This window comes from Alligator mississippiensis, chromosome 6 (genome assembly GCF_030867095.1).
Source record: "Alligator mississippiensis isolate rAllMis1 chromosome 6, rAllMis1, whole genome shotgun sequence".
Taxonomy (NCBI): Eukaryota; Metazoa; Chordata; order Crocodylia; family Alligatoridae; genus Alligator; species Alligator mississippiensis.
The window spans coordinates 68,224,369-68,294,252 of record NC_081829.1 but is presented as its reverse complement, the minus strand read 5'-3'; the positions used below and the strand labels follow the sequence as shown (position 1 = coordinate 68,294,252).

General features: G+C 43.9%; 1 protein-coding gene across 2 annotated transcripts; it reads left to right on the top strand.

The window, feature by feature from the left end:
• Window positions 1–11,779: 11,779 nt before the first annotated feature.
• Window positions 11,780–68,622, top strand: HTR7 (5-hydroxytryptamine receptor 7). 2 transcript variants are annotated; one of them, XM_019484263.2, is made up of 3 exons: window positions 11,780–12,374; window positions 52,165–52,911; window positions 66,562–68,622. In XM_019484263.2, exons 1-3 carry the CDS (start codon window positions 11,875–11,877, stop codon window positions 66,602–66,604), a joined length of 1,290 nt encoding a protein of 429 aa, XP_019339808.1. In that variant the 5' UTR covers window positions 11,780–11,874; the 3' UTR covers window positions 66,605–68,622. The 2 variants fall into 2 exon arrangements, with proteins under 2 accessions (XP_019339808.1, XP_006268728.2); XM_006268666.4 differs by having other exon boundaries at window positions 52,165–52,916.
• The last annotated feature ends 1,262 nt before the right edge of the window (window positions 68,623–69,884 follow it).

Below are 69,884 nucleotides of genomic sequence, written 5' to 3'. Positions count from 1 at the left end.
GATCAGAACTGTGTTGGCAATGGCAGGGAATGGCTGTAAAACGTCTCATGAAGGTAACACGTAGGGAGACCACCTTTTCAAAAGGAGAAGGCAGGACACATGCCTACCTTCCTCCTCCTCTGCCCCCCACTGCTGCAGGACCAGAGCCAAGCAGAGCAGAACAGAGTGGGGGGTGGATGTGGGCTGCCCACTGTGGGCTCGGGACTCCCCACCCTGCTGCCTTTCCCTCGGGAGCCCCGTGCCAGCCACATGCCCATTGCCTGCCTGGCAACAGCAAGGGGCACAACTCCACACTGCCGCCATCCCTGCTGCTGCCAGGCAGACAGAAGGCACTTGTCATGGTGGTGCAGCCAGCGGGAGCCCCCAGAGGCAGGACAGCAGGGCAGGGAGCCACAAGCACATAGCAGGCAGTCCACATTCATCCTTGCCCCACGCACAAATCTGGGGAGCACATGCCCTACCACCTTGCCCCTGGAAGAGCTGCCCACAGCTCCATCCTGTTCCCCACCCTGGCACTATGCATTGCCATGACTGGGCAGTGCCCCGAGCCCCTGCCCCACTCCCTCCCTCACCATGGGGACCTCAGTCTGCCTACCCCCCCCCCCGCATCCCTTCCCACACATAAACTTACCTGCTGGGAGCTGCTCTCCAGGCTGCCTGGCTGTGTTCCTGGCCACATGCAGGTGTGCACATGCACATGACATGGCACCCCTGCATCCCACTCCTGGCAGCCTCTTACAGGTGGAATGCTGCCAGCCTGCAAGGGGAAACCTGCCATTTCCTGTGGATCCCTGCATGAGACTTAACAACCAGGAAAAATGATGTCCTGGAGTCATGCAGCCTGGGACCCAGACTTGAGGTTCCCATTGTGGGACTGTCCACCCAATTAAGGATGGATGGATGATCACCCTAGCAACACAGCACCTAGGAGCTGCCCTGTAGGAATCAGGCTCCATGTGTCTTGAAGCCAACTACATTGAAGTTATGATTACTTTGTACTGTATTAAATCATACTCTGTACGTAGGAGGCAAGTGCAGTAATGCAAAGGAGCCACATATGGAGATGAGGATTCCTTTCTCTATATTTGTGAGTTTGAGATTCTGCCTTCTAAATGATACAAAGAGAGAAGAAAATTTCAAGGGCAATCTGAGAGGTGAATCCCAAGACTTTCTGGAATCCCCTTTATGATGAGATGATTCTTAGCTCTCTTAAATTTGTACATAAATGCCTTAGGTGCTAATAGGAGGGTGGAATTCTTTCACAGGCAAAACTGATATAGAATCAGTGGCTGAGGTATTTGGTTGCTGGAGAGAACAACATTATATCCACTAGATGGAGTAGCAATATCATATTATTATCTTATATTACTCCATTGAAATATTACTAGATTGTTTGAGACAGCAACTCAGCATCGACAGTGACAAGAAGAGAGAGGATATTAGATTTAAGGCTCATTTGCTGACATGTTTTAGCCAAAATAACATCTCATAGTTTTTCCATACTCAGTCAAGGCAAAAAGGATATTTTTTAAAACTGAAAGGGATTTTTTCCCCCAACACATCTGGGGGTTATAGTGAAACCCAGACCGACTATGAGTCAACAATATGATGCTGTTGCAAAAACTACAAATCTCATTCTGGGATGTAGAGACAAGAGAGTTGTACATAAGACACAGGAGACAATTATTCCACTCAACTTTTCTTTTTCTCAGGGTCTGCTATGATGACAATGACTTACAGAAGAAGTGGAAAATGGCAAGGATTCCCTTTGTCTTCCTTTAGGAGAGCATGCCAAGACCTAGGGCTAGGGGATAGAGAGATCTTTCTTCCCTGCTACCTCAAGTTTATAGCCAGGTTTAAGATAGAAGGAAGCCCTTGTGGTATCTAGGTGCAAAGTTCAGTAATGAGTTCAGCAGGAGTCAAAGGCTGAACAGTTTCTTAACCTAATGTAGACAGGTTTCTTGAGGTGCTCACCAGCTCTTTGAAGAATGCCTTCTTCCAATAAGGCCTCTTAATTGAGTATTTTCCAAACTTTTCCCCTTCATGACTCCACATACATTCAGATAATTTCATTCAACACAATTACCACTGTTAGTGGACCCCTCTTCAGCTGGTCCATGATAACTATCCCTTGTGCCCACTATTATATTACCATGACAGCTAAGTCAGACAGGTTACTCCTGAATGAAATGGAAATACATTGACTCAGCTTCTCTCTCATTTACTGTGAGAGGAGTGGACATACAAATAGCTTTCCTGAACAATTGCGGTATTTCCATCTCCTGTTAATTCCTGCCTTCTCTTAATTGTGGTCACATAGGGTAGTTGTGGGTTTGTGGGGAACTAGGAGCCCTGTGCAGATTGTAACTCCACTTAGGGTCATTATTCCTAGACTGGGAAATGGTTTTAAGTTTTTCCTTGGTTCAGGTTAAGCCAGCTGTCCTTCTTTCAGACTCCAATCTCCTTTTTACTAAAATAAAAATCTGTTTACACTGGATGAAAAATAAACAATTGTGAACTGCTGAAACATTTCTGGGTTTTGCAGAGTGTGTCAGTTTACAGCATTCTGCATATTAGATGAGAGCAACAATGACAGGTCTTCGGGAGGGGAAGAACCTGCTCAATACACTTGTCTCAGAGCACAACGAATAGCCAGCTTATGGCTATAACATGTGCTGAATCAACAGTGGTTTGTCCACAATTGTATCAAAACTACTGACAGATCAGGAAGTATCAACAGAGGAATTTAACTTCAATGTATTGCCATAAGATGCCTGCCCATCAGTTCAGCCACTCGTTCAGATCTTGAGCTTTTCAGGAATTTCCCTTGGTATAGTTGAACACAGAAGAGCTGTAGGCTATTTCAGGTTTTCTTGGGTCAAGATTTACAGCTGAATTTGGTTCAGTTTCTCTTCATGAATTTATTAAGAACTTAAAAATATTTATTCATTATGTTTGCACAGTGTAATGCAGTAATGCTCAGAGACTGCAGTCAGGAACAGGCCTCTAATGAACTAGATACTGTACAATGCAGAATAAGGGACAGTATTTGACTTGAGCCACTTATACTGCAAAGCCTTGATCAGCTAAACTGGTGCTCATGAGTACAACCCAGACCAAAATAGAATCCCCATTGGTGTTAATGGGATCCTGCACTGGTATACTTGTCCACAAAAATGGAACAGCTTGCATAATTAGAGATGTAGACTATGATGGGAGAACCATGGCCTTTCATGGAGCCTCATTTCCTGGGCTATTTATTTACTCCCCCTCCCCTCAACATTCACTTTTGACTGGGGAGAGCCCAGTGACCTACTTGAAACCTGTGTGTGTGTGTTTCAGTACTGTTAGACACAGACCTCTAACGTGTCTTGCTTCTACCCTTGCAGTCCCTAAGCCCCTCCTGTGGAACCCACATATCCCCTCAGCTAGTTACTCTTCTGGTCCCGAATACTGAACAGTTAGGTCCCAGGCTCCGTTTTCTCCATGAAGAGCCATTGGGTGCTCACATCCAACCACTGTCTGCCAACAACTCTACTTTCAAAGGCCAGCTCTTGGAAGCTACTGAGAGATTTGTCTATCACAGCGCCACATTTATCCCTTTCATGGAACATATCTGATCAGGCACTACTATCTTAGTAATTCTATAACAGAAATTTCCTAATTACTTTCACCAACATTGTTCTTTTTTTCTTTTTATGCTGCAGGATGAATTTTGAGTGGTGGCAAAATCAGTTTGAGTGACAGCAGGTTTACCACCTTCACTGTTTGTCTTACTTTCAGATGAGAGTTGTAGGTTACCTGCTTTTGTCAGTATTTGTTGGCATAGAAAAAGGGAAAACGTAATTTCACATTTATTTAAGTTGCATAGATACTGGCAATTATTCTGACAATGAAACAAAATGCTAAAGAAATGAATGTTTACTGTTCTGTTTACTGCCATAAAGTGGTGATGATTTATTTTCACAAAGCCAAGAAAAGACAGTAAAGAAAATTGCAGCTGCAACATCTATGCTGCAAGTCAAACAAGAGTGTTATTTACTAAACATTACACACTGGGAATAGAAATCAAGGTTTGAATAATATTTAGCCTCAGAAACTTACTTGGGATGTGATAAAATATGTTAAATATTTTGACAATATGTTCTTCACAGGCAGGAGAGACATTTACCTACATCTTATTTATTATTCCCAGTATGTTACCGCCCAGAGTAGCAGTAACTTACTAGACTTTTATCAGCATCCAAGGAAAGGAAATGCTGATTGTCAAAAGAAGAAAAAGTAGAAAAAACAGAGTGAAAAAAGTAAACAGAGTGGATCAGATATGGAAGGAAACTAAAAAATGGAAGCAAGGAAAAAACAAGCCAACTTTTCCATTAGTATATTTTTTTTCTCTTTATTTTGTGGTACATCCCTGGCCCCCATCCAACATTTAATATAGGAACCAGGGGTGTGATAGCTCCTCTAAGCATTTACATTAATATCATTGCTCTTGTATTCAAGTTGTCAGCCAATAATTGGGCCCTTGCTGGGTCGTTTCCATTAGGAAGAGAAACTGATGCTGCAAATCAAGTAAGCACTCCTATTTATTTAGAAAGAAAGTATACATAGTCCTGTTTCCTAAACAGAATAGGAACAAACAACAGCAGGCTATTTTCTTCCTTGCAGTTTCCAAGCCTACCTTTTCTAATAGTCTTGTGTCCAAGACAGCTCCATCTCTGGTCCCTCTTAGGTTATTCTGCTGCAGAAGCAGGAGTCAAGCCCTGCTTTGAAATGGAGCTTCCCAGGCTCATGGCTCCATCATGGAGAGCTTGGAAGGTCAGACACAGCGGGCTACTGCTTGATGTGGACCTGGGAGTCCCATCAAGCATCTACAAAAGACCTGCCAAGCAAGCAGTCTGCTGCAGAGCTGGGAACCCAGTATTTTCAGGGTCCTCTCCGAGGATTGTCACCTTCTTGTGGTGGAAACTGTTACACCTCAACTCCATGTGATGCTCAATGACTAGGGAGACAACGGATCGATGCCATCATGCATCACCTGCACACATGATCTAAGAAAAATGTCAGGAGCAAAATCAAGAACGTTCCTTGCCTTCATTGACCTGACCAATGCGTTCATTTCCTTAAACTGTGAAGCTGTATGAACCATCCTCCAAAGGCTTGGCTGCTCACTGAAGTTTGTCACCATGCTGAGACTCCTGCATGACGATATGACCGCCACCGTCCTGAGTGGAAGATCTGAAACTGACGCCTTCCACATCCGGACCAGGGTCAAACAAGGTTGCGTGATTCTACCTGACCATCATCATCTACCTCATCCGAGATGATCTATCATCTGGCAACAGCATCCAGTATCAACTGGGCAGGAAGTTTTCCAATCTTGAGTGCTTCTGTGCAAAAACAAAACTCACCGCTAAGGACATCCATGACCTTCAGTTTGCGGATGATTGCTGCATGATGGCTCACTCTGCACAGGATGTGCAAGCAACCCTAGATCTCTTCAAAGCTTCATACTAGAGACTTGGCCTGTCCTTGAATGTTTCCAAGACAAAGGTTCTCCACCAACCCCCACTACCCTGAGCAGAAGGCCAGAAGAACATCCTTTGCACTATTTACATAGACGGGGAGGCTCTGGAGTACGTGGAGCACTTTCTGTATCTCTCCAGCCACCACTCTCAACAGGCTACTATCGATGAAGAAGTCCAGCACCGGGTCAACTGTGCCAGTGCCGCCTTCTTCAAGCTGCAACAATGTGTTGTTGAAAATAGAGATCTTCAGAAGTTGATGAAGGTCCTGGTTTATAAGACTGTCATGCTGACCACCCTCCTCTACTTCAGTGAAGCCTGTACCATCTACCAATGCCACATTAAGATCCTTGAGAGCTTTCACGAGCAGTGCTTGCGTTGAATCCTGGGGATCAAATGGGAGGACTGCTGGACCAGCGCAAGTGGCCTCCATGGAGCTGTGTCCACCAGCATCAAAGCCTTGCTCTTGAGAAATCAACGCTGATGGACAGGCCACTGCACCTGGAAGAGTACAGCCTGAAATAAGATACATCTCAGCTTTACTCATCTAAAATTTAGTGGCACCCGAGAGCTATCCACTATATCAGGGGTGGGCAAAATGTCGGATCCAGCCAGCAGCCGGACTCCATTTCCCAGTAGCCCCTGCCCCCGTTGCTGAGGCTGGTTTCCATGGAGACCCCAGCAGCAGTGGTGCCCTGACAGCAGGGGGGCCGGGCAGGGTGTCAATGGAGACCAGGTCCAACAGCACTGGCAGAGCATGCGACCGAGCAGGGAGCTGCTCCAGGGCTGGGGTTCGGATCTTGCAGTGGTGACAGCATGATCCAGAGCTGCTCTGGTGTTCAGGCAGCAGATTGCAGCTGTGCCTCGGCTCTGGACCATGCTGTCAGTGCTGCAAAACCCCAGCCCTGGAACAGTTCCCTGCCCAGCTGCGTGTCTTGCCAGTGCAGCTGGGGCCAGTTTCCATAGAAACCCTGGCCCCTGTCATGGCATCACCACTCTGGGGTCCCCATGGAAACTGGCCTCAGTGACATAGGCAGGGGCTGCTGGGAAATGGAGTCTATAGCAGGTCAAATCTGGCCCGTGGGCTGGACTTTGCCTACCCCTGCACTATATAGAGAAGTGTCCATTGACGTATTTTTTTTAAACATTGCCTCCTGTGCCCTAACTCCAGAACAAGTAACAGGTTTCATTTTCTACAGTAGAGAAGGTTCCCAGTAGGTTGAATGTTTCCTTACCTTAGAGTGAAGTTGAAGGAAAGGCCTGTCAGCATTTTAAGGCCTGTCTGTTCATACTGATTTAATCACAGTAAAGATGTTTTTGGGGAAGAACTGAAATACTTTCCACAATTTATTAATGCCTAGTTTAATGGCAGCTCTTGGCGACTTCTTCATGGTTCCACATAGTGCCACACAGAGGAAAGACCATAGCTGAGAAATCAGTTGAAAAACGCAATGGAAGGTTAGGTATGTTTCTTCTTCAACATTAGTCAGTAAGTCTTGAACTTTATTTACATAAAGTACACTTAAATCACAGAAAATTAAGACTCATAATTGTGTGACTTCCATTTGTCACAAAAAATTATTAGTGTTTACTGTTAGTTTGGTAGGAGAAAAAAACATTCTACAGAGCTTTTTTGGGGGAAAGTTAAGGCTTTTCTTCAGTACAAAAGTCTAACTGCAAAAAGAAGATAAGGAACATATTGAATTAGCTGAAATAATTTTACTTTAGTGAGTTGGAGAGAAAGAGGAAGGGTCTTAAGAATCCAGGATCAGGCCCTTCAATACACAGAGGCACGTCTTTGTATATATGAGGAGGAGTCAATGTTATGTTTAGAGAAGATAAAGTTTAAAGTTAATCAAAGATTGAGCAGTATATTATTGTGTTTAGCCAGAAGAGCAGAGGGATGGTTGGATGGAGCTTGCTGAGGTCTACGTTTGGGTGAACAGGGAACAGTTTATTGTGGGGCTAAGAATGTCAACGTATGTTATTCTTGACTTCTAGTGAGTGACTTGTTTACTTTCTGGACATTTCCCAAAACAGTGAGTGGTCACAATTTAGATTCTGATAACACAATATTAGCCATTAATATTGTGCAGGAGGTGACCGTGATCAGTATCTTGCAGGATTAGCTCCTAAAGTCATGTGAAATTAGCTCTAAGTGCATTTACTAAGCTCAGTCCTTAAAGTCATGCATGCCCTCAAGGGGAAATGAGGCAACCAAACTCTGTAAAAGGTGCACAGCAGGTTTAGGCGTGTCAAATGGAAATTTGGGCTAGAGTGTAACAACGGTCAGGCAGAAATTGTGGACAGCCCTGTTCCCAATGCCAAAAATGGGCTGCACATGCAGTTTTTAAGGGTCTCCAGTGCAGAGGAACCTGAGATCAGGGAGTGGCTCCTTGGTCACAGGGTCTGGTGCCCTAGGACATCTAAAAAACTGCCAGTTGTTCCCAAACCCTAGGGCTGCTCATGGCTGGGCTGACAATCAACTGATTGTTGGGCCTGGTTCCAACAGCTTTGGGTATCAAACAGGACCCAGGGCTGTCTGGTGTCAGGGCTGACAATCAGCTGACTGCCAGCTCTGCGTGCAGGACTGCGGGCACCCGACTTTCAATTTGCCAGCGCAGGAGGAGTAGAAACTGGCTGCTATTGGGATCTGATCCCTGATTCTGAAATTACACCATCTGCCATGGACGTATGGCATGGTAGGAGGTGTGATTATTGGGATTGAGGATCAAATTCCGTTGTGCCATTAAATTAATGTGAGCCAGGGGCCTGATTTAAATAAATCTTTGACTTTCTCAGATGTCAAATTATAAGACTACAAAAGGACAGATTAATAACATGATAACATTAAATATGGAAAAGAAGAAACAGATCATATGCTGATGCCAGATTACTTGTACTGGGCTTTGGGGGTACATAATGAATGTAGGAATTAGGTCTAAAACTAAGATAAAACTCTCCCTATATTCACTAAATTTGTGCAAAGTCACAATTTGGAAATGTGAATTCCATTGCTTGTTAAACCATTTAATAAACAATATAGGTAGGGTTTCAATTACACTTTGACTCTTTGGGGGCGGGGGGAGAGGTTCTGCAAAATAAATTGGGCTGCCCATCACAATGCCCTAATAGAATCAGAGCCCCCACCAGGTTATGGTTTTCAAATCTTATAGGGGGCTCTCATCTCTTATGGGAGGGCTCCCCCCTCCCCCCGTGAGCTCCCCTATAATTCAAACTCTGGATATAGGTGAGTTTGCAGTAACATTGTAATCAGCTGAAAAAATGCTTTTAATGCTAATATTAAGCCACACAGTGTTATCAATGTTTAAGATATGAATCTTTTTAAACATGATTTACCCAGTTCCTATTCCTAGAACTGCAATTCATGTACTCTATATTGGAAAACATGCATTAATACTAATGGAAAGATTTTCACCCTCAGTAAGGTCTTTTTTTCTTCTTTTTTTGGTTAATGCTGTATCTTATTTTTACCTTGTTCGTGCTATACAGAAAGATAATTCTCTTCATGATATTTGGTTAGCCAAGGGGACTGACAGGAATTGCTTTATGAGACTGGAATTTTAAGCCACCTGCCGGCTAAAGTTTTGTGAACAGATTCTGAGAAGTTAAACAGGGAATGGAAATAGTGAAGTAGTTAGCATGAAGGTCAAGGAAAATGTGTGACTTTGGAGGAAAAAACACTAGCAGCTGATAATGGCCAAGTAAGTGGCTAAATGGGTCTATTGCTTATTATGCAAAATATACTTGTTTTACTCTTGCTTTGTAGAAAGCAATAAATGATGGAAAAAGTAGAAAGCAATAAACAGTAGAAAAAGGAGTGGCATTTTCCCAAACTCTAATCTTACACTATGCTCTGTTTGAGATGCCAGCCCCAGTGGATGGTGACAGTGTTTAAAACATGATCACATATCCACTTCTGGCTTCCCCTCTGTCCAATGTAACCATAACCCACGTATGGTTATGAAGAGGATCTTGAAAATAATCATCACAATGCCATGTGATGTCTGTCTGAGTCTGCAGTTAACCTGAAAAAGAGGAAGGAACAGCAGTCATTAGAGCTGGGGGAAACTACCTACCATTATAGCAGTCAAAGCCTTGCTGCTATATGGTAAGAAGCTGGCTTTAATTAATCTCTGCTGGAAGGGAAAAAGACCATTACTGCTTCTCCAGGTATCAATGCATACAGGTCCTGGAAGGCCCAGAGAGTATTAGGAGGAAAACTAGATGCTGCCTCCAATTTCCTCTAAGTAGGGAAAAAAAGAAGTTGTGGTATTCCCCATGATTATGTGGACATCCCAGGCAATGTACAACTAAAATGATTGGAGCTATTAATTTCAGGCTGTCTGAAGACAATGGAAGATATCACTGCATATTGCATCAATTGTACTTGTTTCACAATTTAAAGGTTTTCTTCATCAATATAATTTTTAATGAACGCTGAGATTCTGGAGAGTCAGATGGCAGCCTCAGAACAAAAGAAATAATAATAATAAAAATATGGCAGGAGCCCAGATCTGCCCTTCCCAGTCACTTTTTTGTTTCAATTTGTTGCTTTTTGTCAGATACTGGGATGATCTCTGGGGCAAAGGCCATCTTGGCACATAAGAACCCAGAAACCCAGATCCTATACTGGGCAGAAGGCAGCCTGAAACAGTAGGACTAAGAGGTGCACATAATGACCCATTCATCTCTGTTGTATATTACCTCAGACCAGTAGTGTTCAGCTTTCTGAGCCTGCAGGCTAGATGAGTGGCACAAGGCTAGGGCACAGGCCAGATCTCACAAGTAAGGCTGGTCTATGGACCAGATCCAGTGTGGGGACCAGATCCAGCATGGGGTCAGTTTGCAAGTGAGATCCAATGTGCCCACCCAGCCCTGTGTGCCAGATTTTTTTTTTTTTTGCAGAATATGTATCTCCACCTCCAGCTCACTCTGCCAAGTGGCCCTTGTGGTTCACTTTGCAGCTCAAAGCACACTAAAAACCCGCTACACAATCTGCATCGCACAACCGTGCACCAATCCCTATACCCGTACCCCTACCCACTGCCCTGCCCAGGGGGGCTAATCCTGAAAAAGTCTATGCCAGACCGCTCTCCACCAGATGAGGCCTGCCATTTCTTTCCCGTCATTCTCTTCTGTCGTTCTGTAGTACTAATACATTTCACTTAGTCCCATTTTAATACAGTCCATGACTGTGGGGTCAGGTCTGCACTGTGCAAAACCAGGAACCTGCTCACAAACAGACATTCGGACCCTGTATGCCTGATCCAATGATGGACCGGCCCTGCAGGCTGGACGTGGAGTACGACTGTCTCAGATACTAATGGGGCACGGCACAGCACAGCACAGCCACCTAGGGCCGTGTTACACCTACAGTGAGTCACACCAATGTTGATTAGTGATGGTGCTGGCTCCAGTCTGGACCGAGCACTGGTTCATTCAGGCCAGCAGGGACCAGGAGAACTGAAAGACAAAATCCCCCTGCAGCCCCCGCCCTCCCTTCCAGACAGTGTAACACCAGCTCCCAGAGATAATCCTGTTCTGGTGCAGGGCAACTCTGGGCACTTGAGAAGTATTTAAAACTAGTTTCAGGTGTCAAGGGACAATGTCAGCTTAAGAGCTCCAGCAGCTGCCCCCAATGACTGTGTGACAAAGCTCTTAATTCATCCTTCCTCCACCGAGGACTTAAAAGCATCCTCCTGCCCATGCCACCGTGTGAAAGAGCAGCCCGCGGCAGTGCACGGGGTGGGACAACCCGCCTGCTTGGAGGAGCGGGAAGCCGGGTCCTTCCCTTACCCCCGGCCCGGCCCGGCCCGGCCCCTGTTTCCAGGTCACCCCGGCTCGGCCCGGGGAAGCCGGCGGCCGGCAGCGCCTCAGCCGCGCGGGGTAGGGAGGCTGCCCCGCCTGACGCCGGGAACCAGGAGCGGGCACTGGGAACCGGCCGCAGCCTCCCCCGGGCCGGGCTGGAGGAAAGCCCCGCGGGCTCTCCCGAGTGCTCGCCGGGAGGGACCGGCTCAGCCCGCGCCACCCCGACGGCTCCCTCCCCGCTGCCTCCCGGGGAGCGCGCGCGGAGCCCGGGGCCGGGCCGGGCCGGGCAGCTCAGGGAAGGGAAGGGAAGGGGCGGAGCGGGGCGGCGGCTCCTGCAGCAGGTGGGCGGGAGCCGGCGCGTCCGGGCGGGCGCAGGGCAGGGGCGCGGCTGCGTCCCGCCGGCCCATGGCAGGGGGCGCGCGGCGGCGGGGGCCGGCGCGGGGCGGGTAGCGGCGCCCGGGAGCCTCTGCCGCGGCGGGGGGCAGCGGGCCGGGCCCCATGGGCGGCGCGCCCCGCCATGGTCCTCGCCGGCAACAGCAGCCCCGTGTGCGGGCAGCTGCGGGCGCTGAGCGGCGGGAGGATGATCGCGGGCTCGCTGCCCCCCCGCCTGGTGAAGCTGGCCCAGGAGGTGGGCGCCAGCCCCGCGGGCCCCGCCGGCTGGGCGGGCGGCAACGACACGGGCTGCGGGGAGCAGATCCTGAGCTACGGCCAGGCCGAGAAGGTGGTCATCGGGGCCGTGCTGTCGCTGCTCACGCTGCTGACCATCGCGGGCAACTGCCTGGTGGTGATCTCCGTCTGCTTCGTCAAGAAGCTGCGGCAGCCGTCCAACTACCTGATCGTGTCGCTGGCGCTGGCCGACCTGTCGGTGGCCGTGGCCGTGATGCCCTTCGTCAGCGTCACGGACCTCATCGGGGGCGAGTGGATCTTCGGGCGCCTCTTCTGCAACGTCTTCATTGCCATGGATGTCATGTGCTGCACAGCCTCCATCATGACCCTGTGTGTCATCAGCATTGACAGGTGAGTGCAGCCTGGGGCCCTTGTGCAGCGCGGGGGCCACCACTTCTCCAGGTCGTCACTTCTGTTGCCCCAACACTGCTGGGGGGGAGGCCCCCCCCTTATCCAACTCCTGTATACTTTCCACACACCACACCAGGGAGGGGAGACCAAACCCCCACCTTTTATAGGCCTCAATCTCCCAGCACTCGGCTTCTCTTTGGCTAACAGTGGCCGCTACACCTGAGAATTTCTTTCCGCTCCTCCTCTGTGCCGGGCTAACTCACTGGGCCTGGCTTCCTGCATGTGGAGACCTGAGGAAGAACGTCTTGTGCTGGAAAGCTTGACTTTACCCCAGTCATGGAGTTGGGTGAATACGAAGATGTCACCCTAAGAAATCCTTGCCTCGCACTGGGTCGCTTGGGAAGTTTGCACGCTGGGGTCTGGGTTGCCGGTTTGGGCTGAGTAGCGCAGTAGAGGGCACTTCCAGTAGAGGTCTCTGGTGCTTGCTTATTTTTGCTTTGGGAAGCCATGAAGACAGTCTGCATAGAAAAGCCGAGGGTAACTTAAAAAAAACCCCAAACTCCAACCAAAGCAAGTTATTTCAAGTAAAGCCTGGTCCTTCTGGGATACCATTCAGCAATGACACTATTGTCCCGTTGGGAAACTTTGCTGTTAAACTCTATCTTTTGTAAAGGAAAAAAATCATCGAGACTAACAAAAAGGACAAGGTTTACGCAAATTTTGCTCGTCTCAGTTTGCGTGACAGATTAAGCAGGTTTTTATCAATAACAACTTTACAGCTGTACCATAGCCTCTTTACTGAATGCAGTTATGAACATGGACCACTTTGGGCCTGATTCTCCTCACGTTTACATCAGTGTAACTCAGCTGAACTCAATGGGTTCACTCTTGATTCATTCAAGTGTAAATGAGCAAAGAATGAGGTGTCTAGGCTTAGTTAGCTTTTGGTTATGTTGGTGCAGCTCTAGGATTGCCACATGCAATGTGGATTAATGCATCTGTGACTGAACAGATTTTGGTCCCTTTATGCTTTACTAGTGCTTTCTGCTCTGTCAAAGAGCCAAGCTGCTCCTCTTCTGAAGAAATAATTCGTTAAAACTTTGGATGCTAGAGTGATGCCAGTCAGGGAACTGACTGCTGAAGGACTTAGCAGTAATTCATTTCTAATGTTTTAAGAGCCAAACTACCTATTCTGCCAGTACCTTAGTTCTCCACAGCAGTAGGGAGGGGAGGCTTGCTTCTTTGCTTGTTTAGTTTTTACACAAGTTAGTCCGTAAACTACTTCACGCCTCAGGGTATCAAAATAGCAGGGCCAGTGGAGTGAAGTGGCGTGCTGCTTCACAACCAACCTCCCTCTTTCCGTTGGGATATCCACTGTGCTGGGTGGCACAGTGCTGGCTCCATAAGTCTTGCATCACCAGGGATTTCCTATGTCCAAAATGGTTTCACCAAAAGGCCGTTAAAGGCTTGTGTGTCCAGGTAGTATAATGGAGTTGGAGCAAAGGAAATAATCTGGTTCTTGTTGAAGCTAGTGAGATTTTTTTTTTTTTTTTTTTTTTTTTGCTGCTTCTGTCAAAAAAAAAAACCCTTGGCCATATCACGTTTTTAGAATATTTTGGGTGTTTCTGAATTTTCTATTGCAGAGAAATTGCTATGTGTTTTCTGTATGCCTCTGAAACCCTTAGATAATCATATCAGAACTGCAAGTTGATTTTATGAAACATGTGTCCCTTTCATCGGTCCCTTTCGCAGCTGCTGGCATTGGTAGGGACATGGGGAATTACCTTACTGGAGCAGAGAAATGGTTCATTTAGTCTCGCATCCTTTTCAAGAAACTGAAACAGGCCAATTTCAGACAGAAGGTGCAAAAATCTTGCAGTATACATTTATGGTTAAGGTACCCTCCAGAAGAGTTTCCTGCAATAATCGGGGGTTTTCATATGCCCCAAAATATTGGGTTTTATATCCCTTCCAAAACACTTCTTTATCAGAATTTGCTGTCCCAGTGCTGCATACTTTTATTAACCCTATAGATTGCCAGTGCTTATTTGGATCCTGGTAGGAACCTGGTGGTAAGTTCTGTAAGCTAGCTTTGCCTGAGCCGTAAAGTATTTTTTTCATCAGTTTTAAATTTTCTGTCTTTAAATTTAAATCCTTGTAAAGAGCAACTGCCTGATCTCCCCTCTCTCTACTGTTCATTGTTCTGTACTTGTCTCCAAGGTGAACAGTCCCATTTTTTTTCAGTTTCTTCATATGGAAGCTTTCCGCATTTCTAACCATTCCTGGCTTCCCATCTCTGAACCCCTTTTCCATTATTTCTGCTCTCTTTTTGAAGAGAAAATAATCCAAACAGAACTGTCCAGGTAAGGATGTGCTACTGATGACAGTAATATGGTATTTTTCACACTGTTTCTTATAGCCTATCATTTTATTTGCTGTTTTTGGTACATTGAACAGAGGTCTTCATTGAGCTGTCCACAATGATGCTCTCCCATCCTGAGGTATTATGTTTTAACACCTGAAAATGGGTATTATGCCTGTGTATCTAAGAAACAATGTGACCCTTTAAGAATGAAGGCAGGGTAGATTTACACCTTGCAGGTTAACTAAATCAGAGATGCATATGCTTTTGTAAACAACACCTTGCTTCATCAATGCTGTGAAGGACCCTTACATGGGATTCAAAATGCCTTAAAGAGCTATGGATTTGATGGAAATGTCCACATCTTTTTTTTTTTTTTTTTTAATCTTGCTTAAGGAAGAAATGTTGCTGGAATACAGAACTTCCATTATATCAAGAAATTATACACTAAGGCAGCAAGTGGGTGAAACTGATTAGATGGGAGATAAAGCAAAAGACCCAGAGATGCCAGAGGATCAAGTAAAGATACTAGTGCAAGTCTGACAAGGTCCTGTACACCATGTTTAAGAGTACCAACAACACCTAAATAGCACCTCAAGCTTTCTGTGGCCTTTCTGGCCCTGGGGTGAGAGGAGTGAGTGAATTTTACCCTCTCCAGGAATAGCTGCAGTATAAACTGAAGCTTGGCACTGTGGAACAGTGCACAGAGCCTGTGTTGTTATCCAGTTTGTCTCCCTGCTCAGCAAGGGAGGGGGCGGGCTAAGTCACGTGAGGATCCTTTTTTTGTTTTTTTTCATTTGGAGAACTCTTAACTTTTTTTGGAACAGAGATGGAAAGAGACGGTCCAAGGGAAATATTTGAAAACTTCAGCATTTAATGTACAATAGTTTTTTGTTTTTTGTTTGTTTGTTTTTTTTATGCTTTAAAAAAAAAAAATTAGGAAGATTTCTGAGTTAATTTTAGAAGGCAGGGAGAGGGGTTCTGATGTGAGATTACTTCCCTGCATCAGCCAATCAGTAGAAGACGCTTGCATGACTTAAATCCCACTGAAAGTTAGAAGATTCTCAGACCTTGGGTTGGCTCCGTGTGCACGGGGAAATTTCACCCTCTGTTGTGATGCTCAAGAAGAGTATGCTTGCAACTGTGTCCGCTCAGCTGAGTTCATATAATATGACTGAAAATGTCTGATATGCAGGCTAGTGGGAACTTGCTGCATAGCCAGCTCCCATGTCTGGAAACCTGATTACCTGTAATGTAATGTAGCAGGGATTTTCAGGTATGTTAAACTAACTCAACTGATAAGCACTCTCTCATTTGCTCTTTAAGATGCATGCTCCAAGGTGGCCATGTCCATGTGAGCATGGATGTTTGTTTCCCTGGGGACAAGAAGCAGCAACACACCTTGTGCATGGCAGGTTACCCTGGTGATGTGGGGTAGGCTGAGGCTCTTGAGCATGTGAAATGGGTATTTGTGCCTAAATACTGACTTCAGAATTCACATACAGGATGTGAGAACTGCACCTCTTGGGAGTAACTGAACATCTAAAGTTGTTTAAAGTTCTTGAACAAAAAAGGTAATCCATATCAGTGCTCCAAATAGTAGTAATGAATGTCATGTTTAGACTGCACAGGATGGTAAAATGGCAGTACAGCGATCACCAACACTTTAGGGCTAGGGACAGACATTTCAAAAAGTTGTAGCCTGAATTGATTCAGCCTTTGCAGGTAAGTCTAACCTGCCTAGGTCAAGCCAGTTTGTAACAGCACAGGCTGCAGTTGCTCAGGCCAGGGTCAGGGAGTGCTAGAGCACACCCTCTGCTGCAGCGAAGCTGTGCTGAGGGAGCATGGCCAGTCTGGGCTGAACTGGTCAGAGAGGGGTTTAATTCTGCCCTCCCTGTCCTATCAGCAGGGACCTGAGCCCGGTCTGCCTGGCGCACCCCCCTGCCACAATGCACAGTGCTGCTTGGGGCTGGGGGAGCTTCCTTCAGCAGGGCAGCTTCAGCCCAGCTCAGGTTGAAGCTGCTGGGCTGAAGGAAGCTCCCCCAGCCCTGAGCAGCTCTCTGCAGAGTGGCAGGAGCTGCTGGAGGTGAGGGGAGAAACAGCTATGCTGGGCCAAGCCACTTTCCCCTTGCCTGCAGCAGTTGTTCCCCTTCCTGTTCCTGCTGCTTCTGAGCTGCTCCAGGAGAGGGTGGTAGGTAGGGAAGCTTCTGCTCAGCGGCTTGTGCCCCATGCATGGAGTCCAGCTGCAGCCCCCAGACAGAACCCTTCCACCCAGGCACCTTCCACCCTCCAAGTAGGGTGGCCATCACAGAGGACATTCTGGTTTTCTGCTACTCTGTCCTCTATTGATACGAAACCCGATGCCTTTGTCATAAAGGTGCCCAGTTTCTTATCAATAGAGGACAAACAGACTGTCCTCTATGATGGCCACTCTACTTCCAAGGAATCCTGGGGCTGGAGCTCCATGTGCAGGGTATAAGCTTCTTGTCCCCCCCACCCAGAGCAGCACCGTGTGACATGACCATGGTAGCAGCAGCTGGGACAGAACAGCCCCCTGCCTCAGCCAGCCCACAGCTGCTTGTGCAGCTGCAGCCCTGGGTGCTGCACAGGGCAGGGGGCACAGCAGTGGCTGCTGCCAGACTTGGGGCCCACTAGCACCTCCAAGCTAGCTGGGGAAGCCTGCTCCCCAGCCAGCCTTCACCTGGTGGGGCCAGATGCTAGCCAGCAGGGCCCCTTGGAGGGGTGGCAGCATAGGCAGTGGAAGGGGAAGCTAATGGGGCTGAGCCCTCCCCTCCCCAACACAGGGCAGTAGGAGGCATTGCCTTAGGCAGCCCAGCTGCAGGGTCCTGCAGCAGGGGGGAAGGGTCAGGCACACTGAGCTACCCTGCATATTCGCAGGCAGGTAAGTTTCTTTTAATTTGTTTTGTTTTGTTTTTTTTTTTATTTCCATGGGCTTGTGGGGAGGGCAGATAGACCCCCACAGTGGAGGAGAGAGTGGGGTAGGGGAAGGGTGAATCATTCACCCCTGTGACTGGCCTGCTCCCTCCTGCACGTTGGGGATTATCCCGTGACTTGGCTGGGCCAGGGCCCCATTTGCCGTGAGTGGGGTTCTGGCCTAGCTGGGTTGTGGGACAATCGGAGCCTGATGCCTCCACCAGAGGTGCAGTGCTAGGCAGCCAACGTGTGGGGGCGAGAGGGCATGTGGCCACCTGATCTTTGCACAGGCGAGGGTGGGCCACAGCTGCGACCTGGGCTCAGCCTCTGCTGCATGTCTCCATGCTTCAAAACCCGGCACTGTACCTCTGTTGGAGGTGTCAGGCTCCCCACCCCTTGTCTGCACACACACTGAGGGGACAGGAGGGGGCTTATTCTGTTGCTCAGTGGTGGCGGCAATCAGGGTGGGCAGACCCCCGGGGGCAGAGGGGAGAATAACCCCCCTCCTTGCCCTGCTGCCTCAGGGGCCACCCTGGCTCACTGCTGCTGCAGTGAGGGGGGAGCGCCTGGCAGACTGGGCTCGGGTCCCCGCCGATGGGACAGGGAAGGGGGAATTAAACCCCTCTCTGGCCAGACCCCCACCCTTGCCTGTTCCTGCCCAGGCTGGGGAGCAGAGCGGGGGGGCCAGCCCTGCTGGGCTGAAGTACAGTGTCCAGTCCAGAGAGCATGCCGGGATGCTGGGGGACTGGTTTAAGTGAAACCAGCAAGGGGTCTGGGACAGACATTGCATAAACCGGTTTGAGCCAAATCAGTTAAGTCTGATATACTACGTTCAACCAGGTTTATCTCAAACTGGTTTTAGCCATTTTGAAGCTGGTTTATGTGCACTGAATGTCTGTTCTGTTACAGGTTTAAACCAGTTTCTTTCTGTACACATAAACCAGTTTGTGAGTAATGTTTGTCTCTAGCATTCAACATCCATACAGAAAGCAGTTCATTTAAGATCTGTTGTCCATTTCTACAGCAGTGCCACAGTACTTTTTATTTATATGGTTCTTCAATTATATGCATACTGGATAAGTTCATAATTCATTGAATTAGATAATATAGTGCTGGTTCCAGCATTTGCTTATTTCTTATATTCATTTACGTGTATAAATGGCTTAAGTACATAGCAACTTTCATCCTTAATGTCTGCTTTGTAATGCTGTGGTACTCTAGTTAATTGCCTAGTAGCCTTGAAAGGGAACACTGCTAATAAAAGTCCAACACTGCTAATATTGTGTGGCACCCTATGGCACCCTTGAAAGGACCTCAAGGCACTCTAGGGTCCTGTGGTATCCTAGTTGAGAATCACTGCTCGACTAGCTGCAGAAACAGCAGGAAGAATATTTTTTTTTCTTCTGTCCATTTCTTTATGACAAGCTCGAGGGTTCTGTTTGGTACGGAAATGTAATGTTGCATGGCACATGAATGACAGCAGCAGGGTTTCAAAGGGCTGTGATTAGAACTCTTGGAAGTGAAGGGAGCTAGTTACTTTTAGAGCTGCTATTACCATAGCACCTGTAGTGCTGTGTGTGTATTGGGTATTCTCTACATTAACTGTGGATTAGCATCTAGCCTTTTTCAGGCCTGGGTCTATACATCATAATAGAGTGCACTGTATGCAGGATTGAACTGAGTGGAGAATCTAGGTGATCCCTTTGCAAATATCAAACATTGGAATTTCATGCTTTTTTTCAGGCCACACCATCCCTTCTACTTTTATAAGATTTAATCCTCTATGGATCCTCTTCATGGAGTACAGAAATAAGAAGTCTCACCTCTGTGGCAACTGTCCTTTATCTTATGGGTATATCTCTGTAAGAACAGAGATACTTGCCTACAGAATAGGTGACAAAGGATGGGACTGATGGAATTCAGCTTCATCGAGCTCCAGGAGGATTCCAGTTGCTGTATTTCATGGTGCATAGGTTGGGTTTTGAAGCTCAATTTTAGTCTTAAAAATCAAACTGGACTTACATGCTGTGCCGGTACTACTTACAGGGTTTGGGACTGCGCCAGTTGAGCACCAAGCCTGTCCTTGTTTCCATCCCTGTCCCCTGCAAGTAGTGCTGAGCCTGGCGCTGCTCAAAGGGGATAGGGACAGGGTTGGGCTTGGCTGCTATCTACCCAACCTTTCGTGCGGGACCTGTCCCCCCAGGAGAGTTTTGGAGGAACGCTGGTTGTAGAGACCTTGGCAGCGTGATTATCCTTCAAGAAACAGTAGTCTACTATAAATAGCTAATGCTTTTTCTGTAAATCTTCTCTTCTGACCCTTCAGCATGAGGAATTACAGCATGGGGAATTACAGCCTTGCACTCGAGGGCATATCCAGATGATGTGGTTCCTTGGGGATAGCTAGCAGCGGCACAGTTTTGGGCCATTGCTAGCTGTCCCCTGAGAATGCCCCTGCACATGTGCTCTGGAGTGGGGCAAATTGCCCCAGGTCAGGTAGGGGGAGGGTGGGGCCAGTGCCTGGGCTGGCCCCAGAAGCCTTACCTGGGGTCCTGAGAGCCTCCTGGGGCTGCAGCAGTGGTGATCTGGGCATCAAGACCCCCACAGTGCAGGAGAGAGTAGGGCAGGGGAAGGGTGAATCATTCATCCCTGTAACTGGCCTGCTCCCTCCTGCACTGTGGGGATTGTCCCACGACGTAGCCGGGCCTGGGCCCCACTTGCCATGAATGGGGTCCTGGCCTGGCTGCATTGCAGGACCTGGCCAGCAGCTGGAGAATGGCTCTGGCTAGCCAGGATCTGGTTTTGCTCAGTCTTCCAAGTTGTTCTTTTTCAAGTGCAATGTGTTCTACTTAAATTACAAGTAGAGTTCTGTGCCTTTTCAGTGTGTGTATGTGTATAAGGCAGAGACTGAATAGATGTAGGGCCTAGAAGACGGTAAATTGGAAATTTATATACTGTTTTGTCAGCATTGACATTTTAGGAATAAGGTGAAGAACCTGCTCCTATTGAAGCCAGGAGTGTTTTGTCATTGACCTGGGTGGGAGCAGAATGTAAGCCTGCATGCATCTCATGATTGCACAGTAGAAGCTGATGAGAGGGAACCTTAGGAAGACTGGAGGATGCAGTAGAAAGAAATTTATGCTTAACATTATTTTGTTAACATTATGTGCATTACTCCTAGAACAAAAACAGAATGCTCCAAATGAGGAAATGCAAGAAAATCTGCAGCTTAGAGTCTGCTAGGAGGACCAAATTCTCCATCAGTGGCTAACTGATATTAGGACATAACGTTTACGTTTATGCCTTTCATTGCAATGGTCTTATTTTATTTTTCATCTGAAACTATCTACTTATGCCTGTTCCGAAACTCTTGTTGCCTAATTTTTCAGACGTGATGAGTGATTTGGGGTGCCTCAATTTCTGGGGGTGTAAGTTAACACTTCAGAAGGGGCCTGGTGTTCAGAGAGGGAACGTCACCTTTTTCTTTATAGCAGGGCTCTTCATATAGGTTTGCAATCTATGGTCCATGGGCTGGATTTGGCCCACAGCAGCTTGGAGAATACACAGCCCACGCCAGCCATAGCAGAAGAGGTGCCTTTTCCAGTGTCCTGTTGTCTGCTGCAGCAAAGTCATCATCCCTGGAGTTCTGGGGCCTGCCTTTTTCTCTCTATTCCCTTCACAGCATCTGCTGATTGCTGGGGAGGTGTGGGGATGCAGCCCACAGCAGGAGCTGGGTTGTAGGCAGTAGCCTGCAGTGGGAAAAGGTTGCTAGCTCCGTTGTAATGCATTGGAGCTATGCCTTATCGTCAAATCTATGCATCAAGTTAGAAACCAATCTCCACCAGCATTTAACATGCTGGGTATAGAGGAAAATGGAGTATATTTGCATTGATTTGTATATTCATGCATTGTAGTTTCTAACTGAATCCATATTATATAATTAAATATTGAGGCATTTTGTAGTCCATTAGGGACTTGTGACGCAATTGTTCTAAGGTTTGTGTAGGGGAGAGAACCTACAGCACTACATTGTTGGTGACATACTGTATGTCAGTGGCTGGGGACTAACATTACGCATAAACTGGTTTAAGTGATCAGAAACTGGTTTAAATCTGTAACAGAACAGATGTTCAGTGCACATAAACCAGTTTGAAAATGGCTGAAACCAGTTTGAGATAAACCTGGTTAAATGTAGTATCAGACTTAACTGATTTGCGTCAAACCAGTTTATGCAATGTCTGTTTCAGACCTCTTGCTGGCTTAATTTTAAACCAGACTCCTCCAGCATCCTCACATGTTCTCTGCGCTGGGCTCTCTGCTGTACAGCAGAGCTGACCCCTCCCCTCTGCTCCCTGGCTGGAGCTCAGCAGAGACTGCAGCCATCTGCCTGGTTTTCCCCCTGCCCCCCATCTTGCCTCCCCACTCCCTGGTAATTGGGGATTTCTCTGTCCCCCCTGCCTTATGTAGACACCTCTCAGCATTAGCTAGCAGATCACATGCTGGCTACGGTCCGTGCTGTGGCAGACGGCACAAAGGCAGAATCAATAGGTAGGTGGTAATGTCCCTCTGTTTTCTAGCCTCTATGCTGCTGACCCAAGGGCGTGGAAAGACAGCTGAGAAGCATTTTCCCTTTCCTTGCTGTGCAAAGTCAGAATCTGGCCCATTATATTTGGAATAAGAGACGTGTGAAAGATATCCTTCAGTTGAAGGAAAAGTGACCGCTTTTGCCTGAACTTAAAAGGTCTGGAATAGGGCCTGAGTGAGTGGAACCTGCCAGGAGGTAATTGTCACAAAGAAAAGTATGCACTGCAATTAAAATTCTGAAATAACTGTTTAAAATGCAGATTCTAAACTATTGCTAAACTCTGCCATTTTAAGTGTTTTGTAAAATGCAGTTTCATTCAGTTGCAAACTTCCATGTCTAACTTTTCCTGTTAATGCAGAAAACAGTCATTTTTCTGAAGTGGCTGGTTTTAAACAGGCTTGTTTTCATGCAAACAGAAAATATTATCACCTCCCAGAAAGAAAGTTACCAGGCAGCTCAAAACCTTGGTGAAAATTCTTGCTACTAAGCATGTGTCTCTTGCCTTCAAAGAGATCCTTTAGTTAAAATGCTAGGTGTTATGGAACGTAGAGGATCTTGCATTTTACAATCAAGCACTATTTTAGCTGTTTAACAGACGTGATCTACTCTTAAACTGTTTTGGAGCTGATGAGCTTCGAATGTTAGAGATTTGTCATTTTAGAAACACTTGGATCACTAGGTGACTTTAAAGCTTTAAGAGACATTTCAGTTTCTACTTCAAAGATTTTGAACCGGGCAAATCAGATTTCTGATGTATCCTAAAATCTTGGTTAGGTAAAAAGCTTATTGCTCCTTCAAGCTACCCTTAAATTGAAAAGCCAAAGTCTGTCTGACTTACAATCTAGCTCTGGACTGACTATAGCACCACTGGGGGTTTGCAATTTAGACTGTTTTGCAGAGGGAAGTAAAGATTGTGGAATAAGACTTGCCAAAACCCAAAGAAAGCCCAGCAGGAGGAGCAAGTGTTCCTGAACTTGCCTGTTTTGTTACTGCTGAAATTTCATGGTAGTATAGGCTGCACTCTGTTTTGAGAAACTGGTTCACTTCCACTCAATCTATATTCTCACCTTTTGTCCTTTTGGCTAGGGACAGACATTCAAAAAGCCTGACCCTGAATTAATTCAATCTTTGCAGCTTAGTCTAACCTGGATAGGCTAAATCAGTTTGTAACTGTACAGACCTCCCAGACATGCAGGCACATGCCTGTAGTGGCTCAGGCTAGAAGCTTGGGGGGGGGGGGGTTCTAGAGCAGCCCTCCCTTCCCTTCCACAATGCTGAGCTGAGGGGGATGTGGCCAGGCCCATCAGGACTTTATGATTAGGGAGGGGTTCCCCACCCTCTCCTGAGCAGCCCTTCAGGGAATTGGTAACTGTGTTTATCACCCCATTAAGAAAACAGAGTGACATTACCAGCTACCTGTTGATTCTGCCTTTGTCTTGTCTGCCACAGTGTGGACTGTAGCCAGCATGTGGTCTGGTAGCTTATATACAGACAACTCAGCAAGGCCAGGGGGGAATTCCTTCTTGGTAGGGAGTGGTGAGGGGGAGGAGGGAGAGCAGCCTGTACTCTCCACCGGAGCTCCAGCCAGGGAGCAAAGAGGAGGGGCCAGCCCTACAGTGGAGCAGAGAGCCCCGTTCAGCCTGGAGAATGTGCCGGGATGCTGGGGGAGTCTGGTTCTACTTAAATCCACAAGGGGTCTAGGACAGACATTGCATAAAATAGTTTGACCCAAATCAGTTAAGTCTGATACTACATTCAACCAGGTTTATCTCAAACTGGTTTTAGCCATTTTCTAAGTGGTTTACGTGCACTGAACAGCTGTTATGTTACAGGTTTAAACACGTTTCTGATCACTTAATCTGGTTTATGTGTAATGTGTGTCTCTTTGAGACCTAGGTTTTATAGTCAGTGGTCAAGGCCATAAGCAGTATCTATTACTTCTCATCCCCTCGGAGGAAGATAATTAGAGCTTTATCTCCTCACTCCATTGTTCTTATTCACTCTTCTACTGCCTTTATAGGTCTTAGTTTGTAGTTACTAGTGGGATTCAAACCCACAGTTCCAAGGGAGACTGACCTGAATGCATCATAGCTGCCAGGTTTTGGAAATATAAAGGCTCTGATCTGTGTCAATCAGAGGACAGAGTCAGTGCTGCTTTTGGGAGAAGTGTCACATTGAAGAGAATGGCTGCTTGTTAGACAAGTTCTTAGTGACCCATTAATCCTTCATAGTAATGTTGCAGATTGGAATGGTGAGGTGGCTGCTGGCAGTGAATTTGAGCTTGGCACAAGTGCAAGCTGTGTTCCTGGGAAGGCAGGAGTGGGGGAGTGGTGCCAGAGGGGAAGGGAGATCTTGCTGACCTGATGTTCAAGCACTGTTAAGAATACCTCTTCAGAAGTGCCAATTAAACATGGTCTATACTGGCTTAACTCAACCTTTGAGACTTGGAGACGGATCAGATTTTTCCACTACAAGGACAGCTAGATTGGTGAAAGATGACAATTTCAGCCATCACAGATAGGCAGAAGAGATTAGACACCTACGTTTTGTTTGTCTCTATATTTACGAAGTCATGTGAAATAGGAGTCCAGGAATGTTATCATGTACCATATGCTTCCTAAGATTTCAAAGGCTGACTCTCTTTTAAGCTGTTCTCAGGCTTAGAAAATGAACACTGCTTAACATTTTAAAATAATTTTGACAATATTAGAAGCCTGTGCATAACATTAGTACCATCGTAAAACCCAAAGTGAAAAACAGGACAGCTATAGAGGTAGTTCCAAGATCATTAATAATTGTTTGCCAATAACAATTTCACCCTCATGCACTTCTGTTGACTTCAATAAAAGCTGCACACACTCATCCACCCACCCATTTTGGGCAGAATTTGCTTTTTCTCCTTGGAATTAATATGCTAGTGGCTTTGGTTTTCTTGTTTTGTTTTCCTTTTCATTCAGATAATTTCACAGAAGGCATCCAAATTGTTGAGTATGTTGGTATATGCAAATTACCAGCAGTTTTAGAAATGTTAGAATATAAACAACCCAGAAAATGAGTCACATCTCTGCAATAAGCCACATTCCTTGGCAAGGGCACAAACAAAGACTGAAAGTGCTAATAGCTGCAGCAGTGCTAATGAACACAACTGACATTTACATTTTAAGGAAAGAAAAATTACTTTATGCAGGGCTGCTCAACCTGTGGGCCAGATCCAGCTTGAGATGACAAGTTAAAATGTCAGACTTCTAGCACACTGAGCTTCCCATGTGGTGGGAAACTTGGTGGCGGGGGAGCAGTGGCAATTAATACTGCTACCCTTATCCCCTGCTGCCAAATTTCCAAGCCCTACACTTCCAGGTTGGGGCCAGGCCAAACACCCTTCACCCCCTTTCTCACAGCTGGATCAGGGCCAGGCCACACCCCCTCACATCTGGCCTTGCTCACTAGCCAGATTTGGCCCACAGAGGGAGTGGGCACTGCCTATCCAGCCCCTGGGGCAAAAAAGTTGAGCACCACTGATAGTGGATAAAACCACACAACATTTCTCTGTGTATTCCAGTCAAGGTGCTAGGAAGCAGAAGAAAAGATACATTTTATTGCAATTTGATGTTAATAAAATCATTTTATTAATACATGAGATGACTTCTCAATTGATAAGCCTTAGGAAAAAGACTTACTTCACTAAGGAAAATATGCAAATCTAGGCTGAATCCTGAATCTGCCCCATAAACAAGGAGCAGTGCTTCCACTAGAAGAGGCAAGGAGAGACGCACACAGTCTCCCGCTGCTTTGAGAGAGAAGACTATATATTAGGCCTTAACCCAGCAGAGCATTCTTCCCCTGGTGCACTTGTGTAGCTCTACAAATGGATGCATTGTGGGAGGTAGAGACAAAGCCTAACTTTTTCCCTAACCTTTCTATACTACCCTTCTTACATGGAAAGCAAAGAAATCTAGTGTGTCTGTGGATTCTGAAGCAAGGAGGGATATAATACCCCCTTAGTGGCACCTCTGTTTAAACCAGGTCATGATCTGGCCCTCTGTATCCAGAAAAATGAAGTAGTTTGAAATTTCTTCCACGCTCATAGCGCCAGTCAATCTGAATCTTCTTTACTACAAGAACTGGGTTAAAGCAAGCTAAGTACTGGGGTTGGCACAGATTAAAGTAGATTAAAGAAAGGAAGGAAGTTTGCAGTCTGTTTGTGGGAGGTCTCAGAGCCCAGAAACTCCCAAGCGAGGCCTCAGCTGCTCTTATTTCAGGTTCTTCCATTGCATCAGCCAGTATAGGAGCAGAGAAGTAGAAGCTGACCTGTGATCAACTCCAGAGCAGATTGTACAGAATGGGGACGACTGGTGCCTCCTAAGTTTGGGGAGGGCACAATTTGTGGGTGGGCCCAGGGGCAGGCCAAAAGCCCCATATCCACTCCTATAAATCTCTGCTGTGGCTTAGTGCCTCCCCCTGCCCCCCCAATACACCACCAGACCATGTGACAAAAAAAATTTGCCCCATCCTGAGCGGTGCTGAGTTGGGGGCTAATCTTGGGGGAGGGGCATGTGCCCCCCATCCCCCTCTTACCAGTCACCTGTCATACAGAATTGACTTCAGAATCAGGGTGCCATAGCTTTTTTTTTTTTAGCTGCCCCTCTCTTAGCCTTGATAAGTGTGTCTCACAAACTAGAGTGAGATCACAGTCTTTGTACTTTAGTATTACAGGAGACTGAGCAAGAACAGTTGAAAGGAATGATGTTTTAAATACACATTGGTTTTTAAGTCATGTAATAAAATGTCTTGCTAATAGTACATGTCATCTAGGTGCACAGTCCCGCAGCAGAATCTTTTGTTTAGTACAACAGTAATGGTCAAGGTTTGCCATAATTTCCTTTAGAGTATTTGGGTGCTGCCAAAAGGCTGAGATTATGAAGGGAAGTTAAGATAAAATTTTGGACCCAATTTAGCCACCCATGCTCATGCTGAATAGTATTCATCAAGGTCAACATGAGTAAATATGGCTGCATCTTTGAGTCATGTGCACTGCATAGACATAGCCTCATTTTGTCATATGGGTAGCTTGAAAACCATTAGACCAAGTCCAACAAATTCAGCACTTCTTAATGAAAAAGAAACTGATCTTTGAAATAAAGTACTTAGTTTTTATTGACCTTTAATGTCTATGGGATTTGCTTCAGGAACAGCCATTTACAAAAGCATGTTATGCAAGTAAACCACGTAAAAAAAATCTTCGTCATCTAAAATCATTGTCTTGATTTTTTTCAATAGATTACAAAAGCTCCTGAAAGCTAAGTACATTGTACATCCATTTATGATATCTAGAGTTCACGTAATAAATTACCTGATGCCATGACTCTGAGAATAAATTTATCACAGAAAACAGAAGTCCATGATTTCAACTTATTATTAAATTTGGAAGAAACTGTCACCATAAAAAAAAAAAAAAATGGAAACCATGAAAACATGGTGTGATTATTGTTAAGTTCTGCGTGTCTGGAAGCAACAGATGCTGAGAAGATTTCCCAAAAAAACTATCCTTAATGTTGGTTTCTAATTTTTTTTTTCTTATGGTTTGTTTGTAGTAAAACTAAACATTTAATAAATGTTTGAGAAGTGTAGATTACCGTGGAGAAAGTAGATGATCCATGAACAGACTCATGGCATGTTTATCTGTGCAAGAAATTACATGGAAATACTTAAGCGCAAACCCAAACAGCTGCGGGTATTATCATGATGCATACTTCCCTTTAACAACTAATTAAGGTGTTTTGCTGCTGCATACAATATGGTTCCTCTAGCTCTCAAGACGTACTGTCTTTGTGTAAAGTTACAGTACATTGGTTTCCATTTCAGTTTAGGAGTCTGTAATTGGACGAACCCTGTTCTGGCATGCACAGCTCTCAGCTATGCTGCCATCTTTCAAGATGCCATTGTCCTGTGTGTACCAGCTTTATTTTTGCTGAACCGATTGCTAGCACAACAAAAGCTTTGGTTTTGTTTTTTTTTTGGTTTTTTTTTTTTTTTAAAGTGTCATGAGATGACAAGTTAAAATGTCAGATTTTTCCTATGAATAAAAGCAACCTAAGAAATGGGGCTAACTTCCAAACATGCGTAATTGATGGTAGGCTCCTAAACAGTGCCTACCACACAGTGTAGAGTGTGGGGGCAAAGAGAAGACCTGCCATTTGCCAGTGGGAAGTGTAACCCCTAGTGGTGTGAGGTAGTAAGGATTGCCTTCTGCTGATCCTGTTCTAATTGCATCACACTCAGTTTATAGATGTTACATTTTTCTAGATTGAAGCCAGATCACAGCCGTCACTATATACGCGTGGATGTCTGCAGTCCGAATTAAAATTGGCTCCAGTCCGAATTAACTAATCCTCATTGAATGAGGATTGAAGTTAATGCAGATTTGGGCAGTCCAAATTAGGCAATTTAAACTGCATAGATTAACATGTATATACAACATTGCTTTTAGGAAAAACAGTCCTTAGGAACTCAGATAAGCATTGCAAACATCAGTTCCCCTCAAGGGAAGCTCAACTGGGTTTTCATAATACAAGGGAGGCTATCAGATACAAAGTAACACCTTCACAAAGTCAATTATGCAAACAACACCTATCCTAACTAAGCCCACAGCCCTGCCCAAGCATGCTGGCTACTGGTCTGTGAAGAAGGGGGCAACTCCCTTTGATCATCTATTAACCCTTAATTTGAATTGAAATTTAATTTGAACTGTGTGATGCGAATCAGTGTAACATGGTTAAGAAAACGGTGCACACATTTACAAGTGGCCATGGAGACCTGTAGGGTGTAGTGATCCTTAAAGCAAATGAGACAGAACTGGGATGTTGGGGAAAGGAGAAGGAAAATCTAAATTGCCTTTGAGGGGATTCTGGGGGAGGGTTTTTATCTTCAGCTGCCCTACAGCTACCTTAAAAGAGTAATTGCTTCAAAAAGCTATTCTGGCTAGCAGTTCAGAAGTGTTCACTGTGCTGATTGAGGACCATTCACTGATAATTAGGTTTGCCCATAAGCCACTAAGTTATCTGTTAACCATCTATCCTATAAACTTAAATGCTTAATACCAGAGCCTGACTGGAAACTCTGCTAAACTTTTGGGTATGAGGTCAATGAATCTTGTGCCCACATACTAATCCTCCTTTTTCTGCAGCATGTTTGAAAGTTACCCAGGTGTTTTCAGCCATCAGCACAGAAGTCTTCAAACACTAAGATCATTCTTCCCAGCTCCTTACTTTTACCCTACTTCCACTCTTCTGAAATTACAAGACTGATCCTTAAGAGCCTGCAAGGGATCCTGGGGTATCTGCTAGTACCATGTTCCAGAAATAAGCAGCTAATATGAACAGCTGTGATACAGGGCAGGGTGACTCAAATGGCTTGGGCTGGTTGAGGGCAACCTCAAGTTCAACTCTAAATTTTAATTTAGACATAGTTAGTGGCTACTTTAGAGCTAGACTTAAAAACAACTGAATTTAGGACCTAGCTTTGCTACATCTAATTTTGTTGTGTCTGACCCTGTAATGCAGGGGTTGTCAACTGGGGGTACTTGAGAAAGCCTTAGGGGGTATGCGGCAGCAGCGTGGAGAAGCAGGGGTACTTGGGAAGTGGCGGTGCGGGGGGCGGGGCCACCACCACCATCTATCAGTCCGTGTTGCTACCATGTGCCATTTCCCTGTATCCAAGTACCCCTGCTTCTTCGTGCCACTGGCTTTGCATCCAGCCGGCCAGGGGGGTAGAGGGGCATTGCTGACGGCCGGCTGCATGTGAAGCCAGAGGTGCAGAGAAGTGGAGATACTTGGGCACAGGAAAGTGGCGCCGGGTGGGGCCACCGCCCTCATCCATCACTCCATGCCACTGCTGGGCACCGCTTTCCTGCGCCCAAGCATCCCTGCTTCTTTGCGTTGCCAGCTTCACATGTGACTGGGTGTCAGCACCGCCTCCCCCTCTGGCGCGTGGTGATGGCGCTGAGTGCATGTGCAAGCTCCCCACACCACTGCCGCATGCCAGTGGGGGTGGTGACAGCCATCCAGACACAAAGCTGGTGGCGAGGAGAAGCAGGGGTACTTGGGTGGGGGAAAGCAGTGCTCAGTGGCAACACAGAGTGTATAGATGGCAGTGGTGGCCACGCACAAGCTCCCTGCGCCACCAGCTCTGTGTCTGACTGTCTGTCAGCACTCCCTCCTCAGCACCCCTTCCCCCAGTCTGCATCCAGAAGGGGTACCCACCAGACGAGGTACCCTGTTTAAAAAATGTTGAAAACCCCTCCCATAGTGTACTACTCCTTGTGTAGGAAACTGAAGCTCCCTAACAGTCCACAAGGAAGAATTAAGCACCTTTGAATGCGATCCAAAGAAAACAGCCTTCTGAGGGCAGCCATCCAAAACTAGCCAATATAAAAAAAGCTGAACACAGAAACATTTCTCTGGGGCTTAAGTGCCTTACTCAGTACTGTAGGGAGCCACATCCTCCCACTTTAACTCATAGCTTTAGCACTCTTGTGAAGGTAAGGTAATCCATTCCTTCAAATGAGAGCAGGCATAGTCATTTTTTTAAAGGATGGGGGGTAACCACCTGCCTTCTTTTTAAAGAATAGGTCAGTATTTAAATTTTTTCTAGGAACAAGGAAGCTTGGGTTCAGTTCCCTCCTCAAACGCAGGGGATTGCCATCTTCTACCAGAGTGGACAAACCAACCACCAGCTTAAAGGTTAATCAAGGTGGGGTACTCTCTACCCCTCCTTTTGATACTATTCCATTGTGCATGACATTCAAGATACATTGGGCCACAGGACATGCTCTGTAGCCTAGTGTTTAGAGCATACACTTGCCAAGAGGATAGCCTGTATTCCACTCCAAGGACTGTCCAGTGGCTTTCATGTAAAATGCATGAACAGCTGTTGGAGCAAGTGCCACCAAAATATCAGGAAAATAAAAATAAGATGTCATTGAATGTCAGGGAATGAAATGATGTTGTAGAATGTTGCATTAGAAAGTCCTGGAAACACATAGTGGCTGATAGTTCTCAGCAGGGACCCAGCAGGAAGAAGCCTGGCATTCCGGATACCACTGTGGTTGCTTCCTTTAGTGTTGCTGAGGCTCCAGTGTTGCTGCTTTTATGTGCGTGCTTGGCAGTGCAAGAGCTGCAGTGCTGTAGCCCCAGCAATACTGCAGGAAGAAGCCTGGTATTGTGGGTTTTTGGTTGCTCTTGTGGGAAAAGACTGTCGTTCTGGACTTGTACCTGTGGTGCAGCTGGGGCTCCAGCACTGAAGCTCTTGCCCACTTGCCTGCCACAGCAGAAAGGTCCCCATCACATGCATGGTCAAGGTAAAGTCTGCAGGCCAGATGACCTGGCTCTTTAGGCCAGATTCAGCCCATAGGCCCTGTTTTAAAATTTTTGTTTTTTCTCCACTGAAACCAAGTTTTGAAGTACTTCCTGAGACAGAATTTCTATACTGCACAACAGAATATCCAGACAAATTGTGGCTTTAGTCAAAGACAGCTAAATCTGTCCCCAGTGATTGCAACAGGGTTTTTGTTTGCCTGAGATTAATTTGTTCCTTCTGTTCCAAAGTAATGCTCTGATAGTATTTTAGCAATAAATGTTTAACACAAGTTAATGTTGCCCACAAATACTTATTTGTTCAGTGGAGAGGAATGCATGCATAGGTGGTATTTAGAAGTACAGTACTGCTGACTGAGAACATTCATTTCTCAGTCTCCAAGGTGATAGTCCAGCACCTTATTTCATCTTGGGTTTTGTCTGTGAGTTAGAATTACTGTGACTCTTTGAGAACGTGACTGTCAGCAGTATTCCCTCTAAACTGCATGGCATGCGGGGTCACGCAGGTGCGCTCATGCTGTGCTGCTGGGTGCACCTGTGTGGCCTCACACTCCACACAGCTTAGAGGGAACGTTGACTGTCAGTATAGATCAGGCAATTATTTGGGCCCAAGGGCCGCATAGGGAGTTTTGATGACCCTATTGCAGGCCGGGTCAGTACCATTACCCGCCCCCAACAACTCAGTAAGATTTCCTATAGGGTTTTGGGTGGGTAGTGAGCAATGTTCAGGAGTGGGACACACGTGATCCACTCCCTGCACGCTCTGCCCTGCAGTATTTGAAGTTGGTATTGAGCTTGTTTCCAGACTTGTCAGCTTTGGCAGACAAATACAGTAGTAAAAAGGAAGTTTTAAATTGAACTGTAAAAACAGAGCCTCTTTTATATCTTAGGTAGCGAAATTAAACCCAAGGTGCCCATTATTCCTTGGCCCCAAGACTTGAGAAATTAGTAAGGATTTTCAAACATGTCTTGTCTAGAATTGAATGCATTCTACCATGATCTGTTAACACCCTGTCTTTCTTCTAAAATAGGGTGAAGAAGTTGAGCCTAAGGTGAATGATTGCTAATAAGTAACTAAAGTGTTTGAGGCAGCTTCATTATAACTTAGAATCAGGTTAGTTAATACACATTAAGACAAATCAACACAGCCAAACGACTAATCATTTCAGAAAAGAAATTGTCTACACAGGCTATAGTGGGGTTCCAGAAAGTTTAGCCTGAGGTCCACGCATGTGCAGTACAGCATCAATTCCCACTAGAACAACTTTGTCTGCAGACTTTATATTCAAATTGTTTGCCTCGCACAGTATGCAGGGAAGGAGAGAGATGGAACATAAATAGCATTGCTTTTAAATACTATTCCCTGAAGATATTTTGTTTTATTATAGCTGTATTATCTGTACAGTATTCTGTGATTTTTTTCATTTCATTCATCATTTATACACTCTGGAAGTTTTCGAAATACTTCACTTAGCTTTAACTAAGACATCAGTCATGGTTTTCTAAAGTTGTAGGAGGCTTTCATTTTGAAACCCCATTATAACTTTTAAAATAATTCCTTTTGGGCTGATGTTTAGTGTCAGCCCAAGTATGACTCACTTTGTAAAAAATTTGAAGAAAATTAGATAAGCCATTTTTGGGTTATAGAAGAATAGCAAAGCTCCTTTTAATTTTTAAGACACTTTCTCAAACCTCAAATTCAGAAGTGATTTTTTTACTAGTAGCTTTTCCATTCATTTAGTCTTCTCTCAGAATAAACAGGTTTGGAGGAAGGCCTAAGCTACCACTCAGGCTCTGAAGAGCAGGAGATTGGTGTTCAGATCACTTAGCATTGCTGTACCTGCAAAACAGGAATAAGGTTCCCTTTCATTCATCATGCTGCTGCACCTCACCATTATTTTTAGTGGGGTTTTTTGACACCAGGATTTCCTAGTGTCAAAAACAACCCCTCCCCCCCAACAACATTGCACTGCTAATCAGTAGCATGGCGAATGGGTGCACAGGCACTGCATGCGGTTTGTAGTGCATCAAATGGCTTTGAGGCACCACAAACTGCATGTGCGTCTTGCAGGGATGTGCCCCTTGAGTCTTACCTTCATGTTTTCCTGGGCCTGGGCCCAGCATTCCTAAGATCACTGAAAGGTTGGGTAGAAGAACACGATCAGTGCTGAAGCTCCTCTGGCAGCAGATCTGCCTACCTCTGGGCATATCTATATGTACAATTTATATATTTGAATTTTCTTTGCAGAAAATTTATGCTCATTAATGTGCTCTGGGTGCATGTCTATATATGCGCTCCTGTTGGGAGCAAATTGCACCTAACAGGAGCAGCCCAGTCCAGGGCTTCTCCTGCACTTTTCTGTCCCCCTGCAGCAGCCAGGGGAAACCCCAGCCTCTTTTGGGTGCCAGCCCTGGGGCTGGCAAGAGGCCTGTTCTGGTCCCATGGCCAGAACCATCCCCTGCTTGGTGGGGAGCTCTCTCTGCCAGCCACATGGGGGGGGGGATCAGGAAGGTCCCAATTCATGTGGCTGGGAGACAGCATCCCTGCCCAGCGGATATGGTTCTCCCGGCCATGTGGGGATTGGGTCCCTACCCAATCTCTTTGTGGCTGGGATGCAGCAGTCCTGGTTACAGGGACAGCTTTTCCGACTATGTGGGGATTGGGATGGGTCCTGATCCCCATGTGACGGGGAGATAGCTACCTCTGCAGCAGGCATAGCTCCCCAGCATTGGGGCTAAGCTAGGCATCAGCAGGTCCCCTGCTACTTAGGTTGACTGGGAGCAAATTGCTTCTGGTCAGAGTCTACACATGCTCTACTGCATAGTAGCTAAAGCACCATTAATCTAACACCTACATTTCCTGGTACTAGCAAATGGAACACTAGCCTAATTAAGTGTGCAATAAGTAAGTAAGAGCCACACAGGGTATGCACCAAATAGCGGCTGTGGCAGAAGGCCACCTTTGTTTCTCCCCAAAAACTCTGCTCTGTGACAAGTTAATTAGGATGAGCCCAGCAGAGGAGACAAACCTTTACCCTATCTCTTTAGGTAACCTGAGCTGGATACATTCCTGCGGGAGTGGGGAAACCTGCTCCTTCTGCCTACGTGACTGGTATCACATACCTGGGCTTGCTCCCTGGTGGGCTCGAGTCTGCCTGGCAACTAGTAATGTACTTCAAATTGGTTGGCTGACAGCCAACAGGTGCTGGCCTCCATTGGACCAGGTAAATGAGGTCACAAGGGCTATATAAGTTAACGACTGGCCAGAAGGTGGGGGGCAGCAGCCATGTGGGAGACTCGGAGACAGAGAAGAGCTGTACCATCTGAAACTTGCTCTCTCTCTCAAAACTCATGATCAAGGAACTGCCTGCCTCCAGAGGGAATCTCCACCTGCCTCTGGATGATACTTGTGAGTAAGCTACCTGAATTTAACTAGATATTTAGCTTGCAGTAACTCAGATGCGTGATCAAAGGCTACCCAGCCAGGGGAGTTTGCTCTATGGGATTTCTTTGATATTGCTCTCCTCTGTACCCTATTCTAACCCTACCCTCTGTAACCAATAAAGTTCTCCTTTGTACCTAGTGTGGGAGACTAATTGGGAGTGGATCTAGATTATGCCTTGGGGTCCTTTTGGTTCGGCTGATTAAGGGAGACCACTACTTGTGCTTCTGGCTGAGGGAAGCATCTCAACTTCTTGAAGTGAATCAAGTACCCTTGAGGGCTACTAGGCCTGTGTTTCCCAGGGTGTGCAGAGCCAGAATCAGTCCAGAGCCCTGGGTGGTGGCAGTGGAACGCCCAGGCTAGCAGGTGTGCTCCAGGAAGGGGGTTGGGCAGATGTGAGGTGCCCCCAGGGAGGCACTCGGAGCCTGGAAGGTGGTTGGGTGCAGTGAGGTGGGTGGCTCAACGCAGAAGCGCCCCCTACTGGCCCGCCACAGTGGCTACATTGCTCTTCTTGGGCTGTGGCATTCACAGAAAGGCCTTGCCAGGTTTCACTGTGTTTCTCTTTAGCAACTGTACAAAGGCAGTATAGACCTGTCCTTAGTCTTTTTCACATAGCGTGTAATTAAAATATGGAACTCATTGCCACAAGATGTTGTGGAAGCTGACACTTTAGCCAGATCCAAAAAGGGATTGGACTCATTCTTGGAGGAAAGGGGCACCAGTAGCTATTGAGCGTGGGAATTACAGGTACAGCCTCTGAATCAGAACTTCTTAGAACTTAAATGCTGGAGGCTGCAAGTAAAAGGAACAGTGGGGGGAAAAAAAAAACCTCTAGTAATATCTGGTTCACTCTCCCTTTCAGAATCCACTGACTGCCACTATATGGCACAGGATACTGTGCAAGATGGACATATGATTTGACCCAGTAAGTGGCAGTTCTTATGAAAGTGATAGAAGTAAGTAAGCGTGCCTCTCTCTCTCTCACTTGACTTTTTTCCAATTTCAGCCAAGTTAGACTATAGGTGCAGAATTAATTGGTTTCTTTTGCCATACTGTAATGCAGGGGTGGCACAGATTGGGCAGGGGAAGGGGAATCGGAGTGGTACTCAGGGAGGGTGCAGGGCTAATTTGTGGCACTTCTGCCAAAAAAAAAAGATTGGCTCTTTGTGTATCCAAAATTGGAGAAATTTTGAAAAGTGAGAGTAGCAAAGGAAAAACCCTTCAGTTTCTAGACATCACTTATTACACTCAGTGGGACCAACAGGGAAAATGGAGACAAAGGAGAAAGCAAGATAAGTCTTTTAAGGATGTAAAACTAAGTCTGTAGAGAGAAATGAAGAGTAAAAGGTACAAAGATAAAAGAAATAAAAGAGCAGTAAGAGTGTTTAGAAAAATGGAATAAATGAGTGAGGGAAGGAATGGAAATAAGTGATTTATACAGAATCTATACAAAGAGAATATGAAGCTATAAGTACTTGAACAAGAGTAGAAGGAGGCCTATTAAAAGGGACTGAAATAAATGATGAGCAAATAGGAAACTGTTTGCATTTATTGATTAATTTAAAATTAGTAAAGGCTTGCATGTCTTTGAATCTCAGGAGAACTAAACAGTAGGAGTGTGCAAAATGGGCTATATTCGATTCGGATTCGACCCAAATTGGGGACAGTAATTCTATTAGTTGATTTGGATCACTGTCCCGATTTGATTTGGCCAAATCCAAATCTGAAGATTCAATGCCAATTCAGAGAATCAGCAATTTGGCCATAGACACAGCTTTAAATGTTTTTTCTACATACCTCAAGGTACCAGGTGTGGCTTGTGCATGCTGTGATGCTGGGGTGGATGGAGTGTCCCACAGGAGCACAGTGGGTGTAGGGAGGGGTGGCCTCCCCACGTGCTCGAAGGTGAACCTGGAAGTGGACTGGAAGTCCTTCCAGTTCACTTCCAGGTCCTCTGCTGAGCGCTCCAGGCCCCCGGCCCTGTTGCATCCCCCGGCTCAGTGTTTGGCTACATGGGAACTTCTGGTGGCCCACAGACCCAAGAGGCACCAGTTGCCGAGCTGGCGGGGGAGAGGGGGATCCCGGCACTCTCCCTGACGGACCTGCAAGTGGACCGGAAATGCTTTTGGGTCCACTTCTGGGTCTGCTGCCGAGTGCACTGGGGACCCCCCCCCCCCCGTGCTCCTGTGGGACGCTTCATCTGCCCCACCATCTCAGCATTCATGAGCCACCAAATGTAAAAAAAAAACCAAACATTTAAAACTGTGTCTATGTCCGAATCGATTCAGAGGGTTCAGATTCGATTAGGAGACATTAAAGGGTCTCCTGATTTGATTCGGATTCAGAGATTCGATCACCAAATTGGCCGAATCTCCACCAAATCAAATCAGCAACCAAAGCTTCGTACAGCCCTACTAAACAGGACCTTACATTTACTTTTGGAAAGAGTCAGTATCTTGATCAGTTGTGGTGTCTTTGTAGTGAATAGAGGAAAGTGTGAAGAAATTGTTTTCAAAAGGAAAGATTCTCAGGACTTAATTACAATCTAAAAGAATAACTGATTAAGGGGGAGTATTCACACTGGTGCAGAAGTACAAATATTGCATTTTTCCTATGTATCATTTTGAAAAATTATCATTTTTAACTTGAAATTAGTATCAAAGCTTGTATACAGGAATGAAACCAAGAGGAACAAATATTTCTGGTGAATAATGAAGTATAACAGCTTAATAAGAACATTAAGCCCTCTTCTTGGCATTAGTGAGGATTAAAAAATAGGGGAATGAGTTAGGTCAGGGGTGTCAACCGTAAGGTCCAAGGGATGGGTCCAACCTATGAAGCCATTCCATCCAACCGATCAGATAGTGGAAATTGGGAGCGTGGCTAACAGTGGGCATGGCCTGCTGCAGAATCTGGGGCACTATGGCGTAGGTGGACATGACCTTCAGTGGTAGAGGGGTGAGTGAGGACTATGCTGCTTGCCTCACAACTGTTGCCGTGGCTGCAGCTGCTGCTACCGCATGCCATATGACAGATCTGGCCTGCAAGGAGCTCCGTAGTCTGTATTGACCTAGGGCCCCAGTTAAGTTTGATATCCCTGAGTTAGATAACACAATTAAGCCAGCATTGCACAGTTTGGACTTCTCACAGACCACTCCTTAATTCACTACAGAATTCAACTATTTAGCTATAGGAAGCATTGAGTCCTATTTAGCAATAGGAAGCATTGAGTCAACTAGATGAGGTCTTTACCCTTTCAGTTATGAGGCCACCCAACCCCATGCCATTGCAGAAATGTAGTAATATTTAGGCTGAATGCCTAATGTATTGCAGCATGTGCAGTTAAATCAATATTGTCCTCTCCTTGGGCAGTGGAAACAACTACATTATATACAACCTTTTCTTTCATAGGATTCTCTTGTCTTCATGAGTTGACAAGGATCATTATATGCCTACAAAGATCATTACAGTGCTACAAAGTGGCTTACAAATCAATTCTGTAATACTAGAAGGTGAGCAGTTATTGGAGTAAGATATAAAAGATATGGGTTCAGTCTGATTAGTCACTTAGTGTTAGATGTACAGAAGCGACATAAATGCCGAAGTCCATTTCATTGTCACTCTAAAAACTACAATCCATAACTTCAGTTCTCAAAATACTGATTTTTAACCCCGGAGGCACCTAAAGTCCATTGGCGTGTGTTAGTGTTAGTAGAATTCTCAAGGTGCTCAAAGGTCTGGGCACTGACAGAAGTGACATTTATTGCATGATCAGCCTCTTGAAAGTGCTCTACATGTCCTGGCAGAAGTGAATAGCTGCAGAGCGCTTTAAAAGTATCTGATCACAGGACAAATTAACCCTCATGTAATGAGGGTTCAGATGAAGGTGTTCCAAAGCAGAGCACCATCATTAACTTCTGTAAGTCCCTGCACCCATCAGGGCTGGGTTGAAGCAGCCCAGCCCTGCCCCTAGTGCTGTCTGCAGGAAGGGAGGGGGAAGTAGCTCCAAGCTGGGGTTTGCCCAACCTAAGTTGGAGGGAGGGGCAGGGTGCATGGATTAGAGCTTCCTCCTCTTCTTTCTCCTCTCTCCCATCCTGCAAACACAACCAGAGCTGGGTGGTGGTGGAGGGAAGCTAGGGAAAAGAGGCTGCAGACAGGCAACTCCTCCTAGATCAGCTTCAAAGTGGAGCTCAAACCCCTACTCCCCAACCAAAGAACGAATATCTGTTGGGTCAGGGGGTCACTGTAAATCATGACACTTTCTGTGACGCATTGTGAGTTAGAGAGTGGGGAGCTGCTTGTCTGTCAACACACAGTTTCTGGGAATAATCCCCATCAGGATACACAAACAAGGTGAAAGAACACTTCTCTCACCTTCAAGGCCTACTCTGGTAATAAGCCTTCTGGATCAAGCTCTGCAAATAGTACAATTAAATATTGCACTTTTATACAATAGCTCAGTAGTAAGAAGACTCATGTAGAATGTAGAAGACCATGGCTGAAATTCTCTCTCTTACCTCAAGGGATTAGAACCACCTTCTCCCTCCTCCCTCTAAAGATGAATGCTTTAACCACATCATATTTAAGATATTCTGAAGTGAGGCTTGCTCCGTCCTTCCTGGTGAAACTGTTCTGTTGTGTGTAGAAAATGAAATATTAATTGGGACAGAGTAAGTGTGATTGTCTAGATAAAATATGACCAAGATATTATTATTGCCCCTATGTATGAATCTGATACATGAATCTGCTGGGGGAGACCTTGGCTTCAGAGACTGCTTTAGTCTTTAGTTCCCCCTTCACAAGATCCAAGCGGCTCTGGAGCAACCCCCTACCCTGCTCTGCCACACCCCTGCCAGTGTGGCTGGGGATGGTCTCCATGACAACCCCAGCCTTGAGCTTTCATGCACAGCTGGGGCTGGGGTCTCCATGGAGACCCCAGCCCCAGCTGTGCGGGCAAGGGCTGTTGGGAAATGGAATCTGGCTTCTGGCCAGATCAGCTATTTTGCTCACTCCACTTTAAAATATTCAGTGGAGTTGGGACTGGTTCCTCTCTTGCCAGGCGTGTATCCTAACTAGAGGTTAGAGTTTCTCTCTCTTACCCAGTAGGTAATTACTGGAACAACACCAGTAGAAAGGATTAAGTACCCCACTCATACACATAACTTGCTAGCTAGAGCATTTGCTTAGGGACATGAGCTATGCAGGTTCACATGTCCCTAAACAAAGGCAGGTATTGAATCAGAGTGTACCACATCTTGAACAAGTATCTAACTACTGGACTTTCTTTTCCTATCATAAAGAAGGAAAGTATCCTTCTGTGTGCCAGCTATTTTGTGGGAGAGGGCTGGCGTAGTTGCCTGACTTCAGGAAAGGAACAGGATTTGTTTGATAACATCTTTTATTGGACTGGGAGAGATGTTTGACAAGCTTTTGGCCACAAAACACCTGTCTTCAGCTCTGGGAAAGAAGCAGATACTCTAAGTTAAATGCCAGTTAGAGCAGTCACTTTTGTTGAATTCCGTTATTTAAGTAGGGAAAGGGAAATAAGCTGTACACATGCAGAGCAAAGTGAAGTTATCAGAAGTACAGACCAAGTAAGAAACAGACAAAACTGATAAATCTAAATTATTATGTGAGATGATTTAAAAAAGAAAAGTGTACTATTCCTTGGGGAACAGGTAAGTTATAATGAGCTGTAAAGCTACTGTATGTTCTAAATCCATGTTTTTTGGGATCCAGTAGAGTTATGAATTTCTGTTCCCAGGCCCTATTTGTATGGATTTTCCTGAGGACAAGGACACGTGGTTTTTTGTGGGGAAAAAAAAAACCCAAAACCAAAAACATTCTTCCACTAGTGCTTGGGTGTTTTTCCTTTATTGTTTTTTTTGTAGGTTCATTCTGGATTATTGTGGTTGTTTAGTGTCACCCACATAATTTCCACAGGAGCATTTAGTGCATGGCATGTCACAGACATGTGTAGGATCCCTGGATTCTCATGGTTTTGATGGAGGGCGTATTGACTGTGGAGGTGGTACAGGCAAGCTCACAGGTTCTGCAGTTGTTTGGCAAGGTCTCGGTCTATTTGATGTTTGTTGATCAACACAGTTTGCTTCTAGTAAAGTTTGGCAAGGTTGAGTTGGGACTATTTTCTTTCAAGGTGTGATCCTCTTAAAACATAGGATGTAAATGTTTAATGAGCTTTCTTATAAGTTCTAGTGTGTGATGGTAGGTGACAAGCAGGTGTGTGTAGTCAGCAGAAGGTTATCATCACCATCACTGCTGCTATTTTTATCATTAGTTTGTGCTGGGCATTCAGGTAGCTCATTCATCAGAGGAAGACTGCATCTTTGTGGTGTCCTTGTTGGAGAAAGGACATTTTTTGATTGGTGTAGTATACGTCATGAATATTCTCCTCAAAGCTGATGCTGTGGCATTTTAGAGCCTGACTAGTAAACACCCCAAATATACTAAGAAAGCTGTAATCTATAGTGTCATGAAGTTAAGTGCAAGTGGTCTGTTTTTTGTGTAGTCATATGAAATGTGCTATTCTGGATGTGAATCGTGGGACCTAGAAAGCTGATGTTAGTGTAAGAGTGTTCCAGGGGAGGATTATGCATCTCCCAATAAGAAATCTGCTTTCCTAAGTCCTAACAAAGACTCACAGTTCAGAGGGGTGAAGCTAAACAAACACCGCCAGTCCTCACAATTTCCTAATGGCTAGTTTAGGCATCTCTCTGTTTGGCACATGGGCTTTTGTGGATCTCATTTTTAGGTACTTAATTCTCCCCCATGAATTTTGTAAGAAACCCACGTCTCTCACTCAGGGCTAAAGATTTCGTTAGGCACCACAGTCCTCAGCATTGCAATTCTAGGTTCCTTTGTGGGTCTAAAACTTAATCTTGCTTTGCTTCAGTTACTTATCCAATGGAAATGACATGTTCGTGCCCCCATTCTTTGTCTATCTTGTCTGTTTAAATGCAAGTTCTTTAGGACAGTGAGTATAATTCTAGCTGTATTTGCAGTGTCTCGCACTACAGGACTCCAATCTTAATGGGGCTATATGCAATACCATAATAGAAATAGATAGATTTAATGTATGTTAAGACATACTGTTTAAGTAGCAGAACATTATAGGAAAGGGTATTCATGGAGAAGCAAAAAAAAATTGCGGTGTCAAAATCTAGGTCATTATAGTAGGAAAAAGTTGTGTAAGTGCTTTTAAGAATTCTTGTTAGATTCTGCTCCTCTATTTACCAACTAAGTCTTAATATTGCATTGACCTCAATAGAAAATTTATGATGGATTAGTGAGAGATGAGAACAATTTAGCAGGGGCCTCGAAGCAGAGGCAGCAAAAAGTTAAAGAAAACCACACCCTTACTGTGCATCGTTCTTTAAACTTATTGTGGGTGAACTATTAGACCAAATTCCACAGCTGTGGACCAAAGAAGAACTGTATATGATTAAATAGATATTAATGCCAGAAAGCTGATGAAAGAGTACACAACAGATGCTTATTTTTTAGAAGAGATTAAAAGCAAACATTCATACAATTCTTTTAAAAGAAGTATGTCTGAGTCTTGGAGCTCATAACAGCCACAAACCAAGCCAAAAGCCTATTCAAGGTTTAATTCAGTAGTTCCTTGTATTTTTTTTTGTGACCAAAAATGCTGTGTTGATTTTGGCTTACTGCTAGGATAAGTCAGACTGGTGAAAGTGACAAGCCAATGCAAGAGTTATAACAGATAAATATGAACTGACTAAATTGAAATCAGTGCTTAGAAAATACCTGGAGGTCAGTCTTAAGGGGTCATGTGTGTAGATGTATGACAGAAAAGCAATACAGAACAAAAGGTCTCCGAATCCTGGTACATTCAAAGGAGATATTTATTGTTGAGTAGGCAGGAGCCCTCAAAATGGTTATGGATAATTTTCAGATGTTATTTAGCAGTTCAGTTTTTTATTACAAAAAAAAATATTCAGAATGGAAGAACAAACCTGCCGCCTCCTATTCAGAATACAGTAACTTTTTTGCAGGATAGGATTGATTCTTCAGCAAACATACATACATAATTGAATGGTTATACGTGCTGATGGATGTGATGGAGTTTGCCTGCTTACCCTTAGTGTCAGTTTGGCTTCTGCATGTCTCACAAGAGAGAGAAGAAATAATTCTAACTCCATGTAGTGGGATGTATCAGATTACTCTTCCATTGTGTTATCATTCCATTTTGTATTTATCACTGGCATACAAGTGGCAGCATCCTTTGTGACAAACCTTGATACTGAGATCTTGTGGTTCCACGTATAGCTATAACCCTTTCAGAGGTGTGCACAATCACATAGGAACAAGTGCAGGAAAGGGAAGGAAAGCCAACCTTTCTACTGCCTCAGAAGTGAGGCTACATTTAAGTAGAGGTAAACTTAAGACCTTGCTTACCATGCATGCTCCCAAGGCTGATTTGGCCTATGTTTGGTGCTTGGGATTGAATAAAGAGTCAGGAGCTTCCCCACACATGGAACGACCAGATGCTTCAGGCTCACATAGTGGGATGTTCCAAGGGATGTGAGAAGAAAGTTCTTTCTGAAAAGTCTTCTGTATCTGTACAGGATGGATGTCTACAAACACTTACTTATATTCTGCTACCCACAAAACAGCCTCCCCTCTCTACCATTTGCCAATTTAGAGGATACATATCCATGCTGACAATAGCAAATATAATATACTTTTATAATTCATTAGCACTTTGGGCCCTCAGTGGAGTTCGTGGCTCCACTCTATTGTACAAGCGCATAGTGAAAAACAGCACTGCCTCAAAGAACTTAAAGTAAGTGAACAAGACAGATAGATAGGGATGAAGAAACAGCTACAGAAAGGTGAAGTGACTTGCCATAGGTCACATGGCAGCTCAGTAGCAGAGCCAGGAACAGAAACGAAGTCTTACAGATTGCTGTCCAGGGACCTGTTCATTCAACTATGCTATTTTCTTTGTTCATGCTAAGATCCTAAAATGCCAGCAGTATCACTAAACAGATAGCATTTAATCTGCAGTCAGTATGAAAGCAGAGAATACATTAACATTGTGGGATATAACTTCTCTAGAGACACTACAGTGCATTAATATCAAGAAAGCCAGAATCTTCCCCTGTAGTTGTACCCTACAGACATAATAGTAAAGATTGTGAACAATATGTAGACATTATGAAGGAATATTGGGTCACATTAAGCCAGAGTTTTACTAATGATATTGAACTAGGCCATGCCAATTTATCTTTTCCTTCTTTGGATTCCACAGAGCCTTGATGTTTACCAGTAGGTAAATGTGGCACTTGTGATTGATTGTTCAAGTTCACTGCTATATTTACTGAAAGCAGTAAAATTGGAGACAATTTTACTGTCATCTCCAGATCTGTCATTTGTGTGTAGGAGTAAAGCAACCATAAATGGATGAAAGAGCGAACATTATATTGCTTTCGAAAATCAGTCAGATGGCATCAGCTTCTGTTGCTGCTGTGGTGTGTTGACACTATGGAGCATTAAAGCCTGTAGGCTAAGTTCCTGGGGTAAAATGTCTGCCTAAGGCAGCCTTTTCTCACAGTACAATTGTCACTCTTTTCTCCATGATGAAGAGAGCCTCAGTGTGTGGGGATGGCTATGGAGATTAAAAAAAAAAAAAAGAAAGGGTATTTAACCACTATTAAGTCATTTTACATCTCAGACAATTCAATCCCACTAATCTATGGTCATTTGTCTGCATCTCAAACTGGTGGTTCACCTTCTGAAAGACATTTACAGGGACAGCATGTAGTCCTCTGTGCTAGCAGTGATGAACAGCATGATACAGCTATTGCATCATGATGTGCTTATATGAGTTCAGTCCCTGGCTTTTCAGCTACTCCAAGAACACCACCTGTTGCCTGACTTCAATTCCTTGTGTGCCTTGTGAGTCTATTTCTAAAAGCTGGAACAAATCTTTCTTACCGAATAAAGAGTAAGAGTTAAGTATTCATTCTGGCCTCCATTATTGAGAGAGAGCCTAGGGAAATTTTGTTGGGGCTTCGATTGTACCATATAGTAGTGATTCCCAATGACAGTACCATGAGCTCAGTATTAGGACTTCTGGGTGGGAAAACACTGAAATCCCCAAGTTTATCTTGTCAATTGTTAAACAGGAATCCCTAATGTCCAAACCATTCTGACCCATTGTGGTCTTTGCATCAGAACAATTGAGCTATTTTTCTGTAGTCAAAAACTGATGAGCTATTTTTCTGTAGTCAAAAACTGAAAGAAAGGCAAGAGCTGAAATTTTCTGAGGGATGCCTTGAGTCTAATAAAATGATCGAGGCTGAAACGATTGAGAATGACTGCCCTAGAGCAGTGGTGCCGAACCTTTTGACCCCATGGACCAGATGAGTGGTATGGGGTTGGTTGCAGATCAGGCCTCACACTGCCTCAGCCTAGCCCCATACACCCAAACTTTAATTAAGGCTGCCCCACTTCTCTGCCACCAAATTTCTGGATCTGTGAGGAGTCCTTCAGATGACACAGCTCTTGATGTACCCTTGCCTTAAAGAATTATGACCTATTCTTTTTTAATTGTAGTTGATTCTTTAGGGCAGGGGTCAGCAACGTTTTTGGGCTGAGTGCCAAAAACACCCACAACCTCAATTTGTAAGATGTTGGTGTGCTGGGGCAGATGGTAGGGAAGCTATGAGGGGCCCGATCCTTGTTGTGGCAGCAAAGTCCTGGCCCCTTCTCTGCCTCAAGGCACACATGCCAAGCAAAATGCATGTGTGCGCCATGCTCTGGCATCCATGTCAGAGGTTGCCTACTCCTGCTTTAGGGGTTCTGAAATATATTCAAACAGCCATGTTTTCAGACCCGTGTTAAGAACTGTGGGAAAGGTACAGTGTAATAGCACAAACATGGACATTAACCCAATTGTAACAGAAACAACGTTTCCAGTCCGCAAACAGAAAGCTACTGAAACACTTGCATTTCCTTTGCTGCCTGGTCTCTTAATGAATCATCTGTTTTCTGACTTGTTACTCATGCACAATTGACTTATAGTACAGGGTATTCTCTTTCTCTCTTGATGGCACTCTGCAAGGTGGAAAACAGACAGCTAGCCTTAAACTTGTAGCCCCATGAAGGTTGTTGGGGGAGGGGGTTTCAATCTATGGTGATATGAGTGTTTTCATTACTGACAGGCCATACACTTGCACTTTCACCTTTTCTGTCTCTCAGGATAGGACAGAAATTACACAAACTGGTATAAGTGATTGGAACCTGGGTCGTAGCAGTGTAACACAGCAGAGGTTCAGTGCATATTTCAAAATGGCCAAAACTGGTTTAAAATAAACCTGGATGGATGCAGTATCAGACTTAACTGATTTAGGTTAAATTGGTTTATTGAGTCCCAGATCGTCTCCAGATTCAAGTCAACTCGCAGTCCTCTGGCATCCCAAGATGCCTTGCATCTCCCCTGCAAACCTTCCCCCCGGGGTGGGCAGCCTAGCCTTGACCCAAGCTGTCTGCTCCACCCAAGCAGGGAGGCATGCTTTAGCACCTGCTGGCTTGTGGCCCGGTCCACTGCAGACACGTGGCTGCATTTCCAGATTCAAAAATGAATGTCTGTTTACTTGCTTATTAGTTCAATCTACATAGTTTAGACTATCCTGTGAAGATTGAATTGATTCAGCCATGGGCTTTTTGACTGCCTGTACTTAGCCTCTCTGTCTCCCTCTGTTTCTTTCAGAAGGGTCTGCTAAGGTTTGCTACTGCACCATATTGGTCAGACTACCAGACTTTCTGTTCTTGATGCAAAATAAATAAATAAATAGAATTAAAAAAACAGTCTCTTCCCAGTCTTCCTGACCTAAATGAGAATGGGCTGCATTGACAAGGAGCTGCTCCTCCTCTGGGTAATTATTGGATTGGCTGTTTTAGCAAGTGAATAGTACAGTCAAACAATTCATGGGCCAAAGAACAGAGGGAGCAAATGAGGGAAAGGAACAAAACACATGCATAGTTACTGTGGTTTTCAGTCAATATTTGCAGGGCAGAAATTCTTGCCTGCCTCACTTCCGTATGTTTCCTTATCAGCCCTTATATATTTGGGGAAAGTCAGCATTCTGTGCCTTTCATATGTTCTGTTGCTGGAAGACTGAATCTTCAACTGAGGATGCAAATGAGGAAGCACATTCAGTGAGAGACTTGCATCCTATATTTCACAGGCTTTCATGCAAAGTCAGTGCTGAACTTGGACCAGTGAGACCAATAACCAACATATAAATGTGGTCCTATGTTAATTATGGTATTGTCTAGAGAAGACCCAAGTGCGCATTGATTGGACACTCAGTAAGGAAAAACTGTACATTCCTTCACTAGAGGGTTGAGTAGATTAGACAGAATAGTGGCAGAGAAAAGTAAATATAAGCCTCATATCACAGCCTTTAACTGAGCTACAGAGTTTTGTAAGATCATATAGGATGACTATGTTATGGAAAAGATGTGAACCCCAATATTTGGAGTCCTAATACAGTACCATAACCAACAACCATTCTTCTTTCTGGTGCAGTGACTGAGGAATCATCATTCAGAGTAGCATGACCTTTCTTTACACTTGGCAACCAGGTCTCAAGAAGGTGCAGATCCTCTGAATAATGCATTTGTCCAATTAATATTAAAAAATAACTGCATCCTATAATAGCTTTTGGAAGGTAATTTAATCATTAAGTAATGAAAAGCCTATTTTCTACTGAGTTTGATGCAGTAATTCAGAAATTCATGAATTTCTGTTAAGCCTTTTTACAATCTCCAGTGAATTAGATGACAGCAGTGACTTAAATTATTTTGGAAGTTGCATCTACATTTTCAAGGGTAATGGATTTCATTTAGTGAGTTAAGATGTGAAACTTCCAGTTTAGCAGAAGTAGATGGGGTGGAAAGGAAGCCAGTATATATTTTTATGTAAATCAATATATTTTAATTTCAGATGGCCTGCTTTGTGGAACTTGATGGCTTTGCACTGACACTATGTTTTGAAAACCTAATGTACTTTAATTCATGCCAGTATATTTTTGTTTATTATTTTTTGTTATATGTAGATGCCTTAAGGTGTACTATTGGGCATTCATGAAAACAAAGTACGTAATGTATAGAAACGTTAACCCCTCAAGCTGCATAAAGCTTACCTCATAGCTCTATTATTTGCAAAGACAAAATATGAAATAGTACTACAAGGCTTAGAAATACGTGACTGCTGCTACTGTTCATATTCTTCATGTTCAAAGTTTTCAGAAGGACCATATGGTATTGATTTTATGCATTTTAGTTAATATTTCTTAGAACTAATAATTTATTTACCTCTTTTTTTGGTATTGCCTAGTAGCCTCACAAATGGTCCCTTTCCATTCACTTCATTCTGAGTGTGCTGTGTTGTACCACAACTATTTATAGTAGCAACACCTTAACAAAAGGATGGCGCTAATAGCCAAGACTGGTCAACATTTTCTGGCCAGAATTAATTAAACTCTGCAGTATTAACTGGTTTTCTACATGCTGGACTGCTTGGGGAACTTGGTTCATTCAGTGACACAAATGTCCTGCTAGTGATTTTACAGACTAGAACATTCTAGGATTTTTTCTGTTCACCCACAGAGCTAAGCAAGAGATTCAATTCTAATGCAAAAAGGCAAGACAAACCCACATAATTCTTTCCTAAGATGCATGTCACTTATTCTATACACATAACATAATTCCATCCAACCAACAATAAGAACAGTTTCTAGCCCAGTTCCAGCCATGGCTTTATAAGCAGAGGTTATACAACTGCTAGACTGACCATAATTGGCTAGTATAGACAGTCAAGGTTGAGATACCATAAGCAAAGACTGCCCATGACAGTGATTGCCATCACTTCACAATCAGCTTGGATGACACTTTGACTTCCAAGCTGGAGTACACCCAGGTTCTTACTTAAAGAATTTGTATTATTAGCCATGTTTTGCCGAATTGCCATAAGAACATGTATATGGCATTTGACAGAATAACTATGCTAATAATTGGTTTTGTTGCCTGAACTAGGGGACCAAAGTCTTGGGTCATACCCCAAAGTATTGGTGGTTTATCTTCTTTTAATTGAAATTTAAATATTTTTTTGAAGCAGAACAGTCTTGAAACTACCAAAAAACACCATACTATGTCCAAAGCTTTTCAGATAAAGTATTCCTGATAGGGATATGCAAAATGGGCCGTATTCGATTTGGATTTGGATTCAGCCCAAATCAGGGAAAGTTATTTGATTTGTTGGTTTGGATCACTGTCCCCGATCCTCTTTGGCTGAATCTGAATCTGAAGATTTGATGCTGATTCAGAGAATCAGGGATTCGGCCATAGACACAGCTTTCAATGTTTTTTCTGCGTACCTTGAGGTACCAGGTGCGGCTCGTGAACACTGAGATGCTGGGATGGATGGAGCATCCCACAGGAGTGTGGGGGAGCCTCCCCATGTGCTCGGCAGCAAACCTGTAAGTGGATCGAAAGTACTTCTGGTCCACTTCCACATCCGCTGCCAAGTGGCGATCAGCTGCAGGGGGACCCCAGGTGCCACCCCAGACGCAGGAGGCACCAGTCACCGAGCCTGGGGGGGCCCTTGGCGCGGACCCAGAAGTGGACCAGAAGTGCTTCTGGGCCTCTTCTGGGTCTGCTGCCAAGTGCACTGGGGACACCACCCGCATTCTTGTGGGACACTCCCTCTGCCCCACCATCTCAGCATTCACAAACCGCCTGGTACCTTCCAGTACATAGAAAAAGCATGTAAAGCTGTGTCTGTGTCCAAATCGTAGAATTTTTCTGAACCTCTCTGAATCGATTCGGAGGGTTCCAATTCGATTCAGAGAGATTAAAGGGTCTCCTGATTCAAATCAGATTTGGAGGTTCGGCCACCGAATTGGGCCGAATCGAATCAGCAACTGAAGCTTTGCACAGCCCTAATTCCTGACACTCAACTCTTTCAAAATTTTATTTCAGGTATTTCTAAACAAAACAACATGAAGTCAACAAGAATTTATAAGATGAGTTTACCTGAATCTATTAACTTCCATAATCGGTTAAATTATTATATTAAAAAAATTCATGCAATTTAGAGCATTTTAATCTATTTTAGCGAGGAGATGAAGTCTTAAGATTGCACCTGCCTGATTTGGTATAGGAGCTCTCTAGCAGCCTTAGAGCGCATGCCCAGTTCAGGCCTCGGGGTGTATCACCAAGACTTGGGTGTTGGGCTGCATTCAACCCCAAGGGAGGCCCCGACACTTTCCTGCTACGACTTGATCTTCCTTTCAGTAGTGGGACTCTCCCTTGTGGAAACTTGTGGACTGGGTGCTGCCCCTTGTGGGTGTTCTTGAGGCTCCACCTCCCCTACATCCCAGCCATACACCAGCCTTCAGGACGACCAGGTGATAGATCGCCGGCTTGTCCCCTTGATGTTTGCTCTTGCTCTTGCCCCCTTTTGCCTGACCCTTGGTGTTTGTCTTTGCCCAGGGTGTCTATGGGTTTGGGACCAGTCTTGTCCCAACGTCTGCTTGGGCCTTATCTTTGGGATGTCACATTCGATGGGGCTGCCTCCGTGCCTCTTCTTGACCCTGTGGGTCGATTGGGGATGCCTTCCCCAGTTCAGGCTCTGGGTGCCCTTCAGGGTACTAATGTAAAACAAAGAGAAAAGAAAAAGAACAGCAGGGGTTTGGGCTTCAGCCCACCCCACTCATGGCTCCAGCATCTCTAGCCATTGGGATCCCTCAACGCTGTCCTCCTTGGCCCGGCTGCCCTGCTGAGCCGAGTGTTTATCCTTCAGGGGAGCCGGGACCCCTCTGGTGAGTCCCCACCTGGTCCCCCGCCAATCTGTTGCTTCTGCAACCCAGTAGCCTGGGAATCAGCTTCACCTCCTATCCCAGGCTTAGCGGCTGCCCCCACTGTTTCCCTGCCGCCAGCTTTTAAATCCACTGGGCAGCAGTTTTTGATGATGTCATCTGCCGGCGCTGCTCCCAGCCACAAATAAGTGGCTGATGAACCGTGCCAGTGGCTCTTCTTGGCGCAGTGAGGCTTTTCCTGTTGAAGGTAAGTAAGTCACCTCCTTAGGGCTTTTGGTTTTGTTCTTCGGGGAACTCACCCCAGCCTCGGGTCCCACCATGAGAGGGGGTTCCGGAACATCCGTTTGTGTCCCCCGGGATAAGGATATTTCTTTATATCTAGTTATGTAGAACAATCAGTCTGAGCAAAATGCATATGTTTCATTCTTATATTTAGGACAGATATATACTATAGAAATCAGGTAGTAGACATCATTTGATTAGTAAGTTGTATCATTAACCTATCCTTTCTATCACTATTAGTATTTTAATCTGTTTTCTTAGTCATTTGTAAGTCTTACATTCTCTGAGTTCTAGATATTTTAGGTCATATTAAACTTAAGGTATAATGTTACTTATGTTGTTCAAGAAATGCTTGATTAATGCTAAAAAATGGCATTCATCAAAAGAAGTAACTATAAAAAAATTATGAATTGAATGGTTCACAAATTCAGAGTTTTCCTCTCTAAAACATAATGGTTAAAAAAAATCACAATATATTTTATCAATTTTAGTGTCCTGGATCTGTAAGATTTCTGTATATTGTCTCTTGAAGGATCACACAATAATAATAATAATAATAATATTAAAGACAGTTATAGCATTAATGTTTCTTTGGGTAAACTGAGAACCATGCACCATGACTTGAATTCCAAAAGTTAGCCAAGAAAACTGAATTTTGCAAGAGATATCATTTTTCACTTAAACTTTCAGAATATTTTATAACACTTATGAGATTCTATGTCTGAGGTAAAAGCTTGGCCACACAGAAGTCAATGGGAGGTTTTCTGCTTTCAGAAAGATTGATCATAAATTAAATTGTCAGTTAGCTGAAAGTTTGAAAAGTACAGGAGAGAGAACATAAAATAAACCATATCACATTTGTTTAATGTCTTTATGGCAGACTGTATAAAATAGTTTTACTTATAAACGAATGTATCATGTAGTAACTCTGCATTATTGTTCTAGGTACCTTGGAATAACAAGACCTCTTACATATCCTGTAAGGCAGAATGGGAAGTGTATGGCTAAAATGATCCTGTGCGTATGGCTCTTATCTGCCTCTATCACTATCCCACCCCTCTTTGGTTGGGCCCAAAATGTGAATGATGAAAAGGTTTGTTTAATCAGTCAAGACTTCGGCTATACAATTTACTCCACTGCAGTTGCATTTTATATCCCAATGTCAGTGATGCTTTTCATGTACTATCAGATTTATAAAGCTGCCAAGAGGAGTGCTGCTAAACACAAGTTTGCTGGCTTCCCACGGCCAGAAGAAACTGAAGGGATTTCTGTGAATGGAGTTGTAAAACTACACAAGGAATCTGAAGAATGCACAAATTTTTCACGACTCCTTAAACACGATAGAAGAAACATTTCCATCTTCAAAAGGGAACAGAAGGCTGCCACTACTCTTGGAATTATTGTGGGGGCATTTACTGTGTGCTGGCTTCCATTTTTCATACTTTCAACTGCCAGACCCTTTATCTGTGGTACAGCATGCAGCTGCATCCCATTGTGGGTTGAGAGAACATTTCTGTGGTTGGGTTATGCAAATTCTCTTATTAACCCTTTTATATATGCCTTCTTCAATCGGGACCTGAGGACAACCTATCGCAATCTACTTCAATGCAGATATAGAAATATCAACCGGAAACTGTCAGCTGCAGGGATGCATGAGGCTCTGAAGCTTGCAGAAAAGCCAGAATTTGTGCTGTAAGGTCATTTAACCTTTATTACAAACCTTCGTTGTTTTGTACTCTAACTTTTCCCTCTGAGTTAGAAGGTGAATCATGACCCTGTACTTCTTGAAATCATTAATTGCCTGTTAGATACATCTACCAAACTTGGTCATAGGTCCTCACAGTTCTGCTGTAGTAAAGACTATTGGATTAAGACTTAGAATTTTTGAGATTTTAGTAAAATGCAATTTATTGTACTTTGAAGTTAAAACAGGAAAACTTGATACAAAACAGACAGGGAATGCTGTATTACTTGGGAGTATTCTTATTTTTATGTAATTTTTTTTTCACCTAATTTCCTGTGAGAAAAGTGTTTGAAGTTTCATGTCACCTTTGAACATCTTCTAATGATACTGAGTAAGTGCATTCAGTATAAATGAGACCATAAGCAGACTTAGAGTGACGCAATGCCCAAGCGATTAAGGTGTCTTGTTATGATTTCAGAGGCATGAGTCTCAGACTTAACTCCAGACTCGTTGTCAAAGTCATGATCCCATCCTGTCCCCTGAAAACATAACTGTAACATGTCAGGGTCCTAGGGGTGGCTGTGACGCCCCCTGGTAGCTCCATGACCATGCCCTGCTCCGCCCTTAGGGCACCTTCCCATATTATCTGCTACACCGTGATAGAATAATGATAAATAGGGAGGCTGCCCACAAACCTTTGTGTAGCCCTGGTTCACTGAACCCCTGGTAGGGTCCCCAGCACCCTACTAGTCCGTCCTGGTCCCTAGTCCCCTGGTTGGGCCTCTATAGTCAACTGTGCCCAGCTGGGCACCCAAGCCTTAAGGGCTAACTGCATGGCTCCAAATCCCCCCCTTTACCACACTCCATGCCTCACAGGTGTTACAAGGATGATGTTCCCTCTGTTGGGGTTTTGGCCTCCTCCCCTTTAATCCAGCTAGGCCTTCTAACCTGGGCCCACTGAATTGGACCTGGATCTGAGGCACTTGCCCTCATTTGTCCCCTCCATCACTGGGACCCTGGCCCCTGTCTTGTGGCTGTACCTTCTCTGGCACTGGGCTGTTGGCCCCGTCTCTATGCCTTGCACTATCTGCCCCTAGCAGGGCTCAAGGCAGTTATGTGCCTCTCGGGCACTAATGACACCTCCAAACTTCCCCTTCCAGCTTCATTCCAAACCTCCAGTCTAAACACAATATAAAAATAAGCCCCTGGGTTATAACATAACATAAAGGAATAACAACCCGCTGTCCCTTTAAGAGTGTAAGCCTTCACTCGCTATTACAGCATCCTGGGCTTCTTGTGAGCTCCCTGAGCCTCTCTGTTTCTGTAGGCAACAAAGCAGTTGGTCCAGCATCCCTGAGTGGCTCTCCTGAGTAGGAGCTTCTTTCCCTGTGGCTGCCAGGAAAAGAAACCCCCCTGAATCAGCCTCAGCCTTGGGTTTATGAGCTCCCAGGGCTCTGCTTGCATCCGGTTGGTGGACCACGGGCAGGTGCCTGCTAATTGCTTCATTAGCCTGTTGCCTTGGGTGACCTGCAGCTTTGGTGCTCTGCCTGGCCTGCAGTGCTCCTTGCCTAGGCTGCTTCTTCCCTTAAAGGAACAGAGAGCCCCCTCCGAGGCTCTCTGTTACAAAACTGTAAATTGATCATTTTCAGTTATCAGACCACTACCTCCTAGAGGCACAGATCACTGTTCTCCATTGCCCCTGTTGGGGTGATGGACCAGCCAGACTGGTCTGCCCTCAGAGACTCATGGAATCCCATTGACCTTAATGTCTACTCTGTTGATGGCCTGGCTGATCTGTGGTATAGCACACTGACCCTGGCCATAGACACCATGGCACCCAGGTGTCCAGTCCCCCTGGTACAAGGGGGAACCAAGACAGCTTCAGCTGGAGAGTAGGTGGCTGGAGCACAGTTGGCTCTCAAAACAGCTGGATTTATTTCTTGCTTGGGTCACTTGATCCCAGCTGACTTCCTGTCTATAGCAGGGGGGCTGGACCGGATGATCTTTTGAGGTCCTTTCCAGCCCCTAATATCTATGAAATCTGTGAAACCTGTGCCAAAGCCAGCCAATTGTAGTATGGATCTTTCTTCAAGAACTATGGTGTGGCAGTGGTGGCAACAAAGAAGCTTTTTTTCTCCACTGCCATTGCATCTTCCGAATGTCATTCAGTGGAACCAAGGCATGGTTAACCCAGCTTGTCCCTGCCCAGAGATCAAGTCTTCTTCAGTCCACTGTAATGAATTTGCACCAACTCTGCAGGCAAAAATTACCTGCCTCTAGACTCTGCTCATGGCCTTGATCAATGAACTTTGCCTGGAGATTGACAAGGGAAATTGCTGATCTTACTCGATCTTTCTGTGACTTTTGATATAGTTGACCACAAAGTATTGATCAAGCATTAACATGACCTGGTGGTTATTTGCCGAATAGCTCTTAAATTGGTTCTGTTCTTTCCTAGCACAGTGGTCCCTTAGGGTGTTGATGGGCAAGTACTCGTCATCCCCTTGGAACCTTTTTTGTGGGGTCCTCTAGGGCACCATCTTGTCTGCACTTATGTTTAATGTGTCTGTGAGGCCACTGGGGAATATTGTGTGGTGATTCAGAGTGAGATGCCACCAGTGTGATGATGACACCCACTCTACCTCTCTTCTCTTCTGACCTTGCCCTTGCAGACTCAGTCCTTTCCCAGTGCCTGGCTGTAGTTGAGGACTGGATGTGGGTGAACCAACTGAAACTTGGTCATTCATGTTTGTAGCCTTGGAGTGCTCCTGGTTCCTTTGCTGCACCTGGATCTTCATGTAGCAGTGGCTGTTCTGGCTAAGAGACCTTTTCACTCCATCTGATGAGAAGGCTGTGACCCTTTCTTAGAAATTCTAATCTGGCCATCATCATCCATACCTTTGTAATCTCAAGGCTGAACTATTGTAAAGTGCTCTGTGTGGGGACACCCTTAAAAATTAATTGGACACTGTAGCTGTTGCAAAACACAGTGGCCTGCCTTCTGTTGGGGTTGGGTCACCAGGAACATATAACTCCAGTCCTCCATCATCTGCAAGGGCTTTGTGGGTGCAATTCAGGTTACCAGTTTTGACCTATAAAGTCCTAACAGCCTGGGACTTGCATACCTAAAGGTCTGCCTTTCTCTCTATGCCCTATTGCGATCCCCAGGGTCAGTCAAGAGCAATCTCCTGCAATTACCATGAGTACATCAAGTCCTCTAAGTGAAAACATGCAGAGCAGTCTCAGAAGCTGCCCCTCAGCTCTGAACTCCCTCCCTCTTGAGGCTCACCAGAGCCCAAGCCTGGACATCTTTTGGAATCACTACAAGACCTTTCTGTTCAGGCAGGTATTTAACAACCAAAATTAGGCGGAGTGTTGTTTAGTGGGTCTCTGCTTTATTTGTTGTGTTGTTATTTTGTTTTATTTATTCTAGTTGCCCTTTTTAGTCGTTCTGCTTCCCTCTTTCTGCTGTAAGCCTCCCTGAGCCTTTGTTGGGAGGGGCAGCATATAAATTGCACAACCAACCAACCAATCAAACCAACAAACCAATCAAATAGCTGTTTGGGCTGCAAAGTCTAAGGCAGCTGGCCAAGATGTTAGCCACATCACACCTTGTGTGCTTGCTGCCTTCAGAAAGTTTCATGCCTTACCTCTCTAGATTTTGGTGGGCCTTTGATCTGTTTTAGTGACTAACCTAGATTTATATGGGTCACATTCTATGGTGGTGTGAATTGGTGCAACTATACTGACATCAGTGGTGCCATGCTGATTTAAACCAGCTGAAGGTTTTCCATCATGTCTAACACAACAAAATGCAACTAATTATAATCTATTTTAGGAAAAGCCATCTGATTTTTACCCAATCATGCTTATTCTAACCCTTCCCATTTCCCCCACATAATTTTTTATTAGCTGAGCCCTTTTCTCTAATCTAGGCTCCAGCCTTCCCCAGACTGAAGGTGAAGGTTTTGTTGATCTTACTGGTGTTCTTGGTTTACTTATAATAGTTAATTTATTACCCTCCTGGAGCAAGCCAAGTTTCTTGTGTTTCTCCCTTTTGTTTTCACCTTGTGTCTGTGTCCTATATAGAAGCTCATGTAGGAAACCATTTCCATCCCTGCTAATACGCATTAGCAACCGTTTTTCAAAATGTAGTAAATGTCAATCTCTTTTTCAATGAGGAAAAAAGTAATACTCGCCACCTGTTCTGAAAGCTGATGTTTGTTTTGCTTGTTGCCTTGCACACTGCAGCCTCTCTAAGGCCTTGATTGTGTTCTCGTTGAAATCAGCAGCAAATCTCCCCTAGACTTCAGTGGAGAAGATGAAGCCTTATAGTAATAATGGGCTTTCTAAAGAATGACAACTTACTTTGCACAAAATTTCAGATGAGATTCAAGCATTTCATGTTATATAGCAGTAGCCTTCACTCTTATTTTTTATTTCAGTTCCTTGCTAACACAACTTAGCATGTTATACATGTTAATAATTTTACCAATAACTTCTATATCCTTTCCTTATCGGTGTGCTGGATGACTTCCCTTCAGCTTCTATTCCTGATTTTGTTCTCTTCTCTCACACTAATTAGTTTACACATGCCTGTATAGCACACCTTTGCCATCTCCTGGCCCATTCTCCTGATCCAGTTATATTTTTTTCTTCATTTTATTGGTCTCTGTTCACATCTGTGAATATTAGAGATCACTCATACAACTGGACTCCTTACATTTTGTAAATTTTAAGATCAATAGAAAAGTTTATGGCTTTAGTAAAAGTAGTTTCAGTTTAGTTGACATTCAGCTGTTCCTGTTTCACAGATTTTGTAACTTCGTCCCTCTTGCTTTTTCCATGGCCTTTGCTCTAAGGCTTTTTCGGGGGCTGAGGTTGCAGCTCTGCACTTAGGTCTGCTCTCTACAGGCATTTATGGTTAGAGTGCCTCAGAACCACACCTTTAGGAAACAAGTGAAATATGCAACATAAAGCAGTCCCTCACAGCCAAAGAAGTGGGGCAACACTGGACACTGGGTAGTACTTTGCTAGCAACAAAAATCAGTCGGAGAGCAAGTATTAGACTGGGATCAGGCAATTAAGCATCCTGCTAGTAGCTAGAGGATTAGACATGGTTGTTCCCTCCGAATGCTTCTTGTCAGGGCTGGCTGTTTTCAAGGGACTGAGAGCAACCTACAGAAGTAAAGCAGAAGGCCCTGAAGCCTGTTTCTGAGTTACTACAGAGTGACCTTTTGAGGCATTACAAGCAGTAATTAGCACACCCAGCTGAACTAATAGAGAAATCAAATTAAACAGAGGAAAAGGCCTGAAAGGAGATATTATTCAAGAAGGCCTTAAATGGATAAGCCAAACATACTATAACATATCTTTAGCTTAAAATGTCAAAAGTAGTGTTTTATGTAACCAAATGTGTAATTGCAGCTGTAGATGTAATTTTTGCTATAAAAGATGCGTGCATTAAACTTCTTAGATTAGTTTTAAAAACAAGGCAGCCTTGTCAGTGAAGACCATAAAACAAAATGAAAAGGAAAACAGGATAATGGCAAGCAGCATTCCAACATGATGAAGAAAAGAGATAAGAAATCTTTGCCTCCAGAATTGCAATTTTCATGACATAGAGCCCAGCTAATTGGCACCTCTCAAGCCTGTAGAAAAACTAGTTCAGTCCAGTGCCCAAAGTCCCAGTGAAATCAAGAAATTTAAACAAAACAAATCAGAGAATGTTTATTAAAATAAGCCATATATAAATATAGGATATAGACTGGATGAAAAATGGGAGAACTCAACAAATTCAAGAAGAGCTGCTATCAGTCTGCATGCCACTCTCCTGAGTCTCTCTAACCAGTTTCAGTGAGAACCTATATTGTTCTGTCAGGTAGCTAGATAAACACTTTCCCAGTGTCTATTCTTGTGCTTCACAGTATAAATAATAAAAAGTTGGGCTGTAGACCTGTCTCTTGTTTCTTTTGTCAGTAGCCAGTCTCCCAGTACATCTATTATCCTAGGTAACAGAGTAGCTGCTCTGCGGTAGATTATTTTCACTTATTTGCCACTTTTGTGGTAAAGCACAGGTGAGGTCATAGGTCACAACAGGAGTTTTGACTCCATGGGGAGAGAGAGTCACTAATCTGATTTGGGTAGTAGCAATACTCTGCCTGCTACCACCGGGAGGGAGTTTTAACTGTACCGTAACTCAGTGTTTAAGCTTGCAAAAGAGGGCCTGATTATAGATAGGCTGCAGTTTTGTCTCTCTAAAGGGTGAATGGTCCCAAGTTTATGATAAAACTCATCAGCTGAAGGAAGCTAAAGGAAAAACAGTTTACTGAACTTCTGTCCTGGATGACCTCTGTCCCCAACATCTCAGGATGCTTTTCACCTCCCCTGCCAACCCTTCCCTCGCAAAGTGGGCAAGCTAGTCTTGCCCAAGCTGTCTGCTCCAACTGAGTAGGGAGGCAAGGTCTAGCGCCCCCCAGCTTCTGGCCTGGGCCACTGCAGGCATGTGGCTGCATTTCCAGAATCAAAAGTGAACATCTGTTCACTTGTTTATCAGTTCAATCTACACAGCTTAAACTAACCTATGCAGATTTAATCGATTCAGCCTTGGCCTTTTTGATCATCTGTACTTAGCCTAAGTGCCACTTCTTGTAACCAACCATAGCCCTCTACTAGTCTTGGGCCAGAAGTAGTCAGAGCTGAGCCACAAATTACTGCTAAAGTAACTTAGGGCCTTTGTACATGCAACAAAATTGGCCTCTAAAGTGGCTTAATTGCCCTTTTGCACCGCTTTAATGGTGTTGCTACTTGCATGCTCGGCAGTGAATTCCACTTTAATGGCGTTGCTATTTACATACTTGGAGGCGTATTCTGCTTTAAATGACTTTGTTATGTAGCAAGGTAAAACGCATCCGAGGTGTTTTAGCTTGCTACCTAACGAAGTGCAATGGTGCGTGGGGTGCTGGAAGCCAACATGTTTGGGAAAACTCAGGCTTGGCAGGCTTCCAGAGCCATGTGCACCATCCCTGCCACTTTCTCCCATCACCAGCACACCCAGCCACCCTCCTGCTGCCTTGCCGCTCTGCCTCAGGGGCAAGTCAGCCGTTCCCGGGTGGTCCCAGGTGGCAGGGATGGTGCACGGGGTGCTGGAGCTTACCAGCCTCTCCTGTGGGGCGGGGAGGAGGGGCAAGCTGCCGGCAGGCTGAGCAGTCTCTGAACTGCAGGGGACCCCAGTGCTTCTCTCCACAGTGGTGGCACACCCTAGGTGGCACCCGCCTGCTGGTACCCAGGCCGGGTGGTGCCGGGGGTTCACTGCCACCATGGAGGGAAGCACTGGGCCCCATGCAGCTCAGGGGCTGTGCAAGCAGGCTGGCTCAACTGAAAGAAAATAAAAGTGGCGAGGAGCGTAATCTTCTATTTTTTTTTTTTTTTTTTTTCCCTTCTGGAGCCTGCCTGCCTGTCTGAGCTGCGCAGGGTCTGGTGCTTCCCTTGGCAGCTGTGGTGCTCCCCAGGCAGCTCCTGCCCACTCAGGAGCTGTCTGGAGGGGTGCTACAGGCTGTAAAGATTGGGCCTCTTAGCCCTTGTGTACATGCAATGGGTGTTTAGTTCTCCCTAAATTGAAATGGTGGAAACGGTAGGTTTTTAAAAACCTACCCTTTCAATTCAGGAAGACCTAAACTGAACTAAACCCTCATTGCATGTACAAGCACCCTTAAACAGTAGCTCTGGGAAATGCTAGGGTGAGCAAAGAGAATAGTAATTCCTTTCTTCCTAAGAATTGCTTCTTACTGCAGGATAGAGAAGCTTAAATTCTGGTAATCAGGACCATTGTGCAGTTATTTATGAAAATGTTAAGTGATTTGCATAATTGCTCCAGATTTCTGCTTTATTTTAAAGGTGTGGTAGTGTAGTGACCAGTAATGCTTTCCAGATACTTAGTAGGCATTTGGCTCTGAAGGAACTAGTTTCAGCCCTTTATTTGTTTATAAAATCCTCTCTCTTTCTCTCCGTTTCTCCAGGCCTTTCATTTGTCCTTTTGGATAACAATCTGAAGAGCAAAACTCTGGGAAGAATCAGAACAATTTTTATTTTATACAGCTCTGTTAAATGCTTTTTTTTAGAAGGCTGTCTGTCTAAAAACTGCTCACAGTGCTAGGGACTTTATCTTTACAGAGGCATTTTATCAAGATAAGCATGCCAGCCTAGATCCTCAGCTGTAGCTAACAGTAAAACTCTGGAAAGAGAATGTGAAAGTGGGATTTGTACTGACTGTGACTTCAGGCTGGCTGTGTGCTGGTTCGGTTCCCTACTTAGCTCACAGTACACTATAAACAATACTAACTGCTAGTGACTCCATGGTGCTGACACCTGGGTGATCTCTGGGTACTCTGACCTGTGCTTTATATGCAGGTATAGGATGTCTGTGCTGGCTGTGGTGATTTTCCTGCAAACACATCAGGTTTATTAGGGAAGTGTTAGAGATAGGGCACAAAGTGGAAGAGGAGAAATTCTGAGCAATACCTATTATTTCATTTTTTAGCAACATTACTTAGGTTCAGATTACTTGTGATGAAGAATTTACAGCTTGGATGGTTTTCAGAATACTTAGCTTACTATCTGGGACTAATCAGAACAGGAGATATATTAAACAGTTTTTAAAAAGCACAACCAGTGAGTACGGGTATTGATTACTAACTAGATGTGGCACATATTTGTCTATTTAGCTATTTTTCCGTCTTCTAGCTAGACACTTTTACCTTATGACAGGACAACAAACATCCAGTAGATAAAATATTGCAATACTTTTACTATGCATTTCAGGAGCATAGTTAAGAATAGGTCAATTACACACAGAGGTTCAGGATATGATAAAGATTAAATAAAAGGTATCTTGAAGATGGTGCCATATATTTTCCCCCTTCCCCATAACCATCTTAACTTTCTCTTTGATTTTTCTTGTATTTCAGGAAAAAACTACTCAAGTGCTAACTTCTCTTTGGGAAGCACAGAAACAAGTTATCAACAGATCTAGTAGTAATTAAAAAAATACTATTCTTAATTTCCCTTAGATTCTGTTTCTGTTCTTTAAAAGAAGATGACATCTCTGTATAAAACCTACTTGCAAAAGCTATATTTATTATTCTTTGTTTAATTAGGTATTGCTACAGAGGAGACTCAAAATTGCTTGGAAATATGTTTATACTTGGGTTTTACCTCCTCTTTTGAAACTCCTTAATAATAGAACTGGGAGTTTTGAGCATTTTTCCTACAATGCACCTCCCAATTAGGCAGACCCTCTTTCAGTTAACACTGTGGGAAGGACAGAGTGCATGTAACCTCCTGAAATGCGTTCATGAGTCCCAGATTAATTTTCCCTCCTGCAAACATAATGCAAGAACATTCGCTTTCTTCAATGTCCTGATATATAGTTAATGTTGGAAAAATATGTTGATGTTTAATGCAGCTATAACTTTTCCCATTACTGCTGTTTTGGCATATATGACCTACTTGTAGCTGGTGCTAATAAAATCACTTAAGGCAGAAGCACACATTGAAATGACTGTATTCCCAGAAGAGAGAGCTTGCTGTACTATACTGTTATAAACTACTGAAATACCAGATAAGATAAATATTTGCCTTTTAGATCTGCTCACTCAATAAGACATCAACATTTTTTCTTGAATACAGCAGATGTGTGGTCTTGTTAGTTCTAGGAAATTGTGTATACAGTACACTTACTTTTAATTTCTACAAGGAAGGAGAGAATCACTGTAACAAGCTTCTGTCATTTTAAGAATGCAACCAATTAGACTCAACAGCATAAAAGTCAAAAGAATTAATTGTCTGACTGCATCCAGCATTTTTGACAGCAGTCACTCCCAATGACCAGGATACTTCAGACACATCTACCATTTCAATTTTGCATACCATATGGTGGAATATGGCCACTAGAAAGACATAATTAGACAAACTGGAATGAAGATATGTTAAAATGATACTTTTCAAAAAGGCATTTTGGGGATGTCTCCACCTTACAAGGCATGGCAATGAAATACTACTACAGTGATTGAATATCAAATAGAAATGGACACAAGACTCTAACTGCATAGTAGCCAAAAACACTGAACAATAGTGCATCACAGCACAGACAGTGCTAATATACTATTGCACAGTATAAATAAATAAATTGTTTAAAGAGTATAAAAAGTATAAATAACTAAATAAATGTGCAATAATGACTGTGCAGTAGCATCTTGTGTAGATGCACCCAAAGGGTAGTTACTTGCTTCTAGGTCAGGGGTGAGCAAAATGGCAGATCTGGCAGGCAGCCGGCCCCATTTCCGATCAGCCCCTGCCCTCATTGCTGTGACCAGTTTCCCTGGAGACCCCAGTAGTGGTGGCAACATGACAGGGTGGGGCCAGGGTTTCCATGGGGACTGGCCCCAACAGCTCTGGTAGGGCATGCGGCTGAGTCGGGAGCTGCTCCTGGGCCAGGGCTGGGATCTTGTAGTGGTGATAGCAAGGTCCAGAGCCAGGACACAGCTGTGATCTGGTGCCTGCTTTCCCCTACCCAGGCATGTGGGCAGCGGATCACATCTCTGTTCTGGCTCCGGACTACACTGTCACCACTGCAAGATCCCAGCCCCAGAGCAGGTCGATGCCCAGCTGTGCGCACCCTGCCAGTGCTGCTACGGTTGGCTCCCATGCAAACCCTGGTCCTGCACTGTCATGACGCCACCACTGCTGGGTTCTCCATGGAAACCAGCCACAGCAATGCAGGCAGGGGCTGCTAGGAAATGAAATCCACTGTGGACCCGATCCAGCCCCGTGGGCTGAGCTTTGCCCACCCCTGTCCTAAATGGTGCATGCCTATTATAGGGATAAGCTTGATTTCCCTGCATTATGGACCAGATTTTAGTTGGTGCAGAATACTTAAAGTTGCTTACCAGAACCTAGGCAGAGTCATTATTGTGTTTTACTAGGAGATTTTAACTTCAGAATGAGTGTCACAGGGGGAGAGGTATGTCTTCTATGGTTGGATCAATTCTCCAGGATCTGCACAGTCTATTTGTTGCTCTTTTTATTGTCCTGCCATGTAAGAGGGCCAGACATCTACACTGATAGGATGTGATTATAAAAGTCTATCATAGAAATCAGAAAGGATTAAAATGCTGAAGCATCTCTAATTGCATACATAAAAATGATAGATGTTTCTATTCAGTAATGAAATCAGACTTATTTTGACAATGTATGGATTACAGGATTGTTTCATACTTATCCTTAAATTTCTTTAAAAACTGCTATGAACAGGCAACTGGAATGGCAAATACCAAACGTCGTGTTAAAGGCTGTAAAAAAACAAAACAAAAAACCCAAAAACAAATCTAGAATTAGAAGTCACCATCCTACTGCATCTTCAGCTTACACCAAATCTCTCGCTTCCTCCTCCCTGTCCCAACCGTTCAGATAAGATCAACAGAAACAGAAGAATCTGAATACAAATAAAGGTATACAAATGCAAATACATATAAATTATAGCCCTTGTGCAAAGAATTCCTATCAACTTCCATCAAGGCAAGAAATTGAGAGCAAGAAATCATCCTATATGACAAAATTTATTTTGGATTCATGCAATACATAAGCACAAAATGGCAAGTTAAAGGCAGAGTGGATGACCTATTTGGGCTTTCTTAGGCATGTACAATTAACTATTTTCAATTTTAAAAATACATGAATAGCTGAAACCTGACCTAATCTTTTATTACCAGTATTATTACTACTACTACTATTTTTATTTCTTTTCTTTATATTTAGTTTTGACCTTGGATATAATTGTAATAAATCTTTTATTACCAGTATTATTATTACAACTGTTTTTTTATTACTATTTCTTTCCTTTACATGTAGTTTTGACCTTGGATATAGTGATATGGTTAGTTCTCATAAATGAATAACATCTATATTTTAATTTTAATTCACAATGTATATGACTTGCTTAATCTATTTCTGCCTTGTGTCCCACTGTAAGATTGCTTTTTTGTTTTGTTTTGTTTTTATGTTGGTCTGTATTGTGCCTTCCTTTGTTCAATTTCTTTCCCTTTTGTTAGAGTGTTTCCTTGTGATAAAATACGTGAAAAGAGTGCAATTGAAATGATTGTCTGTTAAAGGGCCTGCTGCTGCCTTCTGTTATGTAAAGTCACATGGATTTTAGTAGCAGGACTCACAGGAGAAGGGGCCCTGGTCAGATAAAAGGGACCACAGTGAACACAGCATGCTGAGGGAGTTGGTTCTGCAAACAAGTCAGAAATTTCAGCTGAGTCCGTATTAAGATCACCCTTTTGTTGTACTTTTTCCCCCCACTAGGACTTAATTCAGTAGTCCAAAGGCAGGGTTGCACTGCAGCAGTGGTATGGTGGGGCTGAGACACCTGTGAGTGTACCTTGTCCATCTGATCCCATTGACATCTTCCAAACACAGAAATACATTGGTGAGGATCATCTGCTTGACCTCTGTGACAAGTCTGAGAACATCTGTGTGTGACCATTTCTGATCAGACTCATCAGCTTACTTTTGGGTTTGGAACATATATGCAGGAATGAGGTGGAGGGGAGGGGGATGGCGGGGAGGCAGGATTTGCTCAGAAATGGCCTGGACAGAGCACCCTACCACTGTGATGTAAAGATGTTCTAAGTAGCTAAGGATCTCTGTAGGAAGTAAGAGAAGGAGGGAGTTTTCCTATAGGATAGAATAACTGTTGGTTCCAGCCACAGATCCACTACTGCTCTCTTCAGAGGGCTTGCTTTTAATGTAGTGGAATTACTCGCATGCCAAAGTGCTTTGGATCAGGGCCTGAGTGCTCAGTAACTTGAAGTGTCAAGACAAAACTCTCCTAGAAGCTGTTTCAGAGGAGGGATACTGGAGTGGAGCACAGCTCAGCTCTGAGGTGAAGGGACTGAAGGTCCCCTGCATTGGGTACCCAAGTCCCGTCCTGTCTTTTTCATAACAGAAGCCTACTCATTGCACACTAGTTCCACTAGACTTTGTTCAGTATCAGAGGAGACGGGCAGGATTTGGCCCCAAGTAAAATTACCGTGTATTTCAGATTAATGACAATGTGATGTTCTTCCAAGTAAAATAAATATCTTGTGTGACATTGTTCTGTGATATAGCTAAAAATTATTTTGCAAAATTGGGGGAGGAATCTTATGGGCCTCATTTTAATCTGTTTTTGTGCTAGAGATACTCTCTTGTCATATGAATGAAGTAGGGTAGTTATGTCCACCCTAGGAATTCCCCTCTATGGGAGGGTGGGCTGGGGTGGGCTGTGGGTTTCAACATGCTGTAGTACAGCAATCCTTGTTGGCACTACTTGTTGGCCAAGTATGGGTTGCCTAAATTATACTGAAAGCCTTTTTACCCTCATAGCAGCTAAGAATCAGAAAAGCACAAAGATGTCTAGATGTCTTAAATCTGGTGTAGCTGCTTCCCTTGGGCTTAAGCTTTGTGCTGAACCTCTTACAAAGATCAAATTCATTAAAGGTCTAATGCATCTCCCATTAAAGTCAACAAGGTTTTCAGTGGGAGCTGGATCAGAGCCTGTAGGTTACTCCAATACAATTTCCCTTCTAATGCCAACTTTTTTTCACCCCTTAAAACAGGAGAAGCTCTGATTACTCAAGGAAAAAGAGTCATGACTCTTGACCAAATGGGCAAATTAGTCAGAAGCTGTCAAGGCATGACCACAGAAAGAAATGTGATGAAGATTTAGTCTCTGAAGAAATGGATGGATTTATGAAATGTACTTCTTCATCTTCTGATGGGAATGCTTGAAAAAAAATCAATGAGCTTAATACATTGCACTTAAATGTATTTCTGTTGAAAGTGGTGACATCTCATTTATTAGCGAGACAAATGCTGTTGTGTACAAATGAAAATAGTTTTCTTTTGGAGAAAGCCAAATCATTTTAGCAATAAGCTGTTTGACGCTCAAGGGGGGAAAGATCAACTAAAAGCCAGGAAAGTAAAATGTTGTACAAATTTCCACCTTTATTAATATAAGTAGAAGAAAGTATTTATTTAGGTTTCCCATGCCTGTGGGTTACAGCATTGCTATTAATATTCAGGGATCATCAGTGGTACAGAATGTATTTTGTTGTACTATAAACATATTTTTCAAAGGAACAGTGGAAATCAGGAGGCATTCAAGGCTGTTCATGGTGTTGAAAATATTCTTTGTATTTTAGCATTCAGAAAGGCAACAATAAAAGGCTGATTGATTTCTTTGGTAACAGGAACTCAGTGGCACTAACCAGCTAAGGTCTTGTCTAGTTACTCACCACTGCTAAAAGTTGTAGTTGGTCTTCAAGATAAAAATAAAGCATAATTCATTGGTCCCATCTCTGAACTTGTTATGAAAAAGGTGCCTCATGGATTATGACAAACACCGTGAAACATAAGTAAGATGTACATAGTTTACAATCTAGGAGTTAATTTATATACTTGTTAATTTTGTTTTAAGGTAATTTTTGTGGTGTCAGGATATACAAACTATTCACTTTGTAATTCAAGTAACTGTAAAAAGTGAGCGCTTCAACATTCATACTCCCAGTTTCTGCAAATTGTGCATTAAAATACCTTTGAATCTTATTTGGTTAGTTGAATTTCATGTGGGTTGGAAGCATATGTTGTTGTGATTATGATAGACTGCCAGAATACCCTATTATCCTTGTATGAAGTAGCCAGGATGCTATTCAGTACCTCATTAATGGAATTAGTCACCATAAACTCTGCATTTTAAATAAAATGAATGCCTTTTATAATTCACTTTGATCTCCTAAAAGGTACAAACTCACCATATAAGTGATATAGTAAATATTGATAATCTTTATATATTCAGTGTAGGAGGGGGAAAGACATTTATTGGGAGTGGCCAATGAAGCAGATTTTGATGTATTATACTGGTACATCTTCAGGGTAACACTATTTGCATCTCTGTAATTTTGATTACAGCTGGATCAGAAAAAAGCCCAGTATGTAAAACTAATGAGTAAAGATTTAGGGGAGAAGATGGATTCATGAGTGACACTAAAATCCAAAGCCTGCAGGTTAAATCCAAAAGACAGTGAATCTTCTAAAACTAGTTTCTAGCTTGAGATCGGTCTGTCATGACTTGTGTTCAGAAGGAACTAGACTGTCACTCTTTCCTTATAGATGAAGCTGCACCAAAACCTTAGGATATTTGATAGAATAACTGTACATAATTACATCCATCATGTAAATGAATTTGTCTATGTACTAATATTAACATTTTCTGTGAAATTCAGTTTAAAAAAATGCTGTAACATGAAATTTAAACTATATCTTATTTATAAATGTCAAAAGAGAAATTTTGTTTGACAGCTAAAGAAATGTGAATGCTTCAACAAAGTAAACAGTAATGGATGAGTATCTGCAAGTGAGGCGAGAGATGCTAAATGTTTTTTAACAACATTACCTCTTCAAAATGCAAGTAGCAGCAAATATGTATCATCATAGTATCATTTCTGCCACAGCCAGTGATTTTGTTTTCGTTTTATCAAAGGCATTTTCAAGGGCACAAATGAAGTTTCCTGATTAATTTTCATTTCTTTGTTATGTTATAATATCTTGAAATAAATAGAAACACCATAATTTTATGATACTGCTGAGAAAAATGGTATCAAATAAAGTATGTCCTGTGAGCCTTGTCTCATGATTCCCTTCCTCCACTTAGGCAAGCTGGTGGAGAGTGTTGCCTCATAAGACGTTTATGATCCACAGCTTATTTCCAGTACTCTCCAACAAGAGTTAAAACTACTAAATCATACAAACATAATAGCAACCATAATAGAAATTTGGACTAGAAATTTGTCGTGCAACACAGAACTCATCATTCTTTTATGCAAACCCACCTCTTTCTAAGTAGCTCCTACCACACTGGACAGTAGATGGCAGAACTCACTTTGTTAATAAGAGGCAAAGGCATCCCTCGAGTAGTACATACTCAGCACAGGTGAATCAAGGACTACATACAACATGCTAGAGAGTTTGAAAGGTAGCTCTGATGACATACAAGATTATCCAAAGGTGATTTGCATTGTTATGGTAACTTCTATCTGCAAATCTCAAAAACACTCTGCAAACATTAAGACTTAAGTTTATACCACTGGCAAATTGCCATGATCCCCATTTTCCAGTGAATAACACTGTTCTAGTGACCTCTCCAAAGGCAGACAAAAAGTGTCACAGAGCTAGAAACAGAATCCAAGGTGCCTGACTCCAAGATCAGGGTCTTAAATAAAAACAAAATGAAACAAAAAAACAACTAACCCAACTTTCTTCGATTGTCCTTTTAGATATTCATGTTGCTTCTTTTAACATCAGGTCTAAGTATCTTATAAAACACTTTACAATTAGTGTAGAGTAATCATTGTTGTTAGTTTTGTAAATCACAGGTGATATTGTAGTAATGATTAGACTAATTTCAATAGGGTTGCAAAGAAATGGGAAGGAGGCAAGTGAAATCACATAGTTTATATCTCCGAGTTCTCTATGCAGTCCATGTTTAAATATTATTTATGCAGGATGAAGGAGAAGGCAATATAGTAGTCCCATACATTCAACTGATTCTATAAATGAACACTGTTACCAATATGATATGTTGCATGGTAAACCAGCCTGACCTGATCGCCAACGGGGTGGAAGAAACAGCTGAAGTCAGAGAACATAATAATAACAATGAAAAAGGCACATGGCAGTATTTAGTTTGCTAGCATCTATACCCAAAATGTTTTAGTCCATGCTCCCCAAAATTCCTTTCTGTCACTAGCAAGTCCAAAAATCTCCTAGGGTGGCAAACTCAGGCTGCACTCAACTCCCACAGAATATGAGTTTCTCCCTACGTCTTCCTTTGTCACAGTTCTCTTCTTTTCACTCTTTCAGCCTTCTTAGATGCTATAACACC

Bases quoted from the DNA above. Each gene is read 5' to 3' on its own strand.
- HTR7 (XM_019484263.2), top strand. From the start codon at position 11,875: ATGGTCCTCGCCGGCAACAGCAGCCCCGTGTGCGGGCAGCTGCGGGCG. The intron at 12,375-52,164 runs GTGAGTGCAGCC...TTATTGTTCTAG, and splicing joins TGTGTCATCAGCATTGACAG to GTACCTTGGAATAACAAGAC. The intron at 52,912-66,561 runs GTAAGGTCATTT...CCCTTAAAACAG, and splicing joins GAAAAGCCAGAATTTGTGCT to GAGAAGCTCTGATTACTCAA.